The sequence below is a fragment of the Eumetopias jubatus genome, unplaced genomic scaffold (genome assembly GCF_037043125.1).
Source record: "Eumetopias jubatus isolate StellerSeaLion01/CBP00866 unplaced genomic scaffold, mEumJub1_p1.0 scaffold_8, whole genome shotgun sequence".
Classification (NCBI taxonomy): domain Eukaryota; kingdom Metazoa; phylum Chordata; class Mammalia; order Carnivora; family Otariidae; genus Eumetopias; species Eumetopias jubatus.
In genome coordinates, this window is record NW_028274814.1 from 44,952,857 (window position 1) to 45,022,515 (window position 69,659).

General features: G+C 48.8%; 3 protein-coding genes across 13 annotated transcripts in view; 2 read left to right on the top strand and 1 right to left on the bottom strand.

Moving 5' to 3' along the window:
• Positions 1–17,964: 17,964 nt before the first annotated feature.
• On the bottom strand, positions 17,965–21,328 carry RBP5 (retinol binding protein 5). Its single transcript, XM_088025543.1, is given in 4 exon segments — positions 17,965–18,022; positions 18,454–18,551; positions 20,789–20,967; positions 21,256–21,328. Coding segments are annotated over 4 exon segments (408 nt in total).
• A 1,772-nt stretch (positions 21,329–23,100) lies between these two features.
• CLSTN3 (calsyntenin 3) lies at positions 23,101–50,173 on the top strand. The gene is made up of 18 exons (XM_028121164.2): positions 23,101–23,436; positions 25,820–25,942; positions 26,385–26,580; positions 28,230–28,438; positions 28,710–28,859; positions 29,085–29,270; positions 29,697–29,978; positions 30,780–30,892; positions 32,785–32,947; positions 33,959–34,015; positions 34,721–34,878; positions 34,999–35,147; positions 39,332–39,558; positions 39,857–40,027; positions 40,795–40,940; positions 41,146–41,281; positions 49,602–49,804; positions 50,033–50,173. Exons 1-18 carry the CDS (start codon positions 23,373–23,375, stop codon positions 50,171–50,173), a joined length of 2,874 nt encoding a protein of 957 aa, XP_027976965.1. The 5' UTR covers positions 23,101–23,372.
• Positions 50,174–68,732: 18,559 nt separating this feature from the next.
• The window catches only part of PEX5 (peroxisomal biogenesis factor 5), a 17,489-nt gene continuing 16,562 nt past the window's right edge, over positions 68,733–69,659 (top strand). For 5 of the 11 annotated variants that reach the window (XM_028121184.2, XM_088025894.1, XM_088025895.1 and 2 more), the window contains exons 1-2: positions 68,733–68,783; positions 69,425–69,587. In XM_028121184.2, the coding sequence (XP_027976985.1) occupies positions 69,441–69,587 (147 nt within the window). In that variant the 5' untranslated portion in view covers positions 68,733–68,783; positions 69,425–69,440. Of the gene's footprint in view, positions 68,846–68,977; positions 69,076–69,351; positions 69,588–69,659 lie in introns of those variants that run through there. The other 6 variants (XM_028121182.2, XM_028121185.2, XM_028121187.2 and 3 more) reach the window with 4 other exon arrangements.

Below are 69,659 nucleotides of genomic sequence, written 5' to 3' on the forward strand. Positions count from 1 at the left end.
AATATTGGAGACAGTTTTTTTTACCCCAATTGAGGCTGGATATCTCTGAGATCAAGAAGACCTCTTACCCACCAACACCCAGACTTAACTTGAAGGAGAAGCTGAAGGAAAGCTCGGTGGGGTCCATGCCAACTGTTCATTTTTTTTTTTTTTAAACTTCTCTATTTCAAAGACTCGATTTCCATTTATTTATGCTCCTGGTTCTCTACTAATCACTCCGCAGACTGTGGTTGTCTCTATCCGTGCCCTTCCTTCCAGACCGGGTGCCCTGGGGAGAGGAGCCATGCCCATGTGGAAGCCTCAGGACACCGCCTCATAGTGGACAGAGGAAGGCTCCCGTGAGGGCGAGTAGAATTCACCTCCGTGGACTCCTCCTCAGTTACTGGCCTGCACGGCTCCACCTAGCCTTGAACTGGAGATCTGGAGATACAGCCGCTGTCGGAGGTCCTGCCTTCTCATTGGATGTCAGAGCATGTGAGGTGGCTGACTGTGGTCTGCGTGGGAGGGAAGCATGAAGGCCCTTAGAAGTCCAGGTTGGACCACTTTATGCCGATTGCAGCAGTGGGAGGAGCAAACGGAGCCCCAGAAGTGGAAGCCCTCTACTGCCCCCTGCAGGTAAAAAACCGGGACCTGCAGGACCTGCCCAGGAACAAGAGGGACCCTGGCATGAGCCTCCACCAGGGATCTGTCCTGGGAGGAGGGGGCACTGAACCGGCCACTGAATCATAAGGCTTAGGGGCCGGGTATTGTGTTCTTTGTCTCTGATGTTCTTTGTCATATTCTTTTGATTATGCTTCACTATAACCACTCCATCATATACCCGTCTAACCACTCATCAACCCTAACAATACTGGCCACTTTTGCATTTATTTTCACCCACCCTGATTCACTTTATTCAAAGAAAGAAATTCTTAGAGGCAGGAGTCCTACTATCTCCCCATCATGGTCATCATCTCCCTGAGGAGGTCTGATAGCCCTAAGGAGATTGCTAGTGCTTTACCCATGAGAGTATTAACCCTCCCTCTCTTTGTAGCTTTGGTAGACTAACTATCCAATCTTCCAGAACACTCTTCAGGGCCCTCTATTGGGAGAGCATATATCTCGGTTTGGTTGGAACAGTCCCAGTTTACGCTGGTTGTCCTGGTGTAATTATCACTAGTGCCCTCCTTCCCCTGGTTTGGACAATAAGCTGTCTGGTCATCCGAGGGCAAGGTGTTTTGCAACTACTTCAATATGGCGACCCTGCTGCAAGAAACCTCCTTCTCCCCAGCCCCACTCACTGTCACTTGTCACTGTGGTCGCTACCCCAGTCTGAGCCCTGATTGCCCGGAGCCCTTTCTGGCAGCTCTGTGCCCACTACATCAGTTAGCAGGCTTTCATGAGCAACATGATACTCCTCTGGAATCCCATGTGGGGTACGTGCTCACCAACATATCTCTGCTTCTTCCCTCTCCACCAAAATCAGAACCTCCCTTCTCTTTAATACTTAAAAAAAATGTCATCTTAATGTACTCAGGTCTGAAAGGTGGGAGGGGATGGCTTGTCCCAAAGTTCTGAGGCCTGTCTACTAACCCCTAAGAACTTATCATGAGAAAGAGGCTGGGAATATCCCCCAAAGAACCTTCCTGCTTCTACCCTGCCAGAGTGGCTGGAAGGGAGGGCAGGGAGGAGTCCTCAAAACAGGAAAAAAAGATTGTGCTAGGGATTTTCAGTGTGTTTGGAGTGAGGAAAACCACTGTAGTGGAGTAGTGTTGTGCCTCACTCTGCCTCTCAGCAGCAGTGTAGACTGCTCTGTCAAAAATGATTCATCATGAGAGAGTGGGGGTTTGAAGCTGAGACCTTTCCCCCACAGATCACTCAATGAAAGCATTCATTTAGAAGTTGGATTGTTATAGAGGGAATTCCTCATATGGGTGGGAAACTATCTGTCCCAACTCCTTTTCTCCCAGACCGAAGAAGAACTTACCATTCAGATGCCAAGACATGCACGTGTAGACACATTCATTTATTCAACCAATATTTCTTGAATGTTACTATGTACCAGGTGTTCTAGGTATGGGGAACGTATGGAAATTCTTACATGCCATTTGGTCCTACATTCTACACACACACACACACACACACACACACACACACACACACACACACCCCTTTCATATAAGAATCCATTGTTTCTTCCATTTTGAATCTTGTAATGCGGCTCCTCACAAATGTGGCAAGTTACAAGACCCAAATAAGGTATGTTCTGGAACTTTGGTTTTTCCAGGCTAAAAAGGTTCAGGAGAGCTATGGTTCATGGCTATGCGGGGTTGGCAGGAGAGTGATGGTCAAGATAGACACAATTTCCCAGGTACAGTCCTGGTATCAAGTCTACCTCTCTTCATACACCAACACCTACCACACCTGGGAATAATCTCCCTTAACCATCTTTTGAGGAGCAGGCCCCTCTGGCCAGGATTTCTTCCCTCTCCTAGGAGCACTGAAACCTGCCCTCTTATATAATAACCCTTAGGGTCACCTGGAGCATCTAGGAAGCCAGAGACACATCCACAGGGGTAAACAATGGTCCAAGTCCATGAGCCATCTGGTGGGAAGAAACCCGATAAGGCTCCAATCAGAGCTGGGGGTTCATCCCTAGCTTCCCTTCAGAGCATCATTCCCTACTCCATGATCGTCTGTGATGGGCTGGATTGTACTCTGCTCCTAAGCTTGTGCTCCATTCTAAGAGGGAACATACTGGAGGTTAGTACTTCTGAGAAGACTTTCTTAGAGATGTTCTGGAGGACAGGAGGAGAAAGGCCTTAAAAGAGAATCCCAGGGCACATCGGGTGACCAACTGTTCAACTTGCCTGGGACTGAGGGCTTGCCTGGAATGTGGACCTTTCAGTTTTAAAACTGGGCAAGTTCTGGGTGAACCTGGATAATTTCCCCTAGTGGACAGGGGTTCAAGAGCTGGGTGGAGGCTGGGTGGGAAAGAGGCAGGGAGCTAAGGGGGGCAAGAGGTAGTGGCCATACTGCTGCTGGTATCTTGAGCAGTCCAGATCCTGGATGTGGTCCCTGTTTGGAAGAATCTAACACTTTGAGTATGAAGGCCTGCCCTCGTCCCACATAGGTGGTGTGGCTGCAATGAGTGTTGGGGTCAGGGGACAAAGCATCCAGGGACTTGGGGGTGGAGAAGGAGCCTGATGGCTCTCTGTGCAGCTGGTTGCTGCGGGCCCATGTGAGGCTGGGGCTGGGTAGCTGTGCCTCCATCCTGCATTCAGGACCACCTCCCCTGCACTGGGGCTTCCTCTCTGGCTGGCAGAGACATACAGTCGGTTGTTGCTCTGTAGTTTGTAGCCTGGCGGGAAAAGTAGAAGTGGCTACCCAAGCAATTATAGCATCAGTGCAGACACAGGGGCTCTTCAGGGCTGGCACTGCACAGGAGGGTACCTTTGACCACATCCAGGAGTGGGGATGTAGGAAGAATGCCAGGCTTGGGCTCTGGAGCCTTGGGGAAAGGAACATCAGAGGGAGAACTAGAACTCTCTTTTAATATTATCATCACGAGACACTTTTGTTTCCCTTGACCTCTCTGGGGGCACAGGGGCTGGGTTCGGCTGTGGGGCTATAGCACCAAGCCTCTGAATCACCTCCACGCACATCACATTGTGTGATGTCTGGCTCATAATCAGGTTGTCAGCTACTTGAGCGTCTCAGGGATTTCTACCCTTGTTCCCCTGGGTCATGAATGCATGGGTCAGACTCCAGGCAGCTTAGCTAAGACTGAAAGAATTCAACTTACATCTGAACTACTGGGGCGCCTGGGTGGCTCAGTCAGTTAAGCATCTGCCTTTGGCTCAGGTCATGATCCCGGGGTCCTGGGATTGAGCCCCGCATCATCCACCAGCTCCCTGCTCAGCCGGGGGTCTGCTTTTCCCTCTCCCTCTGCTCCTCCCCATGCTTGTGCTCTCTCTCTCTTTCAAATAACAAATAAATAAAATCTTAAAAAATTTTTTTTGAACTACTGCTCTCTCAAGATAGTCTGCAGTTTGAGTTAAGCCAAGCTAACTGCCTCCTTGGAAAACAAAAACAAAAACAACAAACACACCAATACTCTTTGGAGGAACCACACAGAATCCATAGTCTTTATAGTGTAACCTCACTGTGTCCAGGATACAGTCCAAATTTACTCCAAATATGAAGAAACAGGAAATACAAACCACACTCAAGAGAAAAGACAACAGTGATGTTCCCCAAGATGAGCCGGATGTTGGGATCTGTACACAAGGATTTTGGCACGCAAAGACGCAAAGAAGAATATGCTCATGTTAAAGAAAAAAAATAGGAAACATAAGCAGAAAAATATAAACTTTTAAAAAGAACCAAATGTAAATTTCAGAATTCAAAGATGTAATACTACATGAAATTTTTAAAAAATCACTGGAGGAGCTTAGTAGAAGCATGGAGATAGCCGAAGAAAGAGCCAATGAACTTGCAGATAGATAAACAGGAATTATCCAATCTGAGGATCAGAAGAAAAAATTTTAAAAAATGAGCAGAAACTCAGGGATCTGTGGGACAAAACAAAACAAAACAAAACATAACAAAACAAACTCAAACCCTCTAATATATGTGTTCTTGAGTCCCAGAAGGAGAGGAGAGAGAGAATGAGGCAGAAAAAAATATTCAAGGAAGTATGCTGGATATTTCCCAACTTTGGTAAAAAACAAACATTTTCAGATTCAGGAAGCTTGGTAAACTCGAAGCAGAATGGAAAATAAAACCACCACCACGACAAAGGCACATCTAGGAAGATCATAGTCAAACTGCTACAAGCCAAAGGTAAAGAGAAAATCTTGAAAGCACCCAGACGAAAAGGACACACTGCATACAGAGAAGAACGTTTTCAATGTCACGATTTTCTCATCAAAAACACTGCAGACTGGAAGACAGTGGAACGACATCTTTAAAATTCTGGAAGAAACAAAATAGTCAATTCAGAATTGCTTTTCCAGTGAAAATATTCTTCCAGAATGAAGATGAAATAAAACCATTCTCAGACAAAAGAAAACTCGGAGAATTTGCCGTCAGCAGGCCTGCAGGATGAGAAATGCTAAAGGGAGGGAAGGAGTCCAGGTGGAAGATAGAGTTGCAGGGTGCAGTGAAGAGACATGGTAAATCTGTAGCTAAACAGAAAAATCTGGTTTTTCTTCTTCTTTTTTTTAAAGATTTTATTTATTTTTTGACACAGAGAGACACAGAGAGACACAGGGAGAGAGGGAACACAGGCAGGGGGAGTGGGGGAGGGAGAAGCACGCTTCCCGCGGAGCAGGGAGCCTGACACGGGGCTCGATCCCAGGACCCTGGAAGCATGACCCGAGCCGAAGGCAGACGCTTAAGGACTGAGCCACCCAGGCGCCCCAATCTGGTTTTTCTTCTTAAATAAAAAAGGCATACCTGTTTAAAGCACACATCGTAACATTGTATCATGGAGTTTATAACATATGTAGATGTAACATACAGGAAAACTCTAGCATAGTGGATATGGGTGGACTCCTTCAGTTCTGGGGTTCTTCATGCAATATTAACTCTAAGGAGATGAAAAAGCTGAGGATGTGGAGCAGCAATTCTCTCCAGGGCCGTAGCTCTCGGCCTGTGGTCTGGCAAGCCCTGGGGGCGTCTGAGATCCTCTCGGTGGGGGGGTGGGGGGTGGGTTTTGAGGTCGAAATCACTTTCACAATAATACTAAGATATTTGCTTTTTTCTCTTTCTTTCATGAGAGAACCACGGAGTTAGCAGACGCCCCATGAGGTGTGGCGACATCATCCCCTGGCGTGTATTTGTGCATCCTTGTGTCTTAAAATGTTCGCCAATTTAATTTCTAATACAGTGACTATGAATAGATATAACCTACATAAACAAAAGTTCTTTGAGGTTCTCAATTTGTAAGGGGATAAAGTCTGAGAAGAACTGCCTTAAAGCAACCACTAGAAATACTACACAAGGAATACAATATGCTGAATACAATACGATATAGCACAATGCAATAATTTTTTTTTAAAAGAAAGGCAAAGAGGTATAGCTAAAAGGCCAATCTATCAATTAAATTAAAATGGAATTCTGAACAGGCTTAATTCACAGGACTCTTTTCTAACAGGGTGACCTATTAGAAATCGTCCTGGTTGGTCTGGGACAGAGCCGTTTCCTGGGATACAGGAGTTTCACAACTAAAACTGGTTCAGCCCCACACCAACTGGGACGATTGGTTATTTCTAGCCCTTCAAATCAACTACTTTGTCCCTCTTTCCCTTGGGCAAATGTGAGCCCCTAAAGAGCAAAAGCCACATCTGTGCTATGCGTAGGCCCCCGACAGGTAAGAGGCCTGGATGAAGGAGGGAAAGGAAGCAAGTATACGAAATCATAAGTATACCATGTTCACAAAAATAGAAAACATCCATGAGAACAATCTGAAATGACTGTGACCATCTTAGAGTAGAGGGATGTGGATGAATTAAAAAAATGTTTCTCTGTGGGTGCCTGGGTGGCTCAGTTGGTTAAGTGACTGCCTTCAGCTCGGGTCGGGATCCTGGAGTCCCGGGATCGAGTCCCACATCAGGCTCCCTGCTCGGCAGGGAGTCTGCTTCTCCTTCTGACCCTCCCCCCTCTCATGTGCTCTCTATCTCTCATTCTCTCTCTCTCAAATAAATAAATAAAATCTTAAAAAAAATAAAAAAAAATGTTTCTCTGTTTAGTGAAATTTCTTTAATGTTATTAAATCACTTTAATAATTATAAAATAAATGTATTTAGAGCGATAATTATGGCTAGGTGAATCTTTCTAAGCCAGAGAAGATTAGAAGGGTGAGGCCATGGATCCTGAAGATGATGCTAGACCCTGAAGATGATGCTAGACCCTGGCTCTGAGGGCATGTTTAATCTGCATGATTAATGAAGAAGGGCTTTCTGTCCTTCAGTACACACTCAGGCCAGGCACAGATGCTTTCAACCTTGGGGGGCTTCTACCTAAAGACAAGCTGATAGCCCACTGTCTCAACCCCCTACTGTGTCTCCGATTCTCACTTACACCTTCTGCACCTTCTGCACCTGCTTCTGGGTCCATTGCATCTTGTTTCTCACTAACCAAGAAGAGGCAAAGGGCAGAAGCAGAGAGGGGGATAGGATTGAGAGAAAGCAGGGGGAGTACATGATGTGAGTGCAGGAATGCAGGAGAACATTTTCAGTTTGAATTTTTAGTTTTTGGTTTAAATTTTGAAATTCCCGTTGGTGCTGCCACCTGCTGTCCTGCATCAGGAAGGGCCTAAGAGGAACAGTGGGGGCTTTTCCAGACCAGGGAGGTTTTCCTGCAGCCTTCATTAGACCCCAGCATTTGGAGAGGATTTTACTCTTTCTTGGAATCCAAACAGCCATGGGAGACCCTGGGCTGGTGGGGGAGGGGGGGCAGTTTCCTGTTTTTAGACACCTTGCCCCGGGCCAAGACACCGTCGGGTCTTTCCTGCCCTGCATCAGGTAAGGAGCAAAGTACAGGAAGGGGGTGGAGAGCAGAGGGGGCTGAGGAGGCCTGAGTCAGCTGGGCTGAAATCCTGGGCTTCCGTTCTTAATGGACACTAGAGCTGTGGAGAGGGATGCCTGGGTGGCTCAGTCGGTTAAGCATCTGCTTTTGGCTCAGGTCATGATCCCAGGCTCCTGGGATCGAGTTCCGTGTCGGCCTCCCTGCTCGGCGGGGAGTCTGTTTCTCCCTCTGCCTGCCACCCCGCTGCTTGTGCTCTCTCTCTCTCTGACAAAAAAATAAATAAAATCTTAAAAAAAACAACAACAACAAATAGAGCTGTGGGCAGATATTTAGGGGATGGGAATGACTCTAACAAGAGTTGAGTCTGTCCTTCAAGCTCCACTCTCCCCAAGTCATCTCAGGTTATGCAAGGTAGGGCCTCAGTGCCCATAGGTTAAGGATATTCAGGCAGAGGCTAAATCAATCCTGAAGGAGTGTCAGCCACTAGTGTTGACCCTCTCTGCTCCACCTTCCCTACTCTGTCAGCTGTGTCTACAACATCAAGTGATCATGCTCCTCCCCAGCTTAAAACCTTTCAGTGAATGCACCCTCTGATCCACAAGGTGAAGCCCAAGCCACTTGAGCGTCATGGCACATTCTTCAATCATAACTGGGCTCTGCTTGCCTTACATGATGTGGTTCCCTCCTGTCATATGTGTTCCAGCCTCACTGGTGATCTTACTTTTGCTAAACATTGCCTTGCATTTGCACACGTGACTCCTTGGCCACTTCTGTGTTTTTCAGGTATCAGAGACCAAAAGGTAGCATAACACAGTGGCTAAAGGAGTAGGCTCCTAAGTCAGATTCACCAGGCTCAAATCCAGGCACTGCCTCTTAGAAGCTTTGTGACCATGGTCAGCTTATGATGTTTCTCTGTGCCTCTAAAAGTCCTCACCTGTAGAAGAAAGATGAAGACGATGGTACCCACTGGGGTGTTGTGAGGATTACATGAACTGATAACCAAAACTTCTTTGGAGAGTGCCTGGTATTTGGTGAACACTCAATCAAGATCTTGCTTAGAAAGGCAGAATAGTAGCAAAATAGTTGGGTCAGTGGTTTTCAACCAGGAGCAATTTGCTCCCCAGGGGATACTTGAAAATATCTAGAAATTTTTGGCTTTCACAGCTGTGGGGATGCTGCTGGCATCTAGTGGATAGAGGCCAAGGATGATACTAAGCATTCTACAATGCACAAGACAGCACCTTCACAACAAAAAATTATCTGGCCCAAAATTTCAATAGTGCTGAGGTTGAGAAACTTTGGGTTAGGTGGTCAGGCTCCTCTAGAACCAATCTGTTTGCGTTCAAATCCCGACTCTGCCTTTGATATGTGACCTTTGGCAAATTCCTAAAGAACTCTGTGTTCCTTAATTTTTGTGATGGTTAATTTTGTGTGTCAATTGACCAGGTCAAGGGATGCCCAGATAGCTAATTAAACATGATTTCTTGGTATGTACATGAGCGTGTTTCCAGAAGAGATTAGCATTTCAGCTGGTAGACTGAGTAAAGCAGATGGGTCTCCCACTATGGCTGAGCATCATCCAATCCACCGAGGGCCTGCCTGAATGGAACAAAAAGCAGAGGAAGGGAGGATTAGCTGGGATATTGGTCTTCTGCCTTTGGACTGGGATTTACACTATCAGCTCTCCTAGTCCTCAGACTTTCAGACTTGGACTACAATTAGACCTTCAACATTCCTGGGTTTCTAGCTTGCAGCCAGCAGGTCATGAGACTCCTCAACCTCCATAATTGCTTGAGCCAATACCTTACAATAAATCTCTGGAGAATCCTGACAATACAGTTTCCTTACCCGTGAAGTAAGGATAACATTATGTTATAGGATTCTTGAGAGGAGTAAATGAGTTGAAAAGTAAATGTCTGGCATGTAGTAATCATGCCATGGATGCCATCCATTATTATTACTTCCTCCTCATGGGTCCACTCCTCTGGGAAGCCCTTCTGGAGTCAGGGTTAGATTACTTCCCTGTGCTTATCACACATTAGCACTTACCTTGACGTATGATAACCAACTGTTCACTCGGCTATCTTTCTTACAAGACTATGAGCTCCTTGAGGGAGGGACTGTTCTACTGGTTTCAATATCCCCAGGAGTGAGCATGATGCCTGGCACATGTATCTGTAGGATGAGCTCATAGGATGAGGTAGAGAGGAGGGGGATGGACCAGGTATTGGAGTTTTCAAGGAAGGTGTCCAGGGAGGAAGAGAGCATGTGGTAGATTGGCGGGTCCAGGAACTGAGGTTGGCAGTGGGAGCAGATGCTCCAAGAGAGGATGCCTAAGCCTCATTCTTGTTTCCCTGATCCAGAGGGTGAGGAAGTGAAGTTTACCCTGAGCATAGCCCTGCCCCATTTTCTTTTCTGTAGTGAGAGTTCTGGCCATTATTATGTGACCCTGCTCCTCACTGTTGGGTAGAGAAAGCAGGCATATGAATGCAAGTTGTCCTTGAGAGGGCTCAGCTGGCTCTCACCTGGGGGCCCTGGCTACTACCTTCTCTGGTCTTCATTAAGTAATAGGGTTTTGGGCACTGGTAGTAGATCTGGACCTGATGAGTGTTCTGCTTCGCTTGGGTGACAGCAGAGGTTATTGTATGCCAGGCTCAGGGGCTGCCCATAGCCAAGATTGTTGGAGAGAGCATATTGGAACAGAGAGTCATTAAAACCCCTTCCCTGGTGTCCCCCTCTTTCCAGCCATCAGATTTGGCTATACTTGGTGGCCTCTGCACATAGCCTTCTCCCAACTGTGTTTCTCCATTTCATCCTCCCTCTTTTCTTTTTCTTTTTTTAAAAAATATTTTATCTATTTATTTATTTGAGAGAGAGAATGAGATAGAGGGAGCATGAGAGGGGGGAGGGTCAGAGAGAGAAGCAGACTCCCTGCTCAGCAGGGAGCCCGACGCGGGACTCGATCCCGGAACTCCAGGATCATGACCTGAGCCGAAGGCAGTCGCTTAACCACCTGAGCCACCCAGGCACCCTCACCCTCCCTCCTTTCAACAAAGAAATCCTTGGCTCTGGTATCACCATGCTGGCCTTGGAGGGCTGGGGAGAACCCCAAAGATTCCTTACTCTGTGAGGGATAGCTGGTCACCCAGGTGTGGCTCTCCCCTGCCTCGTGTCTGGATACCACCTTCTGCTCATTGCTGCTGGTCTTCAGGACCCTGATGCTCTGTCATTGCAGAATTTGCCAATTAACTTCCCACCAGCAAAGATCTGATGCTATCTAAGATATTCTCCCTGCCCCTGGGTAGGCAATCTCTCTAATGACATGAGGCTTATTGAGTTGTATTATGCTGCATTTGTCCTATTAAGGCCACAAGGTAAGCTTACACATATGTGAAAGTGGGGGATATTATTTGAAGATGCTGGACATTCTTTTTAACAATTACCTAGGGAAAAGGTAGATTCTCAGAAAGTATTCTGACATGTAGACCTAAGAGAGGAAAGAAAGGGGGCACCTGCTTACCTCTGAACTTCACTTCCTTCAGACTTCAAGGGGGGCAGACACTGAGATGTGTGTTCCTGGTGCTGGGTACTCAGATGGTGTCTGGGCCTAGGGCTAGGATAGAAGGGCCTAAGACACTGAGTGTAGAGCCATACCTTTTTGTGGCTGGACAGGTTTTTACTGCCCTAAGTCACTTGCCCATGTCCTTTTGCCAGCGTGGCAAATATTGAGGCTATGGTGGTAGGAGGAGGGTCATTTGTGATGAAATTCAAAGCTGAGAATATGTATTAGTTAGCTGTTGCTGTGTAATAAATCACTCATACATTTAATAAATCACTTATACATTTGCAGTTTAAAACAGCAAACATGTATTATTTTACATAGTTTCTGAAGGTCAGAAATCCAGAAGCAGCTTAGATGAGTGATGTTGGCTGAGTCTCTCATAAGGCTTCAGTAAAGGTGTTGGCCAGGGCTGCACTCATCCGAAGGCTTGGCTAGGGCTGGAGGGTCTGTCTCCAAGATGGCTCCCTCACATGATTGTGGGCAGATCACTCCCACTTCCCTGATAGAGTGTAGGAGGAGAATCCACAAGAATGGGAATGCCAGGAAGCAGGGATCATTGGGGGCCATCTTGGAGATTGGTATCACAGAAACAAGACATATTATTTTAGTACAATAAATGCAGAAAACCAGTCAGTAGGATGCTATTTTTGCTAGGTATGGTGGTATTTCAGATGCATTAACCTGAAACCAGAGTGCCTTTGGCTCTGACCCTCTCCTTCACCTTAAGATCTGAAGGGCTCCCTCCCTCATCCCCATCAAGTAGCAGGACCATACAGATCAAAGTATGACCTACAGGAGACCAGACACAAAAGAGGTGAGTCTTTGGGAGGAAGGCAAGGAGTTAAAAAAGACCAAGAAGCTGTTGAGAAGGAGAAAGGAAGAGAAGCAAGGAGAAGCCCTAAATAGAATGCTTTTTCCAACCTAAGGGAGGGTAACCATAGCCTGAGTCTTAAGAATCTAGGATAATGGTCCCATACCAGCCGATTGTCTAAAGGGACAAGTTCAGAGTCTGGAGATTCCAGTTCCAAATCTCCCATGCCCCAATGGGCTTTGTGTGGACTTTCAAGCCTGAAATAAAGTCCTTTAGTAAAGAACTCTTTAAACATACTGTGTGTGTGCTTTGCTTGTTAATAGCAAGGCACTTCTGTTATATCCTGCACCATCCCTTCCATCCACAGTGAGTTTATGGGTGAGGCTGCATTCATACCTCAGATAATTGACTCATATATTACTCTCTGTTCTATTGTGCTTTTGTTTTTTCCAAGACTTTAATAAACCCTTATTTTAAATGGTTCACTTTTGTCCCATCCGTGCTACTCAGTAAGAAATGAGTGGTGGGGAAGCAGAACAGGTTGGTGAGTGGCAGCAGAAGTTAGGGGAGCCACCCTGAAGAGAGAGAGAATGCTTTGTGATCTAGCTCTTCCTTCCCATGTTGGGGTTCTTTCTCCATGGGGGGCATTGCAGGATGGACTTCAGTTACATGAAGGATGACAATTTCCTAACTGCTGGGTCAAGGACAGGGAGCAAAGCTTTTCTAGAAACAGTGGGGAAAGAGAGAGGAATCCAAGGGGAGGGTGTGGGTATGGAAGGCAAGATAGTAGATCAGTCATAGAACATTGAGGCTGAACAGCACGAGTTCTGTGGCACAGAGAAATGAAATAATTTGCCCGAGATCACACAGCGAGGCAGCAACAAATGACTCCTTGAGCAGTGCTTTTAGCTCTGCCTTGCTTGTCTGCTTAGGTCAATGAATACCCACTGCTATTGTTATGTGCACGAAGAAAGAGAAGAGTAGGTGCTGGCCCTCAGCAGTCTTATAGAACAGTGGATGAAAAGGCCACACGGACAATACACATACCTCTCCCCACACACTGTCCGTGGAAAAGACATATTGTGAGACAGGCTCAGGAGGGATGTGCACATTCGCATGGAAGGAAGACTGCCGTTGATGCTTAAGTAGACCCTCCTCCTCTTGGCTCACCGTCAGCAGGGCTGGAGAAGCCCTACTGAGGCTTGAATGGAGGGGTCCACTAGTGCTTCACTAGTGTGCTTCACTAGTGCACAAAGAGGACGGGATATTCTGCAGGGGATCCGGGGCAGGTGGGTGGAGGCCTCTTAGGCAAGGGGGAAGCATGACCCCAGGGTAGGGGTCAAGGTGCTGGCTGATTTTGGCATCCATATGCAAGAAGAGTGAGGACCAGGGGAGTCGAGGGAAAGTGGCTGCACCTGCAACTGGCAACAGGAGGCTTCTGGAAGCCTAGTGGGCAGGAGAAGAAGTAGCCGACCAGATTCCAGCACAGTCTGGGATGGCCCACTTGTCTTCATAGGGATGAGGGGGCCACAGGATCGAGGGAGAGGTTCTGGTTCTGGAGCCCTGGGGCAGGCAGATGTTTTATTTGCCTGAATAGCCAAGGGAAAGGCGATACTATCTCTTAATCTCTGGTATCACTTAACACTTTGGTATAAATATAAGCCACCCTGTGACCTCAGAGGCATTGGCGGTGACGCCTTATCCTTAACTGTAGAGTATAAGGCTTTGTCTCTAGTTGAGAGAATTTCAGTCAGCAAGTAAAGAGGTAAGAGATAACAAAACTAATAATAGCTAAGATTCATCAGTTCTTACTCTATTCCAGGTATTATTCTGAGAGATTTTACATGGAATCATCACAAAATTCCTTGGAGGAAGGAAATGCTCTTGGTATTGCTTTGTATGACCAGCAAAGGTGTCTTATTTACTGAAGTGGTTTATGTAGTGGTTGGATACGCTCACACAGCTAGTAAGATGTGGCAGTTCGACAACAGAGCCTACTCCCCTGACCACTGTGTAATACTCTTCCCAATTTTGGGTGTGATTTTAGGTTGATCTAGAACTTCTGAGGCAAGTGATTTATCCACAAACTCATTGGCCTGGCTAGGCTGGTGACCCTCTAGGCTTGGGCACTGGCCACGGGGGACAGAAAAGAGGCTCCCAGGGCTGCCCATTTCTCTAGGGGCCAGAACAAAACAGAGGGCAGAGGGAAATGAGATGTGAGACTGGGTAGGCAGAGGAAGGTAGGAGGTTTACCCCCAGCTAGGTGGTGGGCCAGGAAGTCCTTGAGAGGACAGTGGTCTCCTTTTTCTTGCTGAAAGGTCAGCTCCATCTCATGCCGAGGCCAGTTAAAATCCAAATGCCTTTGGAATCTAAATGGCTTCTGGTGAGGGTGGGTATACAGTGTGGAGCTTGTCTGATTAGGTCAATGGATACTAAAGGATCCTGTTGGCTGACATCTAGAGGAGGACGGGGAGGGCCTGATGGGTGCTGATTCTGGCCCCTGGTCAGGCAGGGCCACTGCTTGCACCCTTGGCCTCAGCAGCTTTGTCTCCTTCCTTCCTTCCTTCCTTCCTTCCTTCCTTCCTTCCTTCCTTCCTTCCTCTTTCTCTCTTTTTCTTTTCTTTTCTTTTCTTTTCTTTCTTTCTTTCTTTCTTTCTTTCTTTCTTTCTTTCTTTCTTTCTTTCTTTCTTTCTTTCTCTTTTTTTCTTTCTTTCTCTCTTTCTCTCTTTCTTTCTTTCTTTCTTCTTTCTTTCTGTCCTTCCTTCCTTCTTTCTTCCTGCCCTTGACACAAACCCAGGTCAGCCCATCAGAGTCCCTCACAGAGCTCCCTGATTTGGCCATCAAGTTCCCTCACCCGATACCCTTTCAGCTCCTGCTATACCTACAAGGTTTCCCCCATCCTCACCTGTCCATAATCATGGATATAGCACTAGGATGACTCCAGATCAGTCCTTGGGGGCCCTGATGGCATGGTTGCTGCTGTGATTGAGGGGGTTATAGCCCGGGGAAGTCAGGGGAGACATCCCAGAGAGCTGAGTGGAGGTACTGGAGGTCGTTCCCAGGCTGGGTAGGAGCAGCAAGCTCCAGAAGAGGAAGAGCCTGTGGCAGGGAGAGGCAGGAGGGAAGGAGCAGGCCATCCTTAGCTATATCGGGAACTCCTGGCCTCATACTGACCTTTGGGTACATGAGCCTAGAGCAGATATAGTTCTTGCCTCATGGGGGGTAACATTTGGGTTGGGGAAAGGGGTCAGATGGCCAGGCCTCTGCTCTTTCTTGGGATCCCAGGATTTCCAAAGGCTTCTAAGGGTCCCCTGCTTCCAATAAGGGGTCCAACCATGTTATAGGATGGAGCTCCTGGCTGGGATGGCCTTTGAGCTTTAGAGTTGAGGAATTTCCTGCTTTTGCCTGAGCTTTCTTTTCAACATGCAGGTCTGGGCATGTGGCGTGGGGGGGTCACATGAGAGATAGTGGCTGAAGGGAGAGGGGGCATGGGGAGGGGTACCTGGCTATACTTTGCTGCTTCTGCCTACTCCACGGTCCCCTACCAGAACATGGAGCCCGAGGCCTTGAGCAGCATGTGGTTCTCTGTTTCAGAGGGCATACACCTGCTCTTGTTTATCCACTGTTGGTCACTTTCTTCGGAGGCGAGGGGTCTGTAGTGACGTAAGGAATTGAGACTAAAGGATCATCTGAAGTTCAGGCCAGAAGTTTGTTTGTGAGCATACGGTGCTCTCTGGGCCTGAGGAAGAGGGAGTGGGGTAGGGGCCCGGCATGGGGCTGGCTCAGAAGGGTGCAGTTATTCCCTCTCATGTGGAAATAACATTTTGGATTGCTGATCATCTCCCTGGGGGCTAGCACACTGGTCAACAAAGTCAAAGTTGGTCCTGGATCTGCAGCTCTGTGTGCTCCAGGACAGGCTGGGGGTGGCACTTCCCTTGAGGGCTATTTCCCTCTCTTCTTTCACAGCTGGTGCCCTGGTAATCATCTCTTCCATCTGAGGACAGATGGAGCAGATTGATTTGATTGAGAGGTTGGGGTTTTGTCAGGGTGAGTATGCGGGTTGGGAATTGGTGTGTGTGTGTGTGTGTGTGTGTGTGTGTGTGTGTGTGTGTGTGTGTGGTGGGAAATGGAATATTCAGGAAGGTGGCAGAAGAGGGAGGATTAAACTTGGTGTTTCTTTGACTCCCACTGCAGTGATCAGCGCCTCCTGCGGCCCACAGGGGAAACAGCAGCCCTGGCTTCCCAGCCTCAGTCGGTCCCTGCTCCCGCCCACCTCCTTGGTGATGTTTCTGAAGCTGCTCAGTCCTCCTGTAATTGCTTGTGCTCCTTTGGGGATCTCCAGGCTTCGTGTTGGATTCTGGCTTCTGCAGAGGTAAGGTCAAGTGAAGGATGTAGACTTGCAGTGTGGATGGCTGGATGCTCATGTCACAGGAGTTTTGGCGGGGTAGTTAGATTGGACCTGACAATCACCATGGAGGCCTCCAAATTCCCGGGTTAGGCCCTCTGGCAAGACTGCAGCAAGGGGTGCTGGACCAACATGAAGGGCACAGAGGACAGTCCTGTGGGGGAGAGGCTTGAACCTGCACTGTGAAGTCAGAGGGGCCAGGACATTGCATTGTCCTCGTGACTTAGGCAATGGGTGACTATACATGGAGCATCTTCCTTTGGCTTCACTGTACCTTAGAAAGGGACAAGGTAGGATCCAGCAGTCCCCAGAGCTTCTGCTGGGTGGCTTTGCCCAGAGGAGGGCTCTCTATTCCCCACTCTACTGGGGACATCTGCAGAGAGGCTGGCAGGGAATAAGCTATTCAGTTCTACTCAGAGTTCTTTTCTTTTTCTTTTCCAAACTCATTCCAGGGTGTCTAGTAGGATCAGTGTTCAAAACTAGTGACTGTTTTGAATGTGTAAGGGCTTAGCCATTGCAGGAAGAGGGGGCAGGGGTAATCATCTAATGAGCATAGGCCAGGGACTTTCCAACAACCCCTGCCTCCCACACACTCAGGCTCTGTCCCCATCCCACACTGAGCCCCCTCCTCCCTGACTCTTGCCCCACAGGACTTTTATTCTGAAAGGACCAATGCCCCTGGAGGAGGGGAGGTGTCCAGAGGCTGGAGCTGGCCCTGACCCTGAACAGGCCCAGCCCTCTGGGCTCTTTTCCAAGGTATTCTGGGACCCTCAGGGAGGGGCCTTGCTGTTCTCACTTCTCCCTCTTATCCTCTGCCCCGCCTTGCTGGCCCTCAAGCAGAGGAGCCCTATAGCCAGGCATGTCAGTCTTCTCCCTACTGTAGTCGTCACACCCCCCGTGTCCCTCATCTTCCTAGCCCTTGGCCTTGTATTTTCCATCTGTTTCCCTTTTCAATCTTTTCTAGCCTTCTTGCTGCCTATCCTTCCCAAAGCAGACACGGAGGCTAGGTCACTATTCCGAAGCTTCATAACCTCCTCCAACACTAGACAAAGGTCTCACCCTGTCCCATCCCACTTTCCCAAAATGTAGCATGGAAATACAAGATAGCCAGGATTCACTCAGACATTGGTACATGTGGTCTGTTGAACTCTGTGTGGGTGAGGTCTTGCCTTGGGCCGGGTTCTGCTGAGCACATGTGGCTTTCTTGAGAATAAGGACAGGAAACAGACAAAAGACTCTACCAGTAGTTCCTGTTTAAGTTCTTGAACCCCAATTTTCCAAAAGTTCCACCAGGACAAAATTCTCACTTGTCCCCCAAAACTCAAAGCTTAGTTCTTTCTTAGATGGAAAATAAGGGACCAAATGAACTAAAGAGAGTTGAGATCCATTGTTCTCAAGGGGTCTTTCCCCTTTGCCCAGTTCTTTCATCCAGGAGGCCAGACCAGGAATTGGATCTGAGGCCACTACTGAGCAATGGAGTGTGAGGAAAAAGGACTTTGGCCCAGGGGCTGCAAGTTATGGATTAACATGGGGAGGGGTGAGGAGAGACCTGGAGGCGGAGTAAGTGGCCCGAGAAAGGGACTGCTGACCTGGGACAATCTGGGCTTGAAGGGTTATGAGCAAGAGGAGTCTGGACACCAGTGCAGTCTGGAGGGGCCCTCAGCTCTCCTCTGGCTACTTGACCTTCCTGAAGACCTGCTCGCACACTGCATCCCTTGCAGTCAGTTCGTGGGGACAGAGTAGGAATAATGAGGAGAGAGAAAGAAGGTTCTTACCAGCCAGAGTTCCTTTCTCTAGGTCCCTGAGCTCTGTTTAATCCTTCAGGATACAACAGCTAGAGCATTGATGTATGGGGAATTGTATCATTGTCCCACACCTTCAACTTTTCACCCCAGAGGAAGGAAGGGAGCTGGGTCACGGAATGTGAAATGGCCAGTCTCCATCTTTCGTCACAATTTATGGACATTCATCCGACTTGAAGCCAAGGCCCACCTGGCCCTTGTATTTCTTCCTCTCTCTACTCTTCCCAGGGCTTTTGTTTTCTTTTCTTGGTTGCCCTCCTTGGAGGGGGGCAGGGAGTAGAGTAGGGGACTGATTTGATTTGGGCAAGGGGATGAGTCCTAGCTGGAGGCCCCTCTCCCAGTCCTCACCCAGCTTACCAGATACAACTTCTCTCCCTCCAGCCAGTGTCTCCAGCCTCGGTTGGGGACCTCCCCTTTCTGCATACATACCAGCTGCTCCTCCTCCCAGGTTACAATGGTCTATAGGGAAAGCAGGAATAAGGGAAGATTTTGGGGCAGAACACCCCAAATGCATCCAACTCACTCTGGCTGGGCTGCCTGCCTCCCTTCACACCACAGCTGATACGGTCTTGCTCCAGCCCCTTCATTCTGAGTAAGATGACTGCTCTGAGTCAGCAGGACTCCCCTCCCCAACTCCCAAAGGCCACTGAGGGGGGCCCATAGTTTGTCTACAGTGACCACTAGGGCAGAGCAGGGATGGAGCAGGATAACTGGGCAAAATCGCTTATTCCTACTCTGTCCCCACGAACTTTGGATACTTCCAGCTGGACTGGAGGGTCTTTTGGGAAAGAAGAGGATTGGTTGGAAGTCCCATCAGGGAAACTCTTTCTCTGTTTCAAGGACAGCTGAAGTGTCCCTGAGAGTGAAGGATCACCCTCCCCTCTCTGAATCAGAGTGGGGTGGGCCTGGGTATTCCAACCAGCATTTATTAAAATCCTCCCATAGGATAGGCCTGCTGACCAAGAGCTCAGACTCTTGGTCAGACAGAGCAGAAAACAGGTGCCTGTGATGCCAGGCAAATGTTGGGCATGGGAATGGGGAAGCAAGAGCTGAGTCTTCAAGGAAGTGAGGAGTTAGTTAAATTGGAGATACTGGGCAATTTCTAGCAAGGAAAGGAACAGCACAGAGGTAAGAAAGAAGGTCACATGGTTGTAAGGGGCCCTAAACTAGAGTGTTTGTGGGAAAGACCCTTGTATGCCACGGACCTCATCTGGAACGTAAGGAATTGTCACTGAGAGGGTTTCATTCATGATCACTTTTACATTTTAGGTAAATCCTTGTGGCTACAATATGCAGAGTGGGTTAAAGAAGGATTATGACTGGGAGGCCAGATTCAGGCACCAGGCGAGAAATGAGGGCTTGAATGAAGGTGGCACTAGAGAAAAGCTAGGAAGAATCAACAGTGGAAATATAATGGGCCATAAACAAGCCACATTAGAAAATGCAAGATTCCCAGTAGCTGTGTTAGAAAAGGAAAAAGAAACAAGTGAAATTAATTTTAATGATATATTTTATTTAACCTAGAATATCCAAAATATCATTTCAGCATGTGATTAAAATCAAAATTACTGAGATGTTTTACATTTTTTGGTATTGTCTTAAAAACCCACTATGTATTTTACACTTTTTTTTTTATGATTTTATTTATTTGACAGAGAGAGACACAGTGAGAGAAGGAACACAAGCAGGGGCAGAGAGAGGGGGAGAAGGGGGCTCGATCCCTGGACCCTGGGATCGTGACCTGAGCCGAAGGCAGATGCTTAACGACTGAGACACACAGCTGCCCCTGTATTTTACACGTAAAACATACCTCAGTTTGGATTAGTTGCATTTCAAGCATTCAAAGGCCATATCTGGCTAGTAGCAACTATACTGGACAGTGAAGAAAAGTTATAAAGACTTCTCGACCAACTAGATGTGGGGTGTGTGGGTGTGTGTGTGTGTGTGTGGTGTGTGTGTGTGTGTGTGTGTGTGTTGGGGTGCAGGGGTAAGGGGACAGAAGATACTGCTCTGACTCCCAGGTCTCTGGTCTAGCTGGTTATTGCCATTAATGAAGACAGTAAATATAAAAGCAGAATAGTTTGGGTAGGAAGATAATGAATTTGGCTTCGAGCTTGAGGCATGCAGATGGAAACATTGTGTTGGCAGATGAAAACTCCACTGTGGAGCTCAGGAGGCAGCTCTGGCCAGAGAATCCATGTCAAGGACAGTTTATAGATGGTAGCAGAAAGCATGGGTATAGATGATTTAGCCCATTTTTTCCTGTACAGACAAAAGAGAGGAAGTCAAGAACAAAATACTGGGGGAAACCCCAATTAAAGGGATTAATAGGAGAGCTAGGGTCTGCAAAGGAGACCAAAAAGAAGGCATAAGAAGCAGAAATAGAGGAGAGTGGACTCATAGAGGCTAAGGGAAAAGAGACTCTACAGTGACCAACAGGGTCACAGGCTAGAGGGTGAGCAAATATTTCTTCTTTGGACTGAGGGTGACCTGCCCTTTTTGTCCTTTTGGCTGGCAATAAGTGGGGGCAGGAGAGAGCGAGTTGCGGGACTGTTATCTTGGGGACTCTGCAGCCTGCTGTAGTGATCACCTTTCTCTGGCTCTGGCTGGGAAAGGTCACTTTGTTTTGCCCCAGATTGTTAAGAGGCACCTACCTGCTCACCCACGTGCCCTCCCCGAAGCCTGAGGAAAAGTACCTGGCATTTTCATCCATCCACGATCCTTAGATCCTCCTCAAACTCAACTCCCACCTCGAATTCCAGAACGTAGTTGTGGAACGTGCTGAGGGTCTTCACTATCATGTGGTTGCCCTGATGGTCAATCTCCTTGTCTGGTTTGAGCAGCAATGCTACCTTCCGCAGAGCCATGCTGATGTCTGGGGTGGGGGGGCTATCTCTTAGCGGGGCTCCTTCAAGCCAGTCAGGGGCTCCCCCACCTGCAGCAGCACCACGGGGCTGCGGGCTGCCCCTTAGCTGGGTCTGAGACTGTAGACTGACTCTTCCTACCAAAGCCCTGGCTAGAAATGGATCCCAAGTCAGGTGCCACCACCTGAACCTTTCTACAGCATCCAACCCCAGCAGTCCCTTTTCTCAATGGGATAGAGAGACAGGGAGGGAAAGGGGAAAGGGGGAATGAAAAGGGTCTGGGAGGGTGAGGTCATGATTTAGGGCTTGCAGGTAGTCCTCCATGTTCTTCTGTGAGACAAAGCCGTAGTAGCCGGTGAGGTTGGGAGGCATTGTCTGGGCTGGCCAAGATGGAGATGGAGATCTCAGGAGAATATAGCCGGCAGGGTGTGGAGGGAGTGGGTGTTGTCTGGCAGGTGAGGCTGAGAGACTCCCGGCTAGCCTAGACACAGACACACAGACACACAGACACACAGACACACACACACACACACACACACACACAGAGGCTGTGTAAAGGTCTATGCTTACCAGCATTTTTATAGGGCTGGGCCCTGTTGCAATAAGAGTTCCTACCAGACTTCCTCCCTCCTCCCATAATGAGTATGGGGCTGGTGCCTGCAGCCTGAGGGAGGGGTAGGAACTTGACAGCTTGGTGCCTGACCTTGGCTTTTCCTGAGGAAGGAACCTAGAGCAGGATCTGGGGCTGTCAGTCATCCAAGACTTGAGCCTTTTCGAAGGTCAGTTTTGGCTTCCAGCCCATTTCCAGCAGGCTTGGGAAATGTCCCAGAGCTCTGAGGGGGGCAGTCTACCCTGGGAGAGGTCTGGTCTTGCTGTGTGGAGTGGGGACTTCCAGGCTTATCCAGGGATGAGTTCTAACAATATCCTGAGATCCTAGGACTGAGAAAGGATCCTGAAAGGTATGAGGAGGAAGAGGTGGAGAAAGATGGGGGATAGTCGGCTGGCCAGGAGCCACAGTGAAAGAGATGCTCTAGTGCTGCGTCCCACAGTTCCCTCAGACAGCTTCGCTGAGTTGGGTCCCTGACTCTGGCATTCCAAACTCTTTGGCCTATAGGGCCATCAGGAAGGAGGCAGAGAAACTGCTCTTCCCAAGCACAGAAGGGGTTGTCAGCTTGATGAGGTGTTGAGTTCAAAGTCTGGGGCAGAAAGTGAGGGAGGAGTTTGGTTGGCTATTCTGGAAAATTTTGGCTTGGGACCCAGGGGTTTCCCTCTCCCTCTGAAGTCACTGATGGTCCCATCACCTCCAGTTCCCAGCCTTTGGACAGCCCATGCTTACCAGATGTATTACCATGGTGGGGGCTGCCACCTTCTCCCCCACCCTCTTCTGTCTCTCTCCCTCAAACCTACCAACTTCCCTGGCTTCAGAATCAGCTGAGTTGGTTCATCATGGTTTAAGATGGGAAATTCGGGGAGAGGGAGACAAGGAGCCTAGGCAGTGGAAAAAAATCCCACCTAGGAGTGAATTGTCTGGGCAGGTGTGTGTGGGTGTGTGTGTGGAATCTCTCACTCTTCCTCCAGTCCCGGAACCCTTTCTACCTCCCTGCTGACCATCCCATGGTTTCCTCAGACACCTGGGGCTGGGAATGGAAATGCTAGGATCTTTTGGGTTCAGGCTGTGGGTTTTGCTTCAAGGCTCCCAGGAGGCACGCAGCAGGGACCTGCTGATGGGCTGGGCTGTGAAAAGAGGTTAATGCAGAGTTGGTTGTTGCGGGGCGGGGGGGGGGGGGGGGGGGGCGGAGGGTGACGTGATACTGCCCCTCCTCGCCTCCCTTAGGTCTCCGTTGACGTCTCGCTTTCCCACCCCCGGGCTTCTAGCTTCTCCATTCTCTCAATGTCCCTCTTATTTTCCACCCCCTCTACGGTTTTCCAGCTTCCGCCCCAGCCCCCACAGTTCCCTGGCTCCCCCAAATTGCAGTCTAGGGAAAAAGCCCTAACACAGTCTCCCGCCCCTGCTCCCCAGTCCCACTGGCGCCCTCCCCCCCCTGCAGCACCTGGCCCCCCCAGCCACCCGATTGGCTAGCGGCCCCATCAGTCCTCGCCTGGCGGTGCTGACGTCATCCTGCAGTAGCGGGGATGGGGTGGGAATGAGGGAGAGAGTGAGGACGCCCGGCTCAAGAGCGAACGAGAAGCCACCGCAAGTCCCCCACCTCAGCCACCCAGGTTGGGGTCTGACTAGGTCTGCTCTATGGACTAGTGTGGGCGGCTGGCTCTTTTCTCTCCCTGCCCTGTGGCCCACTATCTTCCTTCCCCTCCTTGGAGAGCCCCTGCATCCCTCCCCCAAGGTGGAATCAGCCGGCTGGAGGCTCCTGGGGGAGAGCAATCGCCTGGCCCTGCCGTGCCCTGCCCACACCACACCATGACCCTTCTGCTGTTGCCCCTCTTGCTGGCCTCCCTGCTCCCCTCCAGCTCCTGTAACAAAGGTGAGTGAGGTGGGGGAGGGGGCACTGAAAGAGGGGTATCCGGCAGAGCCATGTGGGGGTAGGGGTGAGCAGGGGCTGTTGAAGCTCTCTGGCAAATGACAGGTGTGGGTTCTTCCCATCCGTTTTCTGAGAGCTGCCCCCTTCTCTCCCTCACATCCCCTTCCGCACATCATCCTCTCTGGGCTGTTTCTACCCAGTGCTTCTCTGGCTCCCATATGGTCCTCATTTCCATCCTGGGGTCTCTGTCTCCCCTTCCTCCAGTTTCTGCCTGCGGGAGAAATCTCAGGTCTCAGAAGGACTTGCCCCTGAAGGGTGACAGGCATCTCTGGATGGTTCTCTGTGTTCACTGGGGTGTGCCCGCACTAAGGGTGTGTGGCAGATCCATCTGGTTCATCTCCATCCCATCCTGGGGAGAAACAGTTCCTTGCAGCTCAGCAATTCGGAGCACGTATGTTTTGGCGTGTTCCTCTGCATCCATACCCTGCATACAGCTGGGCTGAGGGTTACCAGAGCTGCCCTCTCTGGCAGACAGCAGAGAAATTCAGCTGGGTGAGGCCAGCACAGGGACCAGGGCGGAGGGGGCAGGGAGAGAGGGGTTGGGGGAAGAGGGCTCAGGTGGGTGGAGAAAGACAGGTAAGGGAAGAAGTGGGTGTGTGTGGGGGAGTTGCTAAATGAGTGGTGAGAGGGAAAGCTGAGAAGGACAAGGGAGATGAGGCGTGGGAGGGGGATGAGAAGGAGGGTAAAGAGGGTAAAGGTGGAGGCAAAAAAAAAAAAAAAAGAGAAGATTGAAAATTGAAAGGGGAATCAAGAAGAACAGGTGAGGAGAGGGGGAAGGGAAAGCCAAGGAAGGAAGGGCAGGGAGCCAGGAGTGAGTGAAGGAAGTGAACACATGGAGAGTCTGTGGCCAAGAGGAGAGGAACAGGGAGACCCGGGGGCGAGCTGTGGAGAAGGTACCCAGCATTGGCCTTGCTGCTCTGCAGCCCCTTCATCTTCAGGCTGTGGTTCCTCACCTCAGTCTCTGACCTCAGCCCAGCTTCTTAGCCTCCTGCCACTTCCTGTGCTTGCCTTCTGAGCACCATCTTGTGGCTTTCTCCTCTGCCATTAGCGAAGGGGGTTTTGGTGGTCATCTGCAAGAAAGGGGCAGGCATTCGGGTACCAGAAGGCTTTTAGTGGTGTGGTCGGAGGAAAGATAGGAAATCAGGATTTTTAATTCACCGTCACATACTGGGCATGTTTTCCTGTTGGTGACTCGGTTTCCCTCTGATGGTATGTCTTCCTCCACCCATGTTCCACTGACAGACCGTCATGAGTGTGCTTTGGGAGCTTGGTGGTTGGCATGGTGGGGTTAGATAGAGCAGGCAGTGGCAGTTGGGGTGGGGGGTGGTTTAGAGGGGAAGGGAAAACACTGTGCCTTCCCCGTAGCCCCTCCCCAGGCTAATGGGAGGTCGGTCCTGGGGAGGAGACACAATTGAGTGAGCTGAATGTGGCAGGAGATGGGGAAATCTAGAGGCTGAGTGAGTCCCGCAACCCTCCTGGTTGGCTGGTGGTTGAAGGGAAGAGGGGTGGGGTAGGCAGGAGGTAGGACTAAGTCATGAGTCTATAAAAAGTGGGGTTCAGGGAGTGTGGGGTTTGGTGGTCTTGTGGGGGACACAGAGATGTGCTGGCTATGAGTGTGCTCTCTTGGCTGTAGGGATGAGAAGCAGGGAGGCGATTTGTCCTGTTTCTAGGCCAGTTCAATAATCCCTTAGGATGTCGGCTGTGCTGGGTCCACTCATTCGGCATTGATTCCTCTGCTCCATCCCTGCCCCTCTCTGTCCCCCTCCTTCTGTCCTATATTTTCCCTTCTCTTAGGATGAATGGACTTAGGTTGGGGCTTGGCTGGGAGAAGCGCAGAGTGGAGGGATCAAGACTGAAATGGGGTGATGGTGGCGGTGGAGAGGGTAAACACTCAGGATCCCAGGAAACATCTAGATCTTCTTTTTCTAATCTCAACTCTGCCCTTAATCTGTGCCTTTCCTTTCCCAAGGCCTTCTGATGGCCCACCACTGCTCCCTGAATCTCCAGTCACCACTCTCTAGCACTTGAAATCCCTGAAAAAATTCTTCACCTCTGACCACATTTCCTAGGGCAGATAGTGGTCCCCCTCCTCCCCCAGCGTAGGCTGTTGCCACAGAAACTACCAGTCCTGCCATAGGAGAAGGCTGTGACCTCTCACAGACCCTCTGACTCCTTTAATGCTGATTTCTTGTCCTCAGCCCTTCCTCCTGCAGGTGTTTCTGCAGGGGGTGGAAAGGGTGATAATGCTGGAGTGTGTGTCTGGGTTGTGTGGGAGTGGAGAGCCAGCTCACAGGTGCTTCCTCTTCTCTCCCTGGGTGGGGGTCAGCCAACAAACACAAGCCATGGATCGAGGCAGAATACCAAGGCATCGTCATGGAGAATGACAACACGGTCCTGCTGAACCCGCCACTCTTTGCCTTGGACAAGGATGCTCCCTTGCGCTATGCAGGTGATTGGGGTTGAGGGATGGCAAGGTGGGTAGGACAGAGAAAAGTGGTTGGGAAGGCAGAGGGCAAGGGAGGAGAAGGGAGGAAGTCCCCAGAGGGAGAGCAGTGGAAGTGGGGAAGAGGTCTTGGCAAAGTTGTAGAAGTAGGCCTAAGGATGGTGGCTGAGTAAAGGGAGCCAGAGAGAAGGACATGGGCAGGCAGGGGTTAACCACATCAAGATTTTGTCAGATCTCAGACCCAGTAGCTCTGAGAGGTTGCAGCTCCGGTGTTGGAGCTGTTAAGTCTGATAATTAACAAATTAACATTTTCACATATGCAAGAGAAGGGCTGGGGTTTGGAAGGAGAGGTGAAGCCGAACCTGAGGCAGGGAGGCTGAGGCTGGGAAGAAGATGCTGGAAGTGGCAAAGGAGAAAGAGCCTCATCCCTCCCTCCCCCCTGGGCCAGGTGAGATCTGTGGCTTCCGGCTCCATGGGTCTGGGGTGCCCTTTGAGGCTGTGATTCTGGACAAAGCAACTGGAGAAGGGCTGATCCGGGCCAAGGAGCCAGTAGACTGTGAGGCCCAGAAGGAGCACACCTTCACCATCCAGGCCTACGACTGCGGCGAGGGCCCCGACGGGGCCAACACCAAGAAGTCCCACAAGTGAGGAAGCCCTTGTCTCCTGCTCCCTGCTGCTAGGTCTTCCTCCCTCCTCCTAAGCCCCTCACTGTCCTCTGTCCATGCTGTCATTGTTACCTACCCCCTCCCCTCTCTATTCATCAGGGTCAGGGACAGGGGCCGTGTCCTCCAGGAGCCTTCAACTCAAGGTGATAGAAACATGTATCCAATCCTGGTTCTGCCTCTTATGACCTGGGGTGACTTCCTTAGCCTTTCTTGATCTGCTTTTCTTCTCTGTAAAATGGGGAACATGATGATCCCTATTTCTCTAGGTTGCTGTGAAGTGTAAAGGAGATGGTTTATGTAAAAAGCGTGCACCACGGTGCTTGATACGTGGGAAAGGCTCAGTACATGGGAGTTATGATGATGAGGAGCGTAATGAGGAGAAGGACGATGAGCACCTCAACACACATCCGGATTCCTTCCACCTGCCCCACCAGTCTGCAGTGTGCACATACTCACACACATGGCATACTCATGCCCAGCGCTAGGTGAGGGTGGGCAGGAGATGGCTCCAGCATGAATGAAGCCAGGGCCTGAGAATCTTATGACTGTGTCCAGCTAACTTCTCATCTGAGAATCGGAGAAAGATTGGCAGTCAGGGTTCCTGGGCCGCTAAGAGGCACTGGTGATATCACCGCTCCTTGTGATTCAGTTTCCCATTTGGAGATAGGACCCTGCCTCTGGGACCTGGGTGCCTAGATCTTGGTGAGGGGCAGGGCTCAGTATGAAGGGCAGAGCCCCAGGGCTGCTTGCCTCATGGGGCCTGAGTGTGTGTGTGGCGGCACACCTGACATGCACATTGCACACGGATGCACAGAAGGTAGCACTCCTCTTGCGCTCATATCAGATAAGTTATGGCTTTTATATAGATACCACTTCCCTTCTCCTGGTTGGTCTTAAAGATTTTATTTTTATTTTTTTAAGGACTTATTTATTTGAGAGAGAGAGTGGGAGAGCGTGCACGAACTCCCGGCTGGGAGGGGCAGAGGGAGAGGGAGAGGGAGAGAGAAACTCAAGCAGACTCAGCGCTGAGTGGGGAGCCCGATGTGGGGCTCCATCTCAGGCCCCTGAGATCAGGACCTGAGCCAAAACCAAGAGTCGGCCACTCATCTGACTGCGCCATCCAGGCGCCCCATTGGGATTTTTATTTTTTGGTAATTTCTACACCCAGTGGGGGCTTGAACTCACAACCTTGAGACCAAGAGTTGGGTACTCCACTGACTGAGCCAACCAGGCACCCCATCTCTTGGTTGGTTTTAATTTGGCTTTTATTCTGTGTCTTCCTTGATTATCCCATTGGATTTCATTATTGTGGAGGAACAACCGGCTGGATATAAAATTCTGTTTTACCCCATGTCTTGGCACCCAACCTATAGCATTTTGTACAGGAGTCCTCCAAGTCAGCTGCTGGTGTCCCCTGGGGTTGTTCCTTACCCCTTCTATCAATCACCCCTTGCCTTGTGGGGCCTGGTGTCCTGGGGGGTGGGATGAGCATGTCCATGGCCTTAGGCTTAGGACACACGGGCTCCTGTCTGCTCTGACTCCCTGTCTGCATTCCTACTTGTGCCTCTTTCTGTGTTTCGAGGCTGGCTGACTCTTCCTTGTCCCTCCTCCTGCTCTGGTACACGCAGGGCGACTGTGCATGTGCGGGTCAACGATGTAAATGAGTTTGCCCCCGTGTTTGTGGAGCGGCTGTACCGTGCTGCGGTAACTGAGGGGAAGCTGTACGACCGCATCCTGAGGGTGGAAGCCATCGATGGTGACTGCTCCCCCCAGTACAGCCAGATCTGCTACTATGAGATCCTCACACCCAACACACCCTTCCTCATCGACAATGACGGTGTGTCCATCCCCTGCCCGCTCCGGCTGCCCAGCCCTGTACACCCACATCCATCAGAACACCCCGGGGCTGAGCTCTCCACTTGTGCCCCTCAGATCCGCATTCCATAACCTGCTTCCCAATGTAGAGCCTTTTCCCCCAGATACCTCCTTCCCAGCTTCCTGCTGCCTAATTCACCTGTTGCCCAATTGACTCATGAGTCTTCACCTTGCCCCCCTAGGCTTTCTCTAGTGCTCCTTACCCTCTTTGTCTCCCCCCACACCCATCCCAGGAAACATTGAGAACACGGAGAAGCTGCAGTACAGTGGCGAGAGGCTTTATAAGTTCACAGTGACGGCTTATGACTGCGGGAAGAAACGGGCAGCAGATGATGCTGAGGTGGAAATCCAGGTGAAGCCTACCTGTAAACCCAGCTGGCAAGGTGAGGAGCTCCACTCTGTGACTCATCTTGTGAATCATCTTTCCCCTTGGTTTCCCTTCTTGTCCCTTCTATCATACAGGGGAGAGATATTTGGGGGCAGGCTTGCAGCTGTCTACCGTGGCTGTCTACCCAAGAATGTCAGGGGACATGACAAGAGCAGAATGGTTAAGAGGGGATGCCTTCCTCTCTTCTCTCTCCCCTACCTTCTCCCTTTCCCCTATGCAGGCTGGAACAAAAGGATTGAATATGCACCAGGTGCGGGGAGCTTGGCTTTGTTCCCTGGTATCCGCCTGGAGACCTGTGATGAACCTCTCTGGAATATTCAGGCCACCATAGAGCTACAGACCAGCCATGTGGCCAAGGGCTGTGACCGTGACAACTACTCAGAGCGGGCTCTGCGGAAACTCTGTGGTGGGTGTGCCCTCCCCTTTCCAGACCTCTCCCTGACCCTCCTCTGCCTCTTTCCGAAGACTCTGCCTTATACCTTCCCTTGCCCACCCACAGGGGTATATATCTGCAGAGGTTATAGCATGTGGTTAACTCTGTGGCCCCCAAAGCAAATCAATATGTTGTTTGCAAAGACACATGATGCTAGCACGAGACCATCACCAGGTACATTGTGCAACAACGGTAGGGAGAGATGAAGAGCTGGAGCATGAGTTAATTGGAGAGCCATTCCTAGAAGAGAGGTCCATCCTCTGGTGTCTTGGCCAGAAGAGGCCATGAGACTAGCTGTGGGAAATCTCTCTCCTTCAGTCATGCTTGCCCTGGCTGCTTCCTGTTTCCCCATCTGCTGCCTCTCAGCTCTGACACTTGTGCCTTCTGGGGCTTCTGTAGGTGCTGCCACTGGGGAGGTAGATCTGTTGCCCATGCCTGGCCCCAATGCCAACTGGACAGCGGGACTCTCGGTGCACTACAGCCAGGACAGCAGCCTTATCTACTGGTTCAATGGCACCCAAGCTGTGCAGGTGCCCCTGGGTGGCACAGCTGGGCTGGGCTCTGGACCCCAGGACAGCCTCAGTGACCATTTTACTCTGTCCTTTTGGATGAAGCATGGTGTCACTCCCAACAAGGGCAAGAAGGAAGAGGAAACCATCGTGTGTAACACTGTCCAGAATGGTGAGCCTTCCCCAGGGCACTGCTCTGAGAGTGAGGAAACTGGCTTCTTATCCTGCCTCTGTCACTGCCCAGTTTGTGGCTGTGGACAGGTCACTTCCTCTCTCTTCATTTGTAAGATGGCAGTGCTAGGTTTGATGCTTCCTGAAATTGTGTGACTTACTGCCTGCATAATAGGTTGAGACCTTACTGCTCTCAGAGTGCAATGGGACCACTCGCTGCCCTTCTCACCTGCAATCAGCCAATCCCCCTGCATCCCACCATGTGGTAGGCTGCCCCCCAATCTACTCCCGTTAAGCCTGTCCACTGGAATGGAGAAGCCTGGATAGTGGTGTACCCCATTCTTTCTCTCCCACCACCCTCCTATCCTCCTCTTCGAAGGGCTAGTTAGCTCCATTTCCAAGCACCCCCTTCCCTGGACTGCAGTGGCACAGTCCCTCTTGGCTCAGTCTTGTCCAGACCTTTCATTTCTGCCACTTCTCCAAGCTCACTTTTCTTGACCTGAAAAGGGTTGTCACCCATGGAGTTTGCATCAACCAAAGGACCAGTAGAAATCTGGGTGGGAGCAGGCTGGCCAGTGTTGCACCTTGGCCAATCAGAATGCTCGAGAAACCCTAGTGATCACTTGGACTGGACTCTGTGTGTGTCAGAGGGAGAGAAAGGGAGGAGACTCTAGGGAATACGGAGGGGAGAGCACCTGAGAGAGTGATTAGAAAGAATCCCGCGTTCTCTCCCTCTGGTGCTTTGAACCTGTTCTTGACTCAGGCCCTGGGTTTGACCCCTGTCTCCATCCTCTCCCCTCAGAGGACGGCTTCTCTCACTACTCACTGACCGTCCATGGCTGTAGAATTGCCTTTCTCTACTGGCCTTTGCTGGAGAGTGCCCGCCCAGTCAAGTTCCTCTGGAAGCTGGAGCAGGTGAGGCCAGTGCCAGGCTCCTGGGAGAGCTGGGTGGGTGTAACTTACTTCCAGGGAAGGAGGGTCCTGGGACAGGGGTTGGCATTTTCAGGGTTGCCCTGTGCCCTCTTCGTGCTCCACTTTCAGTTCCTGACCACTCCGCTCCCAGGTTCTCTTGTTCTCCTTTTCCAAGGCTTGTCTCCTGCAGAAAGCACTCCGGGATTAAAAGTAAACAGGGAACACATTACTACTAACATCATACCCAACCAAACATCTTTCTCCCTTGTTTTATTTCATCCCTTTGTTACCTAGAATTTTAACAGTACATATCTCTGACTCCCAAACAGTTAGCATGTTGTAAGCCAGAAATTAAGTAATTCTGAGGTATGCAGATTGGGTTTAAGTCTGGCCAGGCAACTCACTAGCCATGAAATCTTCCTTGGTATGTCTAAATTTAGATATACAATAGGAATTGCATATCCCAGGGCTGTTGCAGGATTAAATGATGTGATAGACCTTATAAGTCAGAAGGAGTGTTAATTCTCAGTACTAGTCTCTGTGATAATGAAGGATAAATAAAAACAGACCAAAAAAAATGTAAAATCCTTTCTTCAGCTGACAGTGGCAGCCTGTGCTTTATTCATTCTCTAAGCTGACCACGAGGACCAGTGGGGACTACTTTGAGTTCTCGTCTTATTTTTCTTGTAAGCCTCAGTGGAGTGTCGAGTAAGCAAATAGCTGGAAAAAGGCAGGAAGTGGAAGAAAGAGAAAAGGAAAAGAAGGGTCTAGAAGATCCACAAATTGGATAATTGAGGGCTATCTACAAAAGCTTTTGCTTTCTGTGGCACTCTTTAAAAGAGACAGTCTGCCATTTGCTGCTCCTTGATCTTTCCCCCCTTGTTGCGAATATTGGTAACATGACTCTGCTTTTCTTTTCTCTTATTTATTCAACAAATATTTGTTAAATACCAGGTGAGGCTGTGCCATTCTGCTTAGTGCTGAGGATACAATGGAATATAAGATGGAACAAAATCTTTGCCTTCTTTAAGCTTACATTTTATTTGGAGAGGTAGATTTTTAAAAACTAAGAAGTCATATACAAATGGCAAATTGTAATAAATTCTCAGAAAGAACAAGCAGGGGACTGAAGTAGAGAATGGGGGAAGGCAAAGAGAGAGGAATTCACCTTAGATCAGATGTCCAGGGAAGGCCTAATTGAGGTGAAATTTAAGTTTTGTTCTAAAGGATGAGAAATGGGTGAGAAGAAAGTGTTTAGGCAGAGGGAAGAACTGATGCAAAGGACCTGAGGCAAGAAAGTGCTCAGCATGTTCCAAGCATGGGAAGAAGGCCACTGGGGTTAGAATACAGTGAACGAGGGGGAAAGACGGCATGAGGTAGAGAGTTCTCTGCCTTATCAGCTTCTAAGTGCTGGAATGCCTCTCAAGATTCAAACCCCTTCCCCTGGGAGACAGGGTACAGTCCCTCATATTCCCAGCTGTATCAGCAGGGCTTACTGGTGAATTGCTGCCTACCCAGCTCAAGAAATAACACCCCTGCCCAAAATCTATCAGGCACCAAGTAAGTACCTAAAATTCCATTCTTCAGACAAATCTCTAAAACTATAAACATTCCTAACAGGAGGACCACACTATTTTATGAATAAATTTTCCCCCCAAAATGTATGTATGTATGTATGAATGTATGTATGTATGCACTGGAAGGTCTAGAGAAGTTTGTAACCCAACAGTAAAACAAAGAGGCTCCCCTTGGATGTTTCTCCTAGGGTCAGTCAAGATGGAGGTGGGGGATAGTCAGAGGAATCAGGGGTTAGAGAGAAGGGGCAGTACCTTGTGTTAGTTCCCTGAAGATAAAGTAACTGAGGGTTCTTGCCCTTATGCTGCCCCCCTCCCCAGGTCTGTGATGATGAGTGGCACCACTATGCTTTGAACCTGGAGTTCCCCACAGTCACACTTTATGCCGATGGCATCTCGTTCGACCCTGCCCTCATCCATGACAATGGTCTCATCCACCCGCCCCGAAGGGAACCTGCTCTCATGATTGGGGCCTGCTGGACTGGTAAGTCCCCTGAGATTCTCAGTGAAGACACTGAAGGTTGGAGCCTCTAGTGGCTTAGGATTAGTGGTGAAGGAGAAAGGGCAGCTTGACTTCATGCATCACCCTGCAGTTGGGTGGGATGACTCAGAGAGATCTCCAGTGGAGGAGACCACAAACCCCCAGAGCCACCCCCCCCCGCCACCCCCCCCCCCCCAGCCCCACCATTTGCAACCTACTCAACCAGTCATCACCTCAGGCAGCACCGGAATCTCTCTTTGTATAACTCTGGCCAGTGCCCACATTGTTCCATCAAAGGGATCATTCCACAGTACATTCCCTTGCTGGAGGTCAGTAATACTTCAGAGAGTCATCAATTTTCCTTAAGCTACTTCTTTCATTTTTTCCCTTCTGGGAGTATGTGTGCACGTGTGTGCACGTGTGCACGTGTGTGTGTGTGTGTGTGTGTGTCTTACCCATTGAGGGCGATCTACAAAAGCTTTTGCTTTCTGTGGCACTCTTTAAAAGAGACAGTCTGCCATTTGCTGCTCCTTGATCTTTCCCCCCTTGTTGCGAATATTGGTAACATGACTCTGCTTTTCTTTTCCCTTATTTATTCAACAAATATTTGTTAAATACCAGGTAAGGCTGTGCCATTCTGCTTAGTTCTGAGGACACAATGGAGTATAAGATGGAACAAAATCTTTGCCTTCTTTGAGCTTACATTTTATTTGGAGAGGTAGATTTTTAAAAACTAAGAAGTCATATACAAATGGCAAATTGTAATAAATTCTCAGAAAGAACAAGCAGGGAACCGAAGTAGAGAATGGGGGAAGGCAAAGAGTGTTTGTGTTTTCTCAGCAACATATTTGGGGGTTGGTCTCTAGCAGAGGCCAGAGAGATTGAGATGAGACATCAGTGGACAGGTTGCCAGTCCTACACAGGTTGGGACAGAGCAGGGAAGACTTCTTCTTCCTCGCTGCCAATCTGTCCCCACAACCCTAAACTCATTGCCACTTTTTTTTTTTCCTCCAGAGGAAAAGAACAAAGAGAAGGAAAAGGGAGGAGACAACAGTACAGACACCACACAAGGTACTCTGCATAAGAACTGGAGACCAGAGAGCTCTCACCTTAACTTTCTGTGCTGTGCTCCTGATTCCATCCCAACCCCAAATCCCAGCCAGCCTCATAGTTACTGCTGCCCATTCCACCAGGGGCAGAGCCTCCATGAACTACTGCAAGGCAGGGCTCCCTCGGAGAGGTAAGGCCGGATGGAGCTTGGTGGCATCCTGGGTGTCTCTTCCTGCCCACAGAAGGAAGTGGAGGAGTTCTCTTGCTGGCTTTCCACGTAGTGGATCGGATTGTGGGAGGCAGGTGGCAGTCCTACACAGGGAGATCTGGGCATCTGCGAAGCTCCACACGTCCCCCTGGGTCCCCTTGCATGCCCTGTGACCACGCCCTCTTGCCTTCTCCTTTTCCTCCACTGGCTCCTCTTTCCTCCCTTTGGTCCCACTCCTGTCCTTTCTCCCTCTCCTGGGAGCTTTTCTCATTTCTGTTGCTTCTGTTTTTCACCCTTCTCCTCTTCTTGGATTTATTCCCTCTTTGGTCTTCCTTTCTGCTTTCCCCAGTCTCCCCAGCCTCACTTCCTGGTCTCTTCTTTCTTTTTCATTTCCACATTTCTCCTTCTCATGCTCTTTCTCCAGCCTTCTGCCCCTCCTCTCTGCCCCTTTTCCTGCTCCAGCCGCCTGTCCCCTCACCCACTCTCAGCTCCCGTTCGCCCCTGTGTTCCTGCCCTAGGAGACCCCTTGCCGATCCACCACTACTTCCACGGCTACCTGGCTGGTTTCAGCGTGCGCTCAGGCCACCTGGAGAGCCGCGAGGTCATCGAGTGCCTCTATGCATGCCGGGAGGGGCTGGACTATAGGGATTTCGAGAGCCTGGGCAAAGGCATGAAGGTATAGCCCCTTCCTCTAGCCCTGTCCTTCCGGGCATGCCCCCTGCCCACCTCTCCTCCTCTGCTCCCTTCCTCTCCTGCCTCCCGGTCCTGCTCTCAGCTGTCTGTGTCTGGGGCCCAGGTCCACGTGAACCCCTCGCAGTCCCTGCTCACCCTGGAGGGGGATGATGTGGAGACCTTCAACCATGCCCTGCAGCATGTGGCTTACATGAACACTCTGCGCTTTGCCACGCCTGGCGTCAGGCCCCTGCGCCTCACCACAGCTGTCAAGTGAGTGTTGGGTGGGGCGGTCAAATCACAGAGCAGAGTCAGATGGTGTCAGAACTCCTTGGCTTAGAGGTCACCCAGGGCTAGGCACACCCCCCTCACTGTATGGATGGGGAGATTGGGCCCCCAGAGACAAACTGACCTACCTGCTCAGTTGACATAGCAATGTTTGTAGAAGAGCCTGGACTAGACTCAACAGTTAAAGGATTCATTACTCTTTCTGCCAACCACCCTTCCAGGACTTTGGGGTTTTAATTTTCTCTGTGCCTCTATGCTGATATGTAAAGTGGGACAGACAGGGTACTGGATTGGGAGCTGGGAGATCTGACATTACTTCTGACTCAATAATAATTGCCTGGATGACCTTGAGCAAATAGCTCTAGTTGTTTCACCTATTTTAGTCTTGATTCATCAAGTTCTTGCAAGGTCAAATCAGATAGATGATCTAAATCTGGGGGTTGGCAACCAATGGCTGGCCTGCTGCCTGTTTTTGTAAATAAAGTTTTATTAGAACACAGCCATTCCCATTCATTTGCATATTACTTGACACTATGATGGCAGAGCTGAGCAGTTGGGACACAGTCTGTATGGCCCCAAAAGCCAAAAATATTTACTGTCTGGCCCTTCACAGAAAGTTTGCTAACCTTTGAATTCTAAGTAAATATTTTTAATTCTTTAAAAGAAAAAAATGTACATTATTTCAAGGTTTAAGTATATTAGGTATTTAAAAATACAGATTAATTGAGAGGTAATGAAATCATAATAGTTATGGACATAGAGCTTATTACCGACTAGGTTTTCACATTGAGCAAATGCTGTAAAGCCGGGATAACAATAGAATCTAACTCATGGAATTGTTACGAGAGCTAAATGTTACAATGCAGATCAAACGCTTAGCAGAATGCCTATTGCCCCAATGTTGGCTGTTCTCTGCAGGCATTTTCACCCGTAGCGTCTGTGGGGCAGTTTTTAGGAGATACTGCCATCTAGTGGGTGGATTACACAATGTAGAAGTCAGGATTCCTGAACAAGCATAACCTTCTCCCCTGCTCTGTCTCAGTTTCTCCATAAGCGATATGAAGATAAACGTCTCTGGCTTGTCCCTCTCCTGGGAATGGTGGGTTTAGAGAGGGGGGAGGAGACAGCTCTGAGCCCTACAGAGTGACTGGGCATGATTATCAGATCTCACAATTAGAGCTCTGGAAGGCTGGGCAGCCGATTTTGGGAATCATGCTTCTAGCCTGTGGTGTGGTCACAGTATGGAGCTGAAGGCCACAGGTAGCTGCGGTCACGGGGGCACAGACCAGAGCTGAGCGTGCCCCCCCCGCCCCCATGTTCTAGCTGGAACTCTAGTTGTTAAAGGGCAGTCATGCAGTTATATAGGGTTTAACTCATCAGAGACCAAGCAATTGCCTCATGCCCTTCGCGTGACTCAGGAGCCATGTCAGAAGGGACAGCACTGTCTTTTGGCTTTGGATGGAGCTCTGCAAGGAGGAGTTGACATCCTCTGTGTTGATGGATTCATCTGAATTCCTCCTACCTCTTTCAGGCGGGGGGTGGGGGGGTGGAGAGGCTTATCCAAGGGCTGGCAACCTGACTTTAGTCTTTTAGTAGGGGGAAGGGTCTTGTTGTTTTCTGTATGAGGTCAAGAAAGAGAGCTCTCATTTTTCCATTTATGGGGCTACCATGGGGTTAGTGCTAACCTCACTGGAGAAAACAGAGAGCTCTATGTGTGGGGGTGGGGGTAGGGGGTGCATGTGCAGCTGTGAAAGAGAGAGAGGCAGGTACCTAACAGGACCTCCTGATTTCTGATACATAGCCTTGCCCTAGTCCATGGCGCTTCCCAAGGTTCCTAAGTTCCTAATGGAGCTCTGTCCATTTAGAGCCAGATTTATGCAAGTATTTCGTCAATGCAGATTTTCCCCAAGGTTTTTTTCCTCTCTTTTTTGGGAAAGCCCACCTAGTTTGTGGCATTAACCTCTGAATAAATGGCTACCACATCTTTTTGTCTAACTTTGTCCTTTTCCCTTAAGCCCTTGACTCTCTACCTCTACTTTGCTATAACCTCTATCTAGAAGTTCTGCCAGCACCTCAAACAGATGCGCTGAAGGTGAAATGATGACCTTTGATACCCAAACTAGCCCCTCCCCCTGAAGTCTCTATTTCTGTGATGATGTCTCTGCCCTCGCAGTCACTCAAGCTTGAGACCTCCCTGTCTGTCCTCCATGCCCCATCAGTTGCCAGGTCACCCTGATCCGGCCTGTGCTGGGTGTTGGGGAATCTGTCTCCTTTTTTCCCATTTCTGCTGTTAAGACTCCAGCCTTGGCTCTGATTATCTCTCTCACCTGGCCTATTGCCATAACCTCCTAATGAGCTGACCCATCTCTAGTATTCTAACTGCAGTTCACCCTTCACCAGAGGCTAGGTTAGTAGTGGTCATAAATCAGAATTTTCATCCTCATATTTCCCTGATGTAGAAGATATCAATGGCCTCCTCTTGGCTAGTGCTCAAAAACTGCACTCAAAGCCCTCAGCCATCTGACCCCAGCTTTCCTGCCTCATGTTCTCTATTCCCTTTGGTACACTCCTCACCATCCACTCGAGGGTCTACCACCTTCTGCTTGGTGAAGTCCTACCCTCCCTCAAAGGCAGCTAGGTGGCTGCTGCTTTTGACTATTTCTGTCCTCCCTTGCCAAATGCCCCAGTCCCATCCTAGCCAGAAATAACCTCTCCCTCTCTAAACTCTCAGGGGTTTTGGTTCGTTCCGCTTACATGATGGTGACTACGGTTTGCCATTGTTTTGAGGTTGTGTGTCATATCTAAGCTCTTGACCAGATCATCAGTGCCTTCGGGTCAGGGCCGGCCCTCTGTTGCCCCTTGGGTCTCCTTTGGACTGCTCACTGCAGTGGGGATGTCTGTTGGAGCCTGTGTTTTCAGGGTCAGCTGACGTTGGTTTCAAAGAGGCTTTGTTCTGGGCCCCTTGGAATGACCGTGCAGATTCTTAGGCCCCACAGGAACTCAGCAGGTTGTGGACATTGGTAACGTCAAGGGCTCTGAGTTCATTGTATCTGCTGAGGTTACCCCTTCCCTCTACTGCTCCCACGGTCAAGCCGGGCACACTCAGTAACACGCCCTCAGTTAGCACAAGCATGTGGACCATAGGCCCAGCTTCTGAGTTACCAACTCCCTTGTGAAGGCTGCTTGTTCAAGGGGTACTTCTTTATAAATAAATTTGGCGCAAACCCAGGCCCCAGATAGTGGCCATGGTTCGGTGGAAAGTGTGTGACCTTGGAATAAGAAGAGTAGGTTTAAGCCTTGACTCTGACACATATTTCTTGTGTGACCAAGATGCTTGATCATCTTTGGTTTCTTATCCTGAGTCCACAGTGCTGACATAAGGTTGAATGAAATAATATGCGCAAATGCTTCAGAAACTAGCAAGTGTGATGAGAAGGTGAGGTGCCATTCTTATCGATTGGCAAAGCATGGGGCTGGAGGTGACCCTGGGAACACCTTCCTGAGCAGCTGTGCTGTGGGTTGATTGGCCTGGCTGAGTGCTTTAGGGAGTCTCTCCTGGTGCCGAGGTCAATGAGGCTTCGTGGGACCACGGAAGCAGGTCTAAGATTGTCACATTAGCTCACCTACCAAAGTGGGTTTCTCTGATATTGAAGGGAATGAATGGAAGACACACCAAGGAGGAGGAACCCTGGGATGGGCTCCCCCACCATATCCCTCCCCTCCACTTTTGTTGTTGAGTATTTTTGGACATGTATCTTCCAGATATTTTACTGAACACGTGTTTTAATTTGAATCCCCTGAGTAAAGAGCTGTGTATGTGTAGACATTTTTGTAGGTTTGGTTTGTAGAAGGAAGTTTGATAGATGTTCCATAATCTTGGATTAGGGCATTGATGATGTTCTCTTCCCTCAAGGTCAGGGTCGCCTGATCTGTCCCTGACCCTTTCCCGAAGTGGCATCTTCCCCGGAAAGGCTATCTCCCCTCCAGCTTTGCTATGGAGGGGTAGTGGTGCTGTGGCAGAGACACTATCCCTCTCTCTTCCCCTCCCTCTCCCGGACACGGGGTGCTCTGTTGTAGAGATCGAGGCCTGGAGGGGTGAAACAGAGTATGGATCATAGGGGAGGAGATGTTAGGGTCACAAGCTGCCTCCCTCCCCTCTTGTCATATAGGTGCTTCAGCGAAGAATCCTGTGTCTCCATCCCCGAAGTGGAGGGCTATGTGGTGGTTCTTCAGCCTGATGCCCCCCAGATCCTGCTAAGTGGCACTGCTCATTTTGCCCGCCCAGCTGTGGATTTTGAGGGACCTGAGGGGATCCCTTTGTTCCCCGATCTTCAAATCACTTGCTCCATTTCTCACCAGGTGGAGGCCAAAAAGGATGAGAGTTGGCAGGGCACAGGTAAGGATGACTCCAGGGAGTGATGTCCCGAGAAACGGCCCATGTCTGGAACCAGAGGGAGGGAGAAAATCTGGGGCTAGAAATGCGAGTGACTTCATCCTGCATTCGCTTGCCTAGGACAATTTACACGAGGACATAGAGCCAGGAGGAGGCCTGTGGGTGTGAGGACAGTATGGGGTAATGGCGTTTTTGAAAATGATGCTGACTGCTCTCGGGGGCTGAGCCTGGAAGGGGAGGAAGAATGGCCACGAGGTGGGCCCTTTGGCTGTGACCCGTATGCTGACTCTCTCCCATCCAGTGACAGACACACGCATGTCAGATGAGATCGTGCATAACCTGGATGGCTGTGAGATTTCGCTGGTGGGGGATGACCTAGACCCCGAGCGGGAAAGCCTGCTCCTGGACATGGCATCCTTGCAGCAGCGAGGGCTGGAGCTCACCAACACGTCCGCCTACCTCACCATTGCCGGTCAGTGGGGACTGAGAGCCTGTCTTCTTTCTCTGTGTGCGCCCCTCCCCATGATCAAGTCTCTGGGAATTCCAGAGGGTCCTCCTTCCAGGCCTAGGGACGTGGCCAAGTGCCATCTGGCAGCTTGCCAGCCTGGGGAAGCTCCTCTGGCTTCCAGGTTGCCCCTAGAAGGGCTGTGCTGGCATTTGGGCCCCCAAGTGGTTCTTTCTCCCTGCTTCTCTCTATACCCTGGCTCCCCTCTGTTCCTGGTTTCACTCCTCCTGTGGCTCAGTCTTCCCTGATGAGCTTTCAGTCCTCCAGCTGTTTGGTCCTAGCTGTCTTCTCTCTGTCTTCCACCTCTCCGATCTCTCGTACCCATCAGAGCTTTAACTCATGTGCCCACATCTTAATGAATAGTGGTAATGACTTGGTAGCTTCAAAGGAAGCCTGTATTCTCTGAAGGACCCTCCATAAGGGAGGAGAAGATGGTCGTAACTGGTTCCCTCCTATCTCCATTCCCTTCCAGAGCCTCACCGAGGACTTCTGTATTTTCCACTCTCTCTGTTTCCCTCCTGCTTGCCTCCTCCCTTTGTCTTGCAGGGTGTCCTTATTGCCTTCTCTTCAGCCACAGAGTTTTTAGAGAAGAGCAGAGCAGGAAATGGATTCCAGTCACTCTATCCCAGACAGTTAAAGCCAGGCTGGGGGTGGAGGGGTACATCTCTCAGGAGAACTCAGGTCATCCCCCTGGGAGGGTCCTGCCCTGAGCTGCTTGCTTCCTCCTCCCGCAGGGGTGGAGAGCATCACTGTGTACGAAGAGATCCTGAGGCAGGCTCATTATCGGCTAAGACACGGAGCTGCCCTCTATGCCAGGAAGTTCCGGCTGTCCTGCTCAGAAATGAATGGTCGTTACTCCAGCAATGAATTCATTGTGGAGGTATTTATAGCGTCTCCTTCCCTCCACAGCTCCCCTGCTGGAGCAGACTGAGACCCCACAGTTGGTGGGAGTGGGCATCGAAGCATGGAGGAGCCACCTGGTGGTGGCAGAGGAGATGCTGTGGGACAGGGTTAGCAGATGGGCTCTAGCGAAGTGGGGTGGGACCTGCAGAGAAGCGGGTGCCCACTGAGCTCTCCCTCCCCAGGTCAATGTCCTGCATAGCATGAACCGGGTGGCCCACCCCAGCCACATGCTCAGTTCCCAGCAGTTCCTGCACCGTGGTCACCAGCCCCCTCCTGAGATGGCTGGACACAGCCTGGCCAGCTCCCACCGAAACTCCAGTACGTAAGACTGTGCCGGGCTGGGCGGGGCGGTGGCAGGGAGCGGGCTGGGCACAGGCCTCTTCTCCTCCATCATTGGGAGGGGAGGAGGCTAGTGGAGCTATGGTTCTGTTCCCTGTACTGCCTGACTTAATTGACCACTCTGTGCCAATCCCTGTAACCCCTGGACCATTAACTTTCCCTCAGGGAGAATATGAGCCTGTGTCATTCATTGCCAGGGACGCTCATGCCTGGAATCATAAAGTTGGTCTGGGGTTTAGGTGCCTTTGTTGTTCTTGCTGCCAGTCCCCAGCAATATCAAATTAACCCTGGACCTAGGGATCCTCTGTAGTGAAGCCATCAAGTATTTATGAAGCACCTACTGTGTACTAGTACTGTCCTAAAGTGCTATTAGGAACATAAAAGAATTATATGATAAATACAGTTTCTATCCTCAAGGAGAAAGTTGGTGCTATTACCTGTATTGTTATGTGCTATCTATGAGGTCATAAGTCTTTCTAGGACAAAGCATGCAACTAGGCAAAGTACTAAATCTAGATGGACAGCTGCCCTTCTGAGCAATCTGGTTCCCTGGCCGTGGTCCTTTACCAGTGATGCAAAGTTTAATTCGCAATTTAAGAGTTGCTTAATTGTAGACAAACTAGAAACTACAAGTAAAAGGAAGAAAAATCAGCCATAATTCCGTCATGGAGAAGAAGCCATTGTTAATGTTCCAGTTTTTTTCTGTGCCTTTTTTTTTTTTTTTTAACAAAGTTGGGATCAAACTATTTTATAACCTGGTATTTACACCTAATATTATCAAATGATTTTCTTCCACATTATTAAAAGCTGCAACATGATTCTGACGATGCTGAAGATGATTTTTGGAATCCCTTTTAGAATTGCTTTCGAAGTCAATTTATGTGATGCATTTATTTTTATTACTTTTTAGATACGCCTTGCTTTTGACGCCTTTCAGGATTACCCAGTTTCATCAGCCACTTTTGTCAGAGTTGGCTCTGGATATCATTTGAAGATTTTAAATATACAACCTACTCTCAGAGGGCCCAGATTTGTCACTTTGGAAGAAAGTCAAAAGGTGTATCACGGGCTCTGAAGGCAATTCCCTAAGGAATTCTGAAAATGCTTCCTTGGAAGAAGTCCATGACCCCCAAACATGACTTTGAAAGTTACAGAGCTCATATCAATACATTTAATAAGAAGTAAATAGTGAACACATAGATGTGTACCAGGTACCACGCTCATGGGCTTTTACACATATTAACTCATTTAGTCCTTACAAACAACAAACGAAATAGGTACTAGAATAATGCCCTTTAAAAAAGGCAAGGGAATGGAAGCCCAGAGAGGTTAAGCACTTTATCCAAGATCACGCAGCTAGAAAGTGGTAAGAGCCAGGACTCAGATCCAGGCAGCAGGGTTCCAGAGCCTGTGCACTAACCATTGACTTCCATACCTTCTCCAGTTGTATTTGATCCTTGCTTTTTCTTTTCTTTTCTATTCATTTCTTTTCTTTTCTTCCCTTCTCTTTTCTTTCTTCTTTCTTTCTTTCTTTTCTTTCATTCGTTCCTTCCTTCCTTCCTTCAATCCTTCCTTTCTTCCTTCTTTCTTTTTCTTTTTCTTTCCTTCAGTCCTTCCTTCCTTTTTTCCTTCCTTCCTTCCTTCCTTCCTTCCTTCCTTCCTTCCTTCCTTCCTTCCTTCCTTCTTTCTTTCTTTCTTTCTTTCTTTCTTTCTTTCTTTCTTTCTTTCTTTCTTTCTTTCTTTCTTTCTTTCTTTCTTTCTCTCTCTCTCTCTCTCTCTTTCTCTCTTTCTTTCTCTCTCTCTCTCTCTCTCTCTCATTACTTTATAGTTGCATATAATTTGGGGGAGCTCCTGAGGGCTTCCTAGGGCTTTTTTGACTGAGGCTAGCTCCCTGGTACCCCCAGGGATTCCGTCTGGTTTCCTCTCCTTAAGTGATGGACACCACTAGGTCTCTTGTGTTCTCTTTCTCTGGTACTGGCTCCCTTCTTCCTTGCTCTTTCTGAAAACACCTGCAGGGGCCTCTCTAAGTGTTTTTACTTACTATAACAAAACAGTTGGAGGTTGGGGTGGAGGGAGTAGGGAAGTAGGGTGAAGAGGGAGCATAATGCATAACCAAGTTGCAAGGGTTCATAGAAACTTCACACAATCTTTAGAGACCTGTGAGCAAGCTAAACCCATTTTTGTTAAAAAGACCCTTGGGTCCAGCTGCCCCACCCGCACCCCCTTATGATTCCCTAGCTCTTTGTCCAGTTCTTTCCTTGGGAATCATCCTACTCAGCCTCATCTGGGTTGGATACTGGGTCCTGCTACTCAGGTTAGGCTCAAAGTAGATCTGTATTGGCATTGCTCCTGGGCCTGGTGAGATTCTCAATCTTTGTTTTCAGTGGGGAGGGAATCCCTGTTGTAACTACCCCAGAGCTTTGTGCCCTGAGCAGCCAGTTGCCCCACACTGGCTGGCCTGGCAGGCCATGTTTCTCACCTCTCATCCCCTGAAGCTGCCTGGGGTGCTCCAGGGTGTGTGAAGGTTGCCCTTGCTTCACTTCCTCAGAGTGAAACCCAGCCTCCCCATCCACTGTTCTGAGCTGATGTCTAGGCCAGCCAAACTTGCCTCTGAGATTTCAACTGAGAGAGGCAGCTTGCATTTGCTTTTCCCCTTATTTTGGCCTGAGTAGGAGGCAGAGTCATAGCTCACCTAAAACAATTGGTGATGGATGTCTCCTGAGCGTACCAGGAGATCCACTTCATAAAACCCGTTCCATATGCCGTCTCTGACTCTTCACAATGTTCCTTCCCCTCACCTTCTGACTGTCCAGGAACCCTCCCAACTGCAAGTGCGGTGTTACGGAGTCATGGCTTTGCAATTTCAAATTGCTCCAGCCAGGGGGAAACTGAAGGAGGCATAGTCCCCTCCAAGTGGGATAGGGGGTTCATTTCTCTGAAACTCCTAAGGGAGCCAGAAAAGAGAGATCAGTGTGAATTGGGACAGTCAGAGAAGGTTTTGGGGCGCAGGTAGAGTTTGAGCTTGGACCTTGAAGGGTAGAAGGGATTTTGGCTGGGCAGGAGAGAATGAGAATTTGAGAATGGAGGGTGGGCAGCTGGTTTGGGGTGTTCATGGTTAGGGAGAATAAGGTTGTCTCAGAAGGGTGAGATGAAGACCATATTTATGGTCTTGAATATGGTCTTCCATATTCCATAAATATGAAGACCATATTTATCTAGTCATCCCGAATTTTGATACACATCGGATTGGCTGGGGAGCTGTAAAAACGCTTGGTGCCTAGGTTACTTTATGCCCCATACTAGTTAAATCAGGATGGAGGTGGGAGCCAGGCATCGGTGGTTTTTAAAGATCCCCAAGTGATTCCAATGTGCAGCAAAGTTTGGGAACTGTTTCCCTACTTTTTTTCTTACAAGTTTCTGAAGCTTTGAAGGAAGACCTACAATGAAACAGGGTAAGCATAGGGGCGCCTGGGTGGTTCAGTCGGTTAAGTGTCCGACTCTTGATCTTAGCTCAGGTCTTGATCTCAGGGTCGTGAGTTCAAACCCCATGTTGGGCTCCATGTTGGACGTGGAGCCTAAATTAAAAAAAAAGAAAAGAAAAGGAAAATGAACTGAGGAGTGGGAAGAAAGGACAATTCTGAAAGAAGAATAAGGTGCAGGTGGGGAATAAAGTCCGTTCATAAAATACATACTCTGAGATATTTGTGGTTGCTAGAGTGTGCCAGAATTTGGACTCTGAGCTTAAGCAAAAGGAAACCTGAGCACTTATGAAAGTGATATGATAAGAGCCCATCAGTATTTCAAGAGAAGTCCTGGGACTGAGAGCAGAAAGAAGTTTCTCCCAAGGCTCTTCAGAAAGGGGGCACCAAGCAGGACTGTGGACAGGGCTTCAACAGTGTCCTTGCAACCAACTGAAACCAGAAGTTTCGCAAGGGCCATTTGATAAAACACCCCTTCACGTTGGCCGTGCAGGTCATTCAAGGCCAGAATTAACTGCTTGAATTTAATGTGGCAAGAAAGGTTGAATGCACTTTTTATAAACTCGTGATTTTTGTCTGTTGCTAATTTAAAAATCCTGCCATCTCACTGGCTTCCAGGCTCATTTTAAATTAATTAACTCTGCTTGTTTGCCTGCAGATACAGGGTCTGCATTTTGTCTTTCCTGGAGCCATTTCTTATTCCTGGCAACCAACTTGTCATTTCCTTCATCAGGCTTGGGGCTCAGAAGAACAAATGCATTTGATTAAGGCACAAACCAGAAACTTTGGCTTGTCATTGTTATGCGCCTAGAGCAAGTTTACCTGCTATGGCCTGCTCTCCGAGTTGGGGGAGGGTCTCTACTCCTTCTGGAGCCTGGGCTTAGCCACAGGGGCCATCTCTGTCAGGATTACTGTTCCTGGATCTTACCCATTGACATGGAGACCTGGGAGGGACTATTTCCTGCAGGTGATCAGAAAAAGCACCTCTGTCCCCTTCTTCCCTTCTTCCCCATCCCTAGGCCAGTTGAGAAATGATGAACTAGGCATCTCTGCCCTAAAGCGGGTACCCAGGGAGCCTGCCTGATCTGTTTAGCAGGATCGGCTCTCATTGGCAAGTGGCCCCAAGTGAGCTATGGGTTGGGTCAGGATGGGGACCAACTTGGCAGGGAGCCATCAGGGTGGCCTCAGGGAGGTGTGAGGTTAGAGTGCCTGCTCCGGCAGGGTGTTCTCCACACTCCTGGTTGGCCCTGGAGCTTGTGACAGCCTGCAGGTGCTGGTGGCTGGGGAGGAGGGGTATGCAGCAGGCTGTGTGTGTGGTGCCTATATGCTTTATGCTTCTTTATGTTCTGCTCTGTCTCTCGACATGTGAGTCTTTTTTAAAAATTTTTTTTATTATTATGTTAATCACCATACATTACATCATTAGTTTTTGACGTAGTGTTCCATGATTCATTGTTTGTGCATAACACCCAGTGCTCCACGCAGAATGTGCCCTCTTTAATACCCATCACCAGGCTAACCCATCCCCCCACCCCTCCCCTCTAGAACCCTCAGTTTGTTTTTCAGAGTCCACCGTCTCTCATGGTTTGTCTCCCCCTCCGGCTTACTCCCCTTCATTCTTCCCCTCCTGCTATCTTCTTCTTTTTCTTTTTTCTTAACATATGTTGCATTATTTGTTTCAGAGGTACAGATCTGTGATTCAACAGTCTCGCACAATTCACAGCGCTCACCATAGCACATACCCTCCCCAATGCCTATCACCCAGCCACCCCATCCCTCCCACCCCCCGCCACTCCGGCAACACTCAGTTTGTTTCCTGAGATTAAGAATTCCTCATATCATGAGGTCATATGATACATGTCTTTCTCTGATTGACTTATTTCACTCAGCATAACACCCTCCAGTTCCATCCACATCGTTGCAAATGGCAAGATCTCATTCCTTTTGATGGCTGCATAATATTCCATTGTGTATATATACCACCTCTTCTTTAGCCATTCATCTGTCGATGGACATCTTGGCTCTCTCCACCGTTTGGCTATTGTGGACATTGCTGCTATAAACATTGGGGGTGCACGTACCCCTTCGGATCCCTACATTTGTATCTTTGGGGTAAATACCCAGTAGTGCAATTGCTGGATCATATGGTAGCTCTATTTTCAACTTTTTGAGGAACCTCCAATACTGTTTTCCAGAGTGGTTGCACCAGCTTGCATTCCCACCGACAGTGTAGGAGGGTTCCCCTTTCTCCGCATCCCCGCCAACATCTGTCGTTTCCTGACTTGTTAATTTTAGCCATTCTGACTGGTGTGAGGTGGTATCTCATTGAGGTTTTGATTTGGATTTCCCTGATGCCGAGCGATGTTGAGCACTTTTTCATGTGTCTGTTGGCCATTTGGATGTCTTCTTTGGAAAAATGTCTGTTCATGTCTTCTGCCCATTTCTTGATTGGATTATTTGTTCTTTGGGTGTTGAGTTTGATAAGTTCTTTATAGATTTTGGATACTAGCCCTTTATCTGATATGTCATTTGCAAATATTTTCTCCCATTCTGTCGGTTGTCTTTTGGTTTTGTGGACTGTTTCTTTTGCTGTGCGAAAGCTTTTTATTTTGATGAAATCCCAATAGTTCATTTTTTCCCTTGCTTCCCTTGCCTTTGGCGATGTTTCTAGGAAGAAGTTGCTGCGGCTGAGGTCAAAGAGGTTGCTACCTGTGTTCTCCTTTAGGATTTTGATGGACTCCTGTCTCACGTTTAGGTCTTTCAACCATTTGGAGTCTATTTTTGTGTGTGGTGTAAGGAAATGGTCCAGTTTCATTCTTCTGCATGTAGCTGTCCAATTTTCCCACCACCATTTGTTGAAGAGACTGTCTTTTTTCCATTGGACATTCTTTCCTGCTTTGTCAAAGATGAGTTGATGATAGAGTTGAGGGTCCATTTCTGGGCTCTCTATTCTGTTCCATTGATCTGTGTGTCTGTTTTTGTGCCAGTACCATACTGTCTTGATGACGACAGCTTTGTAATAGAGCTGGAAGTCCGGAATTGTGATGCCGCCAGCTTTGCTTTTCTTTTTTAATATTCCTCTGGCTCTTCGGGGTCTCTTCTGGTTCCATACAAATTTTAGGATTATTTGTTCCATTTCTTTGAAAAAAGTGGATGGTATTTTGATGGGGATTGCATTGAATGTGTAGATTGCTCTAGGTAGCATTGACATCTTCACAATGTTTGTTCTTCCAATCCATGAGCATGGAACATTTTTCCATTTCTTTGTGTCTTCCTCAATTTCTTTCATGAGTATTTTATAGTTTTCTGAGTACAGATCAACATGTGAGTCTTAAAGGCTTGTGGGTAAATTTGGACTGGGCTGTGTGTGTGTATGGGATGCATACATGTAATGCCCTCCTTAGCCAGGGGACTGTCCAGATTCTGGGCCTCACGGAGCCCTCTGTGCATACAAACAGTGAGCAGGGCTGTGCACCCATGTGGGGTGCAGTGACCCAGCTGCCTTTGCGGGCCTTCAGCCTGGGGACACGTGTGTGGGACTGTCACCTCCACGTGCTGTCCGTGGGGCTGTGGGCTCTCCTGCTTTGCCTCCTCCTCCCGCTCCGGGTACTGTGTGTATGTGTGTGTGTGGGGGGGGCGGGCGGGGCTGTGCTCACGGCTGCTTGTTTTGTGGCTCCCACAGCCCGCGTCTGTGCTGTTAGCGTCTTCCTCCAGGGGGTTGCCAGGTGCGCGTAGCTGGTAGGGAGCTGGGTGACGCTGCACATACGGCTCTGCTCCGCCCTGCTGGGGACTCTCAGACACATCCCTTTTCTCCTCCTGGGATGCAGGCTGCCAGGGGGCTGGTGCAGACGGGGGTGCAGGCTGGCAGAGTCCTGGCTCGGGTGTGGGGTGTGGCGGCTCTCGCCCAGCTGTGTGCCCACATGCTCTTCCTGGGCATGTGCTTGTGCGTCCACATCTGCTTTGCAGCCCTCAGCTCTAAGGTCCGCGTGTGAGTGCTTGCGCCTTTCTCTGTCTCACTGCCCTTCAGGCTCCATGCTCCCCGGAGCCTAGGCATCAAAGTGAGGCTGCCGGGCCAGAGGCTTGACAGGGCCAAGGGGGAGGTGGGTATACCTCAGGGGGAGATTTGGGAGGAGCAGGACCCCCAGGTGCCCAGGAGCCCTGAGCCCACAGGGAGAAGGGAGGTGTCACAGAGCAGGAACGAGCTCAGTCCAGGTGGGTGACTGAAGGGGCTGCTCCTTGCCCCCGGGACCTGTCCCCCAGCCTTGGGTGCTAGCGTCTCCTTCTGGCTGCCAGGCCAGGCTTGGGGCCTGCTTCTCCTCTTACGATGCAGGAGGACATTCTCTCCTCTTGCACCATTGAGCTTGTGCGGCTGCCTCTCTCCTTCCCCCACTGGGCACGAGGCACCTCTTCCTTAGGCTGAGTGGCCCCTGGGGAAGGCACAGGCAGAATGGCCTGGGTAGGCTCCAATCCTTGCCCTCTGTCTGCTGAGAATCGGGCTGCTCATGATAGCACTGGGCCGGGAGCTCTCCTCCCTGGCCCGTGCCCCCCTTTGGACACCTCCTTCCCTCTCTCTCTGTCCCTTTGGCCTTAGCAGCGCTTCTACCCCCTTTCCTCCCTATCTCCTGCCCTTCTCAATAGGGCTCTAGTCCTCCTCCAGCTTGCATGGGTATTCCTCCCTTCTGGGCCATCAGGAATCCTGTCTTCTCTTACTCCAGGACTCCCTCTTCCCCCGGGTACGCCCTCAGCCCCCACTCCCCACTGTGCCAAGTCCCTGCAGGTGTGCCTGGCCAGTCTCCTCACACTGCACGCTCTCCCTGCAGTGGTCCCTAGTGCGGCGACTCTCATCATTGTGGTGTGTGTGGGTTTCCTGGTGCTCATGGTCATCTTGGGCCTCGTGCGTATCCACTCCCTTCACCGCCGTGTCTCAGGGGCCGGTGGTCCTCCAGAGGCCTCCAGTGACCCCAAGGACCCCGACCTCTTCTGGGATGACTCAGCGCTCACCATTATCGTGAACCCCATGGAGGTGAGTGGCCCTGGGAAGTGGGGAAGTCCACAGTCAAGATTCAGCAGGAGCATCTGCATGGCCAGGCCCTGGGGCAAAAAGCTCCAGGCTGAGCTGCCATGAGTGGGAAGGAGGAAGGTCTGGAGGGTGTGGGGTAAGGGGCCCGAGGGAGTGTGGTCCGCGTGGCAGAGGCTCTGGGGTGTGTGCAGACCCCTGAGGCCCGTGCTCTCTGCTCTCTGCCTTATCCAGTCCTACCAGAATCGGCAGGCCTGCGTGGTGGGGGCTGCCGGTGGCCCGCAGGAGGACGACGACAGCAGTGACTCAGAGGCCGCAGACTCCCCTAGCAGCAACGAGAGACGCATCATTGAGACCCCTCCACGCCGCTACTAAGGCTACAGCCCTCCCCAAACAGAGAATTCTGCCCTGGTGAGACAGAGACACCCCCAGAAAAGAGACAAGGACATTCTGAGAGAAGAGACCAGGAGGGAGAGGGCTCTTCAGAATGAGTCACCCTTTAATCCCCAAATCCCGGTGGGCCCCACTGGGATCTGCCTCCCCCTGCGCCCCCAGCCCACCTCCCTCCTGTGCCTCTGGGCTCCTGTTCCCCAGAAGACCCTGGCTGCCTTCTCTGCCCCCAAGGCAGCGGCCCCTTAGCTTGCCCGGGTGTCTGTCTCTCCCCTACGAGCCATGCGCTGCATGGGGGGTGGGGGCGTCACTAGCGGCCAGGGGTGGGATCGAAGGGAACCCTTCCCTACTCTCCTGTCCATGGAGGCCTTCCTTCCCTGGGGCTCCCTCAGCTGGGCCTTCACGGCTTCTCTTCTGTTCCCTCCTCTCTCTCTCTTTCCATTTCACTCTGGGGACCCCTGCTTCTTCACCTTGCCCACTCTCCTTCCTTTTCTGTCGTCTTTCCCCTCTTCTCCTTGCCGTAGGTCCTACAGCCCCTGCCCCTTCCTGCGTGACCTGGCTGTGGCTAGGTTGTGGGGATGGCAGGGGGCATGGCGGGGAGGGGGACCCAGGTATTATATATAATGTATATTTTTTCATGTTGCTGTGAGCGCAGCCCCTGTGTTCCGTGTGCAGCTCACAGCCTTGTGTGTGTGTGTGTGGCATCGTCATGTCCTGGGGTAAGGGTAGGGGGATGGGTGTGGTGAGGGAGGGGATGCACCCTAGGGTTTTCAAATAAAACAACTAGAAAAAGCTCCGTGAGCTGCCTCCTGCCTGCCTGATCCTGTGTGGGTGCTGCGTAGGTGGGCAGGTTCTCTGGGCTCAGGGCCCATTTGGGTTTCTGAGCAGGGCCAAAGTGAGGGCACAGGACTGTCAAAGCACCCCCCAGGTAAATCTCCAGAATCCAGGCCACTGGCATGTGATACTATTGGACCCACTGCCTTCTTCCTTCAGCACCCCCGGGTAAAGGATAGATGAGTCGGAACGCCCTGGATGCCTGGGCTTTGGGGAAGACACTGTCAGTCCCTCCCCATCTCTTGGAGATTCTGCCTGTAGCTTCTAGCCCAGGAGTCCAGGGCGTGAGGGCAGGCAACCCTACTATTTATAACAAGAGAACAGGCTCTGCTTCATGTTCCCCAGGTAGAAAGGAAAGGGAACAAGATGGGCTCATTTCAGAAGAGGGAACTGTATTGGGAGCATCCTTCTGGTCCCCTCCCTGTCCCAGGAAATACCAGGGATCCATGTCTTAATTCCTTTCTGTCCCGTGAGGAGCTTCGAGCATCAGTGGTTCTCTGTGGTTCTCAGTACCACAGTTGCGTGGAGCTCACTGGCCCAGTCCAGGCTCCATCCAGGGCCCAGTCTGACTCCTGCAGGGTGCCCTGACCTTACCCATGGCTTCGTCTACCAGCTGCGTGTTGACACCTCCTCCTGTGTGTCTCCCTCCCACACCTCTTCCCCCACCCCTGTGTACAGCTACACAATGTTGTCTCCACCCAGGCAGCTGGTGCCTCGAAGCCATCCTTGACCCGATTTCTGCTCTTTTTACTCCCGGTTGCCTATCCGTTTCCCCTTTAGCGAAGGTACCGAAGCCAGAAGCCTGGGAGTCTGTCTCTATTTCTCCCTCTCCCTTCCATGTCCAAATGGTGACTAGACCCTGTCAATTTTACCCCTTAAAATCTCTCAAATGTGTCTTTTTTTCTCTTTCCCTTACTGCTGCTGCTATCTCAGTTCATACTTCTTCAAGATAGGCCTGTTGCCTGTCTGTTGCAAGAGCCTCCCTCCTACCTGCCCCTCCTACCTGCTCTCCTTGCCTTGGGGTGTCTTGCTCTACTCCAGCCAAACTCTGGGTCTGAGTGACCTTTCTAAAGTGCAGCTCTGGTTATGACACTCTCCTATTGAGAGCCGTCCCGGCTTCCCTATCTCTGCCAAGGTCAAGACCTGACACCGTGGGAGGTCCTCTAAGGTCAGGCCCTGCTTCCCTCTCTCCCCGGCTCTGTCTGCCTGCCACCCCTGTGCACCTGGGCTCTAGTCGCACAAACCACTGGCTCTTCTCCAAGCTCACCCTGCTCTTCCTGTGCCTCCGTGTCTTTGCATGTACTCTTCCCCCGTGCCTAGCACTCCCTTTGCCCTTTGTGCGCCTCGCAGTCTTCCACATATCACTGAGTTCAAATATTGCCTCTTGCAGGAAGTCTGTGCTCTGGTACCCCTTGATCGCGCCTCTGCCACAGCACCTCCTCCTAGGCTGTGGCATGTGTCTGTCTCTACCACCCGGTGTGCTGTATCCTCAGCAACTCGCACGGTGCCTGGCACACGGCAGGAGCTCCGTGAATAACGAGAGAGGTGATACGTGTGGCTCTCAGACTGAGAGAAGACTTTATTAGCAGGAGGAGAGGGGCTCTGGTAGCTTCTGGCCTGGGGGGTCAGTGCACAGAGCACCCAGCAGAGGCCCCCCCCCAGCAGCCTCTCCTGTAGCTGGGCACTCCTAGATGCCAAGCTGATGGTTCCAGGTCTGTGGGAATACCAGGAGGGAGGCGGCCCTACCTGTTCAATTGTGAGTCCCTCAGAACCTCAGGTGATGGCTCCATAGGTAGAGCCTTCAGACATCTGAGAGCCTTTGCTCTCAAAGGGGTATGAGAGAGTTTTTAGTGAGTTACCTCCTCTCCTCCCTTTTGCCATCCCTTCCAGTCCTCACCCGGCCCTGGTCTCAGGGATTACAGCTTCCCATGCAGTGGATCCCATTGTTCTTGTGTTGGCCCTTGGAGCCCCTGCAGTGTGGCTGAGACTTGGGATCTTTATTTACCTCTGGCTCAAGCCCTGACTCTAGGGAGCAGGTGACAACCTTGCTTTGAGGTTTCTCTGTGCCGCCCCCTCCCCCCGCCCCCCGCCCTTGATGTACATACACCTGCAGCATTCAGCATTCAGATCAAGTAGAGTCTTTCTCTTACCATCTGCCCAAACCTTGGCCTGACTCTTGGTCTTCCTGGATCATGTCTCGGGGACCAAATAGGGGTTTCTTCTGAAATGTGTCATTCTGCATTTGTTTCCTAGAGACTCTCTCCCCAGTTAGAACCACTGATCACCAATTAGGTCTTTTAGGTGTAAGCTTTCCTGTCTCTCCTCTTCACCCTCCCTGTGTCTGACACTCCAGATCTCAGCCCATGGTGACCACTATCTCCCTCTATAACAATTGGGCAGGTAGATGTGTCATGTGGGCTGAGGGTAGAAGTAGGAGCCTGGAGGCCTGGAGGAGACCATGAACTCCTTGGGCCATCACCTGCCCCAAACTGTTGCTCTTGCTTGCTGGCCCGCCCGCCCTCTCGCAATCTCTCTGTTCCTGTCTCTCTGTCCTCTCTCCTCTCCACCCCCCCACTTCACACACACACACACACACACACACACACACACACACACACACACACACGAAATGGGGATCGGGAGTGAGGCAGGATGCCAACCACAATCATGCAGAGAAAGGGCACCAGGCAGGAGTCCAAAGGGGTTTTTATTTTTGTTGCTCAAGATCTCCTAGAAGGATGCTCTCTAACCTCCCTCACAGCAGCGGGTAAAGCCTCAGGATGCTAGGCCTTGGACAGGGTTTCCAATTTACCTATTCTCACATTAATTAGAAACAGCAAACACATCTCCCTTGGCCTAACTCAGATCTTTCCTTCTGCATTGGGAGGCTGTTTTCCCCGTAGGTCCATTCTCTGCAGTGTAAATTGATTGGCTTCCTGAAAGGTGCATGATGAAAAACTATGCCCTTGGGAAAAGCCACGCTGTCACCACCAGTTGAAGAATAGAGTGTGTCCTTCTTCCTGGTCCCAGACCAGAGACCTGAAAACTCACCTATGCCTTCTGGGCAGGTGGGTGCAGACACACGGGTGGTGTGTAAACACAGCGCCCTGCCCACTTCAGGCATCTCTGATTCCCCTCTGCACCCTTCTGGCTGATGCACACATCAGCGACAATAAGGAAGCCTCCATTTCCCCACCTACCAACCCCCACCCCTGGGGCTTTGTTGGGGGAGGTCAAGAATGATGAATTTGCTCCCGGTCTTCTAGGAGCTATGGAAGATCTCGTGTTCCCTTCAGATTTTAATCTCTACTCCCAAGAGCATGTCCCCCGGGTCCCCTGGACCCATGACACCTCAGGGCTCCTCTGGACGGTGTGTTGATTGATCCGGGGAGTCCCTCGGACACTGGGGTGTTTCACGGCAGCGTCTGCAAGCATGGACCAAGGATGAGTTTGTGTCCGTTATGTCCCTCTGTGGTACTGCTGGGACCTCTGTGGTACTGTGGGTCCTGTTCTCCTGGACTCCACCTCCTGGGGATCCTCTCCTCTCCCAGGGTCCTGCTGAGGGCTCCCAGTGAGCTCCCTCCTGGGAGAGAGTCAGAGCAGGGGAAGAGGGGTGGAGGAGGAGGATGGTGAGTCCCTGGCGGGGCTGGTGCATCTGACAGACGGGGTGGGGGGGGGAGGTGGTATGCTTATTTTCACAGCGCTGGTGTCACTGCCTCTCCTGCGGCACCACACTGTCCCTCTCCTAAAATACTCGCATCCTACAGGAAAAGGACAGACGAGGGTTTAAATTTAGCAACAGTGGGTAGGAGAAGGGCGGATAGAGGCTCTGGGATGTGGTGGAACTGGCTCTGTCAGAAAAGGAGTAGGAACCCCATGCGGCCTGGTGAGCTTCTAACCCACAAGTATAAGGGAACCTCTGTCCCAAATATCCAGTCTCAAAGACCTTACTCAGAATTTGAAGTTCTCACCCCAACTCTACAGCCCTCTCCCAACTCCCCCATCACATGTGGTCTTTTCTCCTCAAGTATGTGTGGGGTGGGATTATGCTGCCCTTTTTCCATGGGCTGCAGTGTGGCTGGCTCTGGGGGGTTATTAACTGGCCAAAGTAACATTTGAAAAGACCTCTACTTTTTACTCTGGCCACTGGAGGGGGAGTAGTCTTCCTTCATTCCATGGCACTACAGAGAGGGTAGAGTACCAAAGGCAGTCAAGAGAGGGTAATGCAACTTCCACCCAACAACTGGGCAAGGGTCCAGGGTACCAGGCCCAAGGTGGACTTGGGTGGCTCACATTAGCTTGTCTCCTGAAAGTTCAGCAGTCCCCTCACAGACCACTGGGCCAATGACCTTCTACCTCAGGACCCTACTCTTGAACTGCCATCTTGTCGTTTTGAGAAAGTCCTAAAGCCCAGAGGGGCACCTCTTGCCAGGGATGGTGGTGAGGAGGAGGGGGTGAGGTGGGCTTTGCTGTCAGGCTCCTGTGTTCAGATCCCAGCAACTTAAGGTCCAGTCTTGGTCTTTAACTTCTCTAAGCTTTGGTTCATCACCTAACAAGGGGGAATTGCTTACTCAAAGGGTTGAAAGAGGTTTAAATAAGGTAACTTTTTCTGTAGTAACTCAGAATCAGCATATTACATTAGCTATCATTATCATTAATTATCGGGAGATGGGCAGAGCCATCCCTAGTTCTAGTGGCAATGCGGTCTTTAGAAACACAAAATCTTGGGAATGGCAGGATCCCTGAAGTTCCTTTCATCCAAAGCCATCCAAAGCCTGTAGTTTTGAACACATACTTTGGAGTCAGGCACACCTGGGTTTTCTCTCACCTTGACAGCTTACGGAAGCTTATTGTGGCTACTGCCCATAGGAGAGTGACTGTTTTTATAGTTGCCAGGCTGTTTTAAATGGGCACAGGGTTATTTTTTAATAGGTGGGGGCTTCAGCAACAGGAGATGCTAGGGTCTTAGTAGTCAAGAGCTCACAGGCTTTCAGGTGCCCATTCCTGTGGCTGACTTTGAGCTAGATGGGCGAAGGTGACCTCGAGCTGCAGTTAAAGCAAAAATAGAGATTAGTTCACCGAATAGACGGTCTTTTGATCTCACTTCAAAATGGGCAGAATTTTAGTTATGAAGTCTTTCCAGGTAAGGTGTTGGTGGCTGGAATAACTTTTTGTTCTGCTGTGTTTCTCAGCCAGGTTTTCAGGTTGGGCCTCAGACGTCAAAGGAGCCAAGTGCCACTCCCAATCATGTTTGTGTGTGAACTTTGTGCAGGCCCAGGTGGGCTGTGCCTGGTCAGCCTCTCACTGTCATTGGGGACTGTGTTACGCAACAAGGGGATGGGGTGTGGAGAGGCCTGGAGTTACCTCCAATCATCTCAAGGTGGCTCTGGAATTGTATCCTTTATACTCCTTTGGTTAACTATACAGTCCTTGGCCATGAATTTGAATCTCGTAGACGCATACTGCAGCTTCACCTACCAAGGGTGGCATATTTTTTTACCAATAAAGAGATCAAAAGAAGTGGGGTTCCTTTATTATATATAGGGGATATACCGTTTTCTTGTTGAGATAAATCATTGAACTTATGGCAAACCCAAAAGCTCAGGAAGGTGATTAAAAAGGTCTGTGTCTAGAGGTTTCTGGCCCTAAGAATCATGTTTGCTCAAGAAGTCGGGAAGGACTGCTTAAGAACAACAACAATCATTTCTTGGCCTTTTGGCTAAGATCAAGGGAAAAACAACCGCAACAACAGAATTGGGTTTTACTCCTGGAACAGGAGAGGTGGAAAATGGAAAGAAAAATAGAAGGCTGATTAAGCCGGAGGAGGGATAGATTTCATTGGAAGAAAAGTTTATGGTCTTTGAAGACAGGCTAGACACATAGGAAAGAAGCATGGGGTCTCAGAGGTCAGGCCAGGCGGGTATGAATGGGAAAAGATTTATGTGAATTTGATGCCCCTTAATTAGAGGATTAGAAAAGAGGCCAGGGACAGGGCTAGAGAATTGGGTAAGACAAGCAAAATAGAGAAGGAATGGAGGACCTAAAAAGTAAAGGGAAATTTGCTGAGAGCTAGGTGGGGTGCAGTAGGGGTTCAAATATCCAAGATGGGATGAGATAGCATGAGAAAGATGCCCTGATTTGAATTGTGAATTGTGAGCTGGTCTAATTGAAAGCCCAGCCCTATGGTCTACACACGAGACTCCACCAGGAGAATGTACAGTGAGTTCACTGGTGAGAATTACTCTGACAGCATGTAGCCCCTTCGCCCCTGGCGCTCCCGTCCTGCTCTTTAATCTGATAACTATTTTATTGGCACTAATTTTTTGACCTAATAACCTCAGCCTTCCTGACATAGTCAAATTGATCTTCTGAGAAGGTATAAAATTTGGTATAGAGACAGTGAAGTAAATAATATTTTGATGTTAAGTTTAAGGTAAGTTTAAAAATCTGTATGAATTTAAGTTAAGCTTTGCATTTTCAACTTCAAATCTGTTGATTTTAGAGTTATGACTTAGTTGAAAGTTATAGTGATCAAGCTTATAGACAGTATTAGAACATTTAAGACAAATCTAACATCTGAACAAGGTAAATTAAGTAATGAGATTTATAAGAGTCACTTATGTTATAAGAGAGATTTTGCATGTAAGGATTTTAACCCTACCTTGTCAGGCCATTAAAGTGAATGAGGAAAAAAAATAAAAAATCAAATATATTAAGCATATGAATGTGGTCTAAAAGAGTTAGGGAAATTTTAGTAAGTTTGTGGATGGGACTAATTGTTAAGGAAATTTGAATCTGTTCATACTGAGTTAAACACCAACCGAAGAACAAGTGGAAGTGATTAAAATGTACCATTTGGCACATTTATAAATAGAATTTCAGGATTTGTAAGTTGAATTTAAAGATTTAAGCAAAACCAGATTTTATGCTTACAATTTTAATAAATTAAATATTAAAACCCAGATAACTGGAAGTAGTCTCTTCCGCACACACTAGACATTATAGTTCTTCACAATGAGGCGGTGTGTGTGGAGCTCATATCAGTTGTTGAATCAGAAAGAGTAATGAGATCTAAAGAAATCTAAGATGGAAGGCATGTGTCCCAGAGAAGACCAGAGAGCTTCCCGGCCAGGGCACAGCTGATAGGTGGCTCCTCAAAGTGCAGTAGAGCCCATGATGGAACAATTGAAAATCAGAAGATTGAAAGATTGAAGAATGGAAGACTAAAGCAGCTACACCAACCTGTTGATTGACAAATCCTTTCAATGGAGTTTAATTTCATAGTCATTGGCATAGCCTGATTACTGGTATGTGAGTCACATACTGTATTTGCCTTATTAAAACCCCCAAAGTTTTGAACACTGAGACACATCTGGCTCCAAGAGTTTAAGATAAGGGACTGTGGACCTGAGAAAATGTGGGTCTGGGTTGTATATGTGTTGTCCTAGATTCTGGGATATCTTGCTTGGGCTAATCAGTTTTGAATTAGAAACTCAGTCTAATACCTTCTGGTGCCTCTGCTATTTTCAACCCATGATTTCCAAGGTCACTGGGCATGGACAGCTACACCAAGCTGGAAAGAGCAAGAGTGAGAGGATGGCACGTGGGGGCATTTCAGGCCAGACCTGGAAGTAGTGCTTATCGTTCTGCTCAGGTTCTGTGAGCTAATGTTTAGTCACTTGGCCACCTTAACAGCTGAGGAAGCTGGGAAATGTAGTTTGGCTGCACGCCCATTCCTCCCATGAGGAGCAATGAGGCTTTGTAATTAGCTGGCAGTCTCTCTATGACAGTCCATTCTTCTGGTATTTTTGGCAAAATATCCATTTCACCCTTCTTCCCATATAGGGAATACACTCACCCCTTTCCTAAGGGACACACCCAAGTCCCAACCAGGCATTTCTGGATGGTGTGTAGTATTCTCTAGGTCACTCCTCAGGGTCTGGTGACTTGGCAGCTAAAAGACAAGTTATCTGAACGCTGCTATGACTGCACTGGAACTCAGCTTCTTTCTTTGCTCAGTCCTGCTTTCTTTGCTCCACCACACATCTGATCCTAGAGGCACTCCCCAATAAACCTTGTGCATGCAAATTTCCACATTCAAGTCAGCTTCCAAAGGAGTCCAACCTGTGACAAAAGAGGTATGCGAAGTAGTCCCATATTTTTTTTAAAAACTTCCTGTTTTTATGATTATTTCTTCCTTGTCATTTCTTATTTTGCGTATTTATATTTCCCCTCCTGCCCCTCTTGACTAGGTTTGCTAGTAGTTTATTTTCTTAATTTTTCAAAGAACCATATTTTTGATATATGTGTTTTGCTATTTACTAATTTAAAAAAATCAATAGACTATTTTTTAGAGGAGTTTTAAGTTTACAGAAAAACAGTTTCAGGTTTTACAGAAAAATGAGCAAGAAGTACAGAGTTTACATATACCTTCTCATATCTCCCCTTCTCCCTATTATTAACATCTTGCTTTAGTGTGGTTATGTTTGGTGCAGTTGATGAATCAATACTGATATATTATTATCAACTGTTTACATTAGAGTTCATGTTTTGTGTTGTACATTTTATGGGTTTTGACAAATGCATGTCATGTACTCGCCATTATAGTATCATACAGAATAGTTTCACTCTGTGCTCCATCTATTCATCTCTCTCTCCTCCCTGTCCCTGCTGGAGAGCACTGATCTTTTGATCTTTTTACTGTCTCCATAGTTTTGTCTTCTCCAGAATGTTACATAGTTGGAATCATAGAGTATGTAGACTTTTCAGTTGACTTCTTTCACTTAAGGTTCTTCCATTTCTTTTTAATGGCTTGATAGTTTTTTTTTTTTTTTTGAGAGAGAGAGAGAGATAGAGAGAGTGAGAGCATGCACACAAGCTGGGGGGAGGGGCAGACGGAGAGGGAGAGAGAGAGAATTCCAAGCAGGTTCCACGCTCAGCACAGAGCCCAATGTGGGGCTCCATCTCACAACCCTGAGATCATGACCTGAGCCAAAATCAAGAGTCAGATGCTTAACTGACTGAGCCACCCAGGCACCCCTCATTTCTTTCTCTTTTTAAGTTTTAGCACATTTCTTTTTGTGACTGAATAATATTCCATTTTATGAATGCATCACAGTTTATCCATTCACCGACTAAAGGAATCTTGGTTGCTTCCAAGTGTGGGCGATTATGCATAAAGCCACTATTAAACACTCACGTACAGGGTTTTGTGTGGACAAAAATTTTCAATTCATTTGGTTAAATACCAAGGATCACTACTGCTGGATTGTATGGTAAGAGTACGTTTAGTTTTGTAAGGAACTTTCAAACTGTCTTCCAAATGGCTGTACCGTTTTGCATTCCCACCGGGAATAAATGAGAGTTCCTGTTGCTGCACATCCTTACCAGCATTTGGTGGTGTCAGAGTTTTGGATTTTGGCTATTCCAGTAGGTGTGTAGTGGTATCTCATTGTTATTTTATTTTGCATTTCCCTAAGGACATAAGATGTTGAACATCTTTCATATACTTATTTGCCATTTGTACATCTTCTTTGGTAGCATGTCTGTTCAGATCTTTTGCCCCTTTTTTATTTGGGGCTGTTTATCTTCTTATTGAGTTTTAAGAGCTCTTGGTAAGGGTGCCTGGGTGGCTCAGTTGGTTAAGCAACTGCCTTTGGCTCAGGTCATGATCCTGGAGTCCCGGGATCGAGTCCCGCATCGGACTCCCTGTTAAGTGGGGAATCTGCTTCTCCCTCTGACCCTACCCCCTCTTGTGCACTCTTTCTCACTCTCTCTCAAATAAATAAATAAAATCTTTAAAAAAGGGGAAAAAAAGAGCTCTTGGTAAAATTTTGCTACCACTTTTTTTTTTTTAATTAGGTACGTGTTTTGCAAAATTTTTCTCCTAGCCTGTGGCTTGTCTTCTAATTTTCTTGAAGTAATACTTTTTAGAATCAATAAATGCAGAAGAGGTCTCAGTGGAAGTCAGGTTGGGAAGATGGGTGGGATAGAATGCTCCTAAGGGCAGGAAGTGTTTGTGTGTGGTGGTGGAAGATGGGTAGGTAAGGTTAAACCCTGGGAAGGGATTTAAAGGTAATGTAAGTATCATGGTAAATGCCTAGTACCGGTGTCAATAATAAGGAATCAAGGAATTAGCATAAGGATTTGAGCTCAATACATACTTGCTGGCTTAGTGAATTAACTCTCTGGCTTTTATACAGGACATTTGATACTACTCACTGCATGATAGTCACAGATTTTAGAGAAGGAAGCCTTTTGGAGATCTAGTGAATCCTATCCCCGCCCTGGCTGTAAATGAGAAAATGAGGTGTCAGGCCAAAGTTACTGCAACTCATAGATGGCGAATATAACTAACTAGTGGGAGACTGGTGATTCAAATCCCAAGTTTCATGCCTTTACCTAATGCTTATTCCAAAAAACAAACAGTAGTATAACATTGCTTCAACTATCAAACATATTTTTGAAAGCTCAAACATATTATATTTGTCCATATTTTTGCTTACTGTATTATTTCTTTTTGCATGATATTGCACTTTTTTTTAAATTTTATTGTTTCTCTTCTGCTTAAAGAACTTCCTTTAGCCATTCATTTAGGGTAAGTCTGCTGGTGACAAATTCTCTTCGTTTTCCTCCGTTCATTCCTGAAGGATATTTTCACTGGGTATGGTACAGAATAATGTCCCCCCAAAGATATCCATGTCATAATCCCCAGAACCTGTGATTATTTTAGGAAAAATGGGTTGTAGATGAATTAAGATTGCTAGCCAGCTGAATTTAAGATTATCTGAGTGAGCCCACTATAATCACAAAGGTCCTTATGAGGACCTTTAGAAGGGGGAGGCAGAAGTGAGAGAAACAGAGGAATAGCAGGGTGACAAGAACTTGGCCCAAACTTGCTGGCTGAAGATTGGGTAAGGAGGCCATGAGCCAAAGAACCTGAGTAGCCTCTAGAATCTGGAAAGACAAGGAAGAAGATTTTTCCCTAGAGCCTCCAGAAGGAATATAGCTCTGCTGACCCCTCAGTTTTAGCCTGACTAGACCAATTTCAGACTTCTGACCTCCAAGATTGTAAAACAACAAATCTGTGCTGTTTTAAGTCACCAAATGTGTGATGATTTGTTATAGCAACAGTAGAAAACTAGAGTTAATATATCCCAGTAATACAGGATTCTGGGTCGATAGCTCTTTTCTTTGAACACTTGAAAAACATTGTGCTGCTTCTTTCTGGCCTTCTTGGTTTCTGATGAGAAATCTGCTATTATTTGTCGTTTTTTCCCCTATGGGGAGGTTTCATTTTTCTCTGGCTGCTCTCAAGATTTTTAATTTGTCATTAGTTTTCAGAAGTTTAATTATGATGCATCTTAGTGTATATTCCTTTGAGTTAATTCTGTTTGGGGTTTGCTCAACTTCTTGAATCTGTAGGATTATATCTCCTGCCAAATTTGGGGAAATTTTGACTATTACTTCTTTAAGTTCTTTTTCAGCCCTTCCCTTTTTTCCTCTCCTTCTAGGACATTGATGGCACAAAGATCTTTTGTTATAGTTCTACAGATCCCTGAGGCTCTGTTCTTTCTTTCTTTCCTCTCTTCGTCGTCTTCTTTTTTTTTTTTTTTAGTGTACTTTTACTCTGTTGTTCAGATTGGGTAATTTCTACTGTCCTATCTTCCAGTTCACTGATATCCCCTGCCCCACCCCTGCCCCACCCCACCTTCCTATCCAGTCTCATGTTGAGCTCATCCACTGAGCTTTTTATTTTGGTTATTGTATTTTTCAGTTCTAAAATTTCCATTTGGTTCTTTGTGATAGCTTTTATTTCTTTGCTGAGGCTCTCTATATTTCATTTGTTTCAAGGGTGTTTGCAATTGCTTGTTGAAGCATATTTATAATGGCTGCCTGAAAATAATTCCAATATTTCTATCTTGGTGTTGGCATCTATTGGTTGATATTTTTAAAAAAAGATTTATTTATTTATTTTAGAGAGAGAGAGAGAGCATGAGAAGGAGAGGGAGGGAGACCCTTAAGCAGACTCCACGCTGAGCGCAGAGCCCAACTTGGGCTCACCACCCTGATATCATGACCTGAATTGAAACCAAGAGTCAGATGGTCAACTGACTGTGCCACCCAGGTACCCCTACCTAGATGATCTTTTTCATTCAGTTTGAGATCTTCTTGATTCTTGGTATAATGAGTGAATTTGTATTGGAATCAGGACATTTTTGCTTTATGTTATGGAATCTGATCTTATTGATGCCTTCTCTTTTAACTGACTTTTTTTGGATGCCACTCCTGCAGAGAAAGAAAGTGTACCATATCATTACTGCCAAGTGGAAGTAGAAGCCCAGGTTTTCCATTTGGCCTCCACTGACATATGAGAGGCTGAGGCCTCTCTTAACTGATGGGCTGGGTAGGAGTATTAATTCCAGCTCTCCACGTGGTGTCCACTGACACTGCAGGGGATGGAGGAGAGCCTCATTACTGACCTGTGGGAATGGGCTCCCTACCTGGCCTTTTTTGATACCACCCCATGGTAGGTATTGGTGTATCTTGTAGGTATCCTGATATAGCCTCATGAGAGTGGAGGTCTGGACTTCACCTCTCGGCCTCTGCTGGTGTGAGTGTGAGTAGAGCCACAGTTTTTTATCTAGTGTTTTGCTGGAGCAGAGTGGTTGTCTAGAAGATTCTGTCTTTGCAGGCTCACCCTTTCCTGATCTTTTGGCTAGAGAAAGCAGGGCTTTTATTGGAGCTTTTTTTTTGGTCTGTGCATGTTGGTGTTAATAGGTTGCTGACCTTTCTAGCACCCAGTCTGGGATATAAAAGGCAAAAAGAAAACCCATAAAACTCACTACCATGTTGTTTCTTGGGTGTTGAGGTCCCTAGCTAGTCTGCTGTCTTTTTTCCACCTTTTGGAATTTCCTTATGTTTATTTTACATACAATGTCCACGGTTTTTAGTTGTACGTAGTAGGAGGAATAGAGAAAAGTATGTCTATTACATTTTTCCGAGAGCAGAAGGCTTCCTGAAAACAAACACATTGCTTATCTATGTAATCTATGGCCATTTGGTGAAAAATCCCGAAGAAGGAGAAAAACTCATTTGGGGAAAGACTCCCAAGTCAAAAACCTTGACTTCTTTTTTTTCTTCCTTCCATTCTTTGAGGGAGAGAGGATAAAAAGGTTCCCAATTGGATTTTGGCAAGGGTGACATATTCTGAAACTTCTCTGGATTTCTAAAGTTGGTAAAATTGGGGTAGAGGGAGTATGTACTAGAGTCCTTATTACTGTCTGGGGGAATTCCCTGCTGTGTGTCCAGGAAATGAGGTTAGGTACTTTGCACCTAAAGCTAGGTTGGTGGTGCTGGATACACCTAGGTATATCTAGCTCTCACTATTCTTTTTTTTTTTAATCAAATTCAATTAATTAACATATAATGTCCTATTGGTTTCAGATGTAGAGTTCAGTGATTCATCAGTCTTTTATCATACCCAGTGCTCATTACATCACATGCCCTCCTTAATGTCTGTCACCCAGTTACCCCATCCTCCCTCAGTTCGTTTCCTGTGATTAAGAGTCTCTTATGGTTTATCTCGCTGATTTCATCTTGTTTTATTTCTCCCTCTCTTCCCCTATGATCCTCTGTTTTGTTTCTTAATTCCACATATGAGTGAGTAGATCTCACTATTCTGAACACTTAAAGCAAACTGAGATTTTTGTCCAGGTATATTTAGATAGGCCCAGCTTTGGGATTTGCTGTGTCTCAGTGCACACATAGCTTTCTTCCTCTGCCAAGTTATCTCTGCCAGTGATGGTACTGAGGCTGAAAGAAGGATAGGTAAATCCATAACCAATAAGCTCTGCCAAATGGACAGGCAGAAAGACTGTACCTTGATTTGCAATTTCCAGAGCATGGACAGTTCCATAACACTACATCTTCCATCATTAAAAAACTAAAGAATCAAACCAGATGAGGTGGTTCCCCATTTCCAACTCCTCCCCCCAAAAATGATAGAAGCCAACACTTCTACAATAATTTGTTTGCTCCAGTGAAGTTGTAAAGAAATTAGTTGCATCTAAATGAGACAATAAAAACCAGGTAAAATTGAAACCTGTGAGTCAGGTATCATATTAGTTGAAGGAAATGGCCTTAGGGACTATATTACAGCAGACAGAACTCATCTCTAAAACTGGGCTGAGAGTGTTTGCTTGTTATTCAGACAGCACTGTCTTGGGACTGTGTAGCTCCTAAGTCTTGTGCCTTGGTCTCAAATCTCTTTTAAGGACTTCTACTATGGTTCCAAATTTAGCCTAGTAATCTTGACCTACCTGAGCCAGTAAATTTACTTTCCAGAGGTATAAGTAAGTGACTTTATGAATTAAAATATTTGATGTTTAAGAGAATCCGGTCTATTAGCCTTCAATTTGGGAAGTAATATTTTAAGTCTTGAAATTTTAAGAGGATTAAGGGAATCAGATAAATATTTACAAATTTGATTTATTAGATGTGCAGTGTTGAATAAATTTAGAAAGGTTTTGCCTGATAGGGTTGTTGGCCCTGTCAGGCACTGAAAATGCTTAAAATGTATGTATATTAAATGCCACACAGTTAAAAATATTTAAGGAAATGTAAATTTTTATTTTTAAAAAGGCGAAGTCTAGCATAATGTTTAAGAGCATGGCCTCTGGAACCAGATTATGTAGGTCAAGGGTCAGCAAACTATGGCCGGCTGCCTGTTTCTGTACAGTCTGTAAGCTAAGGATGGTTTTGGCATTTTTAAATGGTCAAAAAAGATCAAAATAATTCTTTTGTGATGTGTGAAAATTACATAAAATTCAGATTTAAGTGTCCATAAAAAATGTTATTGGAACCATGCTCGTTTGTTTGTGTATTATCTTTGGCTGCTTTCATGCTACGAGAGCAGAGCTGAGTGGTTGTGACAGAGATTGTTTGACCTGAAAAGACAATATTTACTGTTTGGCTCTTCACAGATAAAGCTGGATGACCCTGGCATAGGTTCCAGTCACAGCTTTGCTACTTATTAGTATGAGCTTGGGCTAGTCATTTAACCTCTCTGTGCCTCAGTTTTCTCTTCTGCAAAATGGGCAGAATTATGGTTGCTATTATGAAGTTATTGTGGCTCAGTTGGCTAAGAGTCTGCCTTTGGCTCAGTCATAATCCTGGGATCCTGGGATCCATTCCCGTATCGAGCTCCTTGCTCAGCGGGGAGCCTGCTTCTCCCTCTGCCTTCCGCTCCCCCTGCTTGTGCTCACTCTCTCTCTCTCGCTGACAAATAAATAAAATCTCTATGAAGTTATTGTGGGGATGAAATAAATTGATATTTGAAAAATGCTTAGAACAATGCCTGACACACAGTAAATATAGTCTATATTTAAAAATTGGAGAACTTTAACCTGTTAAACTTGAGTTAATCATTAGTTAAAAGAATAAGAATTTGGGGCACCTGGGTGGCTCAGTCAGTTAAGCGTCTGCCTTTGGCTCAGATCATGATCTCAGGATCCTGGGATCAAGTCCCGCATCAGGCTCGCTGCTCAGCGGGAAGCCTGCTTCTCCCTCTCCCTCTGATCTTCTCTCTGCTTATGCTCTCTCTCTCTCTCAAATAAATAAATAAATCTTTTAAAAAAAGAATAAGTAGAATTAAACATTAAAGTATGAAATGAAATTTTCATTTTATAAAACTTATTACTTTTATGAATAGAATAAAAATTTAAAGTTGTGCCTAGTATTTTAAATCTAGAATGTCAAAAACACCCAACTGGCTTTATAAGTCCTTTCTTAGCCCCCGAGTCCCTCTTGGACTTGTGAGCCAGGTCCTGTGCAGAATTCTATGGCCTGGGAGACAAAGCTCTCTGGGACTTATAAATAGGGCTTCTTTGAGACTGGGAGGCAGTGTTTCATAACGGGTAGGTATTTGGAGTTGTGTCTGGATTGAATTTTGATTTCCTAGCTGTGTGATTTTGGGTAAGCCTCATCTGCAAAGTGGGGTTGGCAATACCTATTTCACAGGGGGTATTATGAAGAATAAAAGCACTACAGCCCATAAAGTGTTTAGTGCAATGCCTGGGTTTTAGTAAGCATCAAATAAGCATCAGTTATGATCATTATCATCATCTCCTAGGAGGTGGGCACACAATGAGTTATTGATAATCAGTTCCTAAACTCCTAGCACAGCAGGTGGCTATGTGTGTGGTATGGTTTGAGTGGTACTGGGAAGTCCCTTCTGGATGCCTTGATTTTCTAAAATTCTACCATATCACATGCTTTCAGTTAAACATTCCCCTCGCCAGGGATCCTTTACACTTTACAGAGCATCCCCTCCTCCTCGGCATGGTTTAGTTTATTAGGTACTAGTTATTTTCTTTACAGTGGCAGCCTGCAAACAGTGAACATGCAAGGACTGGGATTTGTGTTCTCCAGGGAAAAGGGGAGGGGGACGGGGGTTCTGAAAGATGGTGAAAAGGTAAAGAAAAGGAGAAATTCTGCACAATCTCCAGGTTTGCCCTGCCATTCTGTTCCCCTGAGGTGTCAGAGCAGCTTCTTTACTTTCCCAGGGAAGAGTTTACAGAGCCAAGCCTCTCTGGTCCCCTGGAGCCTCCACCCTTGAAATCAGCTGGACAACCAGGAAACAAGCCTGGCCCAGGGCGCCAACTGCTGTCTACCTGTCTCCTCTCCTGCACCCTGGGCTGGGATGGTGCTTCGGTCCTTTTGGTACTGACCCATCCTTGCTCAATTACCAGCAGCCCTGAGCCCCGTTCTGCCCTTCTTTGTGGCACCAGGACTCCCTTGGTCTTGGAGCTAGGTGAGATATAAGGGTTTATTTCCTGGTGACCTTGAAGTTTGACATCAGAGCCAATGCTGTGGCAGATGGTGGGGCCCGAGGCTTATTCCGTGATTAAAAGTCATTTCTTGGATCATGTCTGTGTTTCCCAGTCTGGAGCAGTGGGAATACGGCCACCATGGTGACCTTGACCACGGGTGGAGGAAGGAGGGGAGAGGAGTGATTCACTGTGCATCCTCCCTGTATGTCACCAGCCTGAGGACTCAGGATGCGTTGGGCCCTATTTTAGTCTCCGGAATTTGTCATCATCCACTGCTATCTTCCCCACTACGCAGAAGTGGAGAGGGATTGGGGGCAGGCCTCTGTCTCCAAGGAGACTGTGACGATGTCCCACTAGGGGCAATTTGGAAGTGGACATCCTTAGAGGGCTGAGGAACGCCTCGGATTTGACCCCTGCAATTCCCGTGTTAGGGCCTTTCTCTTACCTGCTTTGGGGCTTAGTAAGACTAGCCAGCCCCTTTTTAGAAGGGGAAACTGAGGCCCAGAAAGGGCAGGGAATCCCCTTGGGTCACAATGTGCCGCCAGGGAAGAGTCAGGATGGGCTGAATCCAGGATTACGCTCCTTTGGCTTTCCCTCAAAACTCAGGAAGCCCCTCCTAGCTCCATTCTCCTTTGAGCTTTCCATCAAACCAGTCCCAGCGCGGAAGATCCCTTTGAATGCTCTCAGCGTCGCTGCTCTGAGACTTCCCCTTTAAGGCGCTCTTCCCCTTTAAGATTCACGGCTTCTTCCGCCACGCTGCGTCCTAAGGCCCCGCCCCTACAAACTGCTTTCCTCAGGGCAGCGACTGCTGCGCGGCCGCCACGGCCCCTTTAAGCTCGAGCCCCGCCCCTGGCTTCCCACCCCCCCCTTCCCCTCCCTCTTCAGCCCGCACCAGGTGGCCCGCGGGTCGTGCGGCGCGGCGCGCAACGGTGAGCGCAGGGACCCGAGGGGGCGCGAGGACGCGCTCCCGGTCTTCTCCCGTCTTCGCCCGGTACTCGCGGGTCCCGGGGGCGGAGCTGGAGCTGCGACTGGGGCGGGGGAAATGGGTGGTCCGAAGCTCAGGAGGGGTGGGCCGGGCCGCGCCGAATGGGGGGGAAGGGCTCAGGTGACTTACGGGGAAGGAATGCCTCCCCGCGGAGCTGGCCGGACGACGCGGGGTCTGGGGGACTGGGCTTACGTTTTGGCGGCGTTCCCACTCTTCCTTACCCGTCCAGTGCCCCGGTACAGCCCAATTGTGGAATTGTCCCCCTTAGCCCCGGGGTCCAGGCCCTTCTTTGGGGGGCGGCTGCCGGTCTGTGCCGCCGCCTGAGACCGCGGTCGTGGAGGGCGCTGGAGAGGCCCAGGCTGAAAGCGGTGGCCTTTGAGGGGGGCGGCAGGAGGGCACCGGCCCCCTCTCGGACTCCTGGCAGAGGTGGGGGCCGTAGCAAAAGGCACAGGGGTGGGGAGGGTGGCGAGTGGCTAACAACCTGGGACAGACGTCTGCCCGTCTCCCCCCAGACACCGGCTGAGTTGTGGGTTGGGGAAGGATCTGGCAGCGGGACCTCACTTCCAAACCTTCTCTGCCGGTCAGTGAGCTGGCGGTCACCATGGCAATGCGGGAGCTGGTGGAGGCCGAATGCGGGGGTGCCAACCCGCTCATGAAACTGGCCGGGCACTTCACCCAGGACAAGGCCCTTCGGCAGGAGGGGTTGAGGTCTGGCCCTTGGCCCCCAGGAACCCCAGCCTCTGAGGCGGTGAGTGTTCTTGAGGTAGAAAACTCAAGTGGTGGCATGGGATGGAGGGGCCAGATGAACACTTTGGGATAA

What these genes read in the sequence shown, in the direction of transcription:
- CLSTN3 (XM_028121164.2), top strand. Translation starts at nt 23,373, where the DNA reads ATGACCCTTCTGCTGTTGCCCCTCTTGCTGGCCTCCCTGCTCCCCTCC. An exon ending in GTGTAACACTGTCCAGAATG is followed by an intron (nt 29,979 to 30,779) that starts GTGAGCCTTCCC and finishes CTCTCCCCTCAG; the next exon opens with AGGACGGCTTCTCTCACTAC. An exon ending in GATTGGGGCCTGCTGGACTG is followed by an intron (nt 32,948 to 33,958) that starts GTAAGTCCCCTG and finishes TTTTTCCTCCAG; the next exon opens with AGGAAAAGAACAAAGAGAAG.